The following is a 72,089-nucleotide window of genomic DNA, read 5'->3' on the forward strand; positions in this document are numbered from 1 at the left end:
TAAGTACGAGGAGCAAATGGAGTACACAGGTTTTCTAAATATGCAAAAGTAGTTTATTAGATTCAATAGAATCATAAGGTAAATCAGAAAACAGTGATGAGAGACAGTGCTTCCACAGCAAACAGCATGGCAGCCATAACATGACTCATTAAGGAAGCAAGTGCCAGTCAGGAGGACAAACCACCCCAAAATGCCCCAAAACAGTCATAAATTAAGTAGCACGTGCAAAGGAGAATCCCCTTAGGGGTAGTAGCATGGCACAAGGGGAATTGGAGAGTCTTACCAGTGTGAGGCTGCCCCTGGTGAGGTGGAGCGAAGGATGGAAAAGGCCCGACGCGCGTTTTGCATTGCGAACCAACGCTTTTTCAAGGGTCGGGGGGGGGTAAGGATGTGGAGGAGCAGACATCTGGTGAATGATCATTGATCATTAAGCTGATGAAGCCATATACATTTTAGTCCATGTTGGATGCTACAGTTGTCCAGACTGGTCATACATATTTTGACTTTCTGGTAATTTTCTTTCTAAGAAAGATCATTCATTGATGAAAGATCTTTTGACTAGCAGAAGAAAAATTCCAACAAAGCCATTCACTGGTCAGTGGCCATTCATGAGGAGATAAGATCCTATATATATTCCTATGCCGTTCTCGTTAGATCATTGAGTTCCCATTCCTCTGAACAGAAGCTGATCGGCAGTTCTCAGTGGACATTACACATTGAATAGAGCTGTGATGTTCAACTCTGTTCAGTGTCAACATCCGGCCGGCAGTGGTAACAGCCGATCTGTGGTGAGGAACCCCCACATATCTGATATTAATGACTTATCTTAAGGACTTGCTCACACCACCGTATTTTTCTTTCGAGTACAATCTGACAAAACATCACATCACACTCGGAGCAATTTTTATCTATGGGGCTGTGCACATGTCTGAGTTTGATCCGATTATTGGATTGCAATCGGCCATGCAAGTCAATGAGTGCATGGAAATCATCGAACTGCACTCGAATGACATCTGAGTGCAGTCTGATTTCCGCGCACTGACACAATGGAGAAGATGGAGAAATTTTGTTCTTCATCTTCTCCACAGTGTGCACCGATCCTCTCATCCAAGAGAATCAGAGCACACTATGCTGACACTATGATCAGAGTTTGATCAGAGTGTCATTTGCATAATCGTCCCGATTATCTCGGATTTAAATTTAAGTCACACGTGACATGCAACTTGTGTACAACTTGGCTGTTTTATTTACAGCAAAATCAGAGCTCTAAAATAGTCGCGCTGCAAGTCCCAGACAAGTTGCGCAAATGTTTTTGGTTTCACAACATGTCAGAGAACTACTGTCGTGTGAAACGTCACCATGTAGCACCAACCTAATTTATTCATTTATCCTCCCACTTTTCACTTTATTAGTGCTTTCAATACTATGAAGGCTCGGTCAGTATTGGTCAGTCACGGGGGTCACAAAAACTCTCATAAGGAGATTATTTTGGTGGATCCGGCCAAATGTTTACACTTGAATAGAGATCTCATTTTACTACAAATTTTACCCTTAATTCTGTATTCAAATTGCCTCTTCAGAGAGGAAGAGGACTTGAACTCTAGCACCACCTATTGGAAGTAGAAATCGTAAAAATCAATATTGACCCTTTAACAAGTTAACCCTTAATAAAATAAATTATCTTTTAAAGTTATGCTTCAGTTTGTCGCTTCACGTTAATGAAATATACTGTGGAAAACTGATAGTGTGAGCGTCTCTTTCCAGTAACTCTCAAGTCTTCTTTTCTGTCTTGGGCCACTATTGTCCAGAAGGGCTGGTGGCATTTATCCATATGTACCAACAACCTGCTATTGGCCCTGCTGGATGTCCACAAGAAGATGGGGATATCATCCTGTTGAACCACTGTTTTATCTTCTGCAGCTCTGCTAGTCCTCTCAATGAAGAGCTCTGCATAAATCCACCTGTGACACTGACAGCTTTCTGCCTTCACTGTGCATAGGAATAAAGCTGCCAATCAATTGTCAGAGACAGGGATAGCCGAAACGCTTGAATATTGAGGACTACATAGTAGGAGATCATCACTGAGAAGACTAGCAGAGCTGCTGCAGATATAAGTGTTTTATCAAGACTAAAGCAGAAAGCCCAGTAAGTAAGTGACACATCGCTGGAATCACGGTCTCTGTCCCTACTTTATGCTGCTCTCAGATGGGACAGCATAATCCTGGTGACACAGGTAACTTGTAACTTTGAAGATTTTATTTCCTTCCCTCTAAAAAAGAGGTATCCTAAAATGTGTACCCAACAGACTCCTCAGAGCTTGAGTTGATTCACTTTGCAATGCATTTGCAAAATACAGGCTGATGTAAATGTAGACAGATGACCGAACAAGCACATGGAATTTAGAATTTCTTATTATCCTGAACAATATTATTCCAATTTCTCTAGTTTTAAATTGAGATTTTTTGACAACAACATTACACTCAGATGCCAAACTAACTACAAGTTTAGATCTTCACTCCTACAAGTCAACATATAGTTTCCTTTAATAAACATTAATGGGGTATTCTCAAGTAAGGAAGTTATCCCCTATCCCAAGGATAGGGAATAACTTCCCAATTGCTGGGGTTCTGACAATTGGGTCCCCCACTGATCCTGAAAACCAGGGCTCTGAAGTGCCCCGTTTGTAAGGATCTGCTCCATTCATTCTTATGGGAGTCCCGAAGATTATCTTCGACAATCCCATTAAGAATGAATGGAGCAGCCGTGCGCATGATTGACCACTACTCCATTGACACAAGTTCTAGTGATTGGTGGAGCTCCCAGCGGTTGGGCCCCCAGCAATCAGGAAGTTTATGGATAGGGGATAGCTTCTAAACTTCAGAATATCCTTTTAATGAATTAGGAAAGCCATCTGTATTGATGTCATGCGTGGACTGGCTGCAGCTACTTCTACAGTGCGGAATTCCATTCTTGTCCTTAGAAAAAGGTTATTAAACTGGGTGTCCTCCTATACAATGTCCATGTGCTCCAATATTGCATTTAGAGAAGAGTTGCCTTAATGAGACACTCCCTTTTAATCCCCTACATGATATGCCCATGTGACGCCTCTACTCGAAAGCCCTTTTCTTTACCCTGGGAGATGGGGGACTCGGAGTCGGGTCCTATGATGGAGAGATGGGGTGCAGCCGTGGCCCGGACCCGACCCGTGCTCAGGGCTGTCACAATTAAAAGGATGGTGTGGGCTTATCCGGGTTGAGTGGCTGATTCCGACTGCGCCACCAGTGGCACCTGGTGAAGGCCACCAGCGCCGCTGCAGTCCGCTGAGGCATGGTGTTATGGCGGCTACGGTTGTTACTACTCCCCACAGGCGGAGCAAGGCCTCAGGGCAGAGAGACAGGATGACAGGGGTAGTAGTAGAGGAGTACGGGCGCCGCATCGTGCGGTGTAGCACAGAATAAGCGGTCCGGAGGCCATAGGGGTGAACTTCCAAGGCTTTACTCACATTAGAGATGGCAGAAGGAAGGCGACTCCCTGCTCCCCGCGGAGTCCAGGGACGGGTTCTACCTCCGAGCAAGTCCAGCATTCAATCAGGACCCCACACCAGAGTGTTCCTGAACTACAGACCGTATCCTTTCCTGTCTGTGTGTGTGGATAGGCCGGGTCTCCCTCTGAGCTCCTCTCAGAACAAGGGCACGGGTGGCAGCTCCGCTCCTTCCGATACCCGGTGGGATCCTCAGGGCCTACCAGGCTTTCCCGACCAGGACATGGAGTAGCAAGGTCGGGTGTCGGGGGCCGGTACCCCTTTTGCAGCCGGACTCCCTCTGAATATATCAGGTTGGTGAGGACAGGTGGTGTACGCCGCTCCGTCTGCATCCTCCCCGGGATCCATTTGCTGTGGAGCTACACTCTTAAGCTCCGGGCCTTCTTGGTCGTGGTCCTTGGCCAGGATGAGACATTCCTCGTCTGCAACCTTCCCCTGGTCCCAAGGCCGGGGTACGAGGGCTGTGCCTCCATCCCCTGCAGGTCCACACAGGATCAACTTTCAGGGTAGGAGATCACAGTACATGACAGCCAGACAAGTTGACTAACCAGGACCATCAAGGAACTAAACTACAGGAACCAGCGAAAGACCAAGAACCAAGATGGCTTTTTATTAAATATGAATTGTAAAGTGTCACTAAATTGTAAGTCCTCCACCCTCACCCACTAATTGGTTCCCCTAACTCGTGGTTCCCCAGTCTCCCTGTAACCAGGAGGGCAGCACCTAGTGCATTCTAGCCTCCTCTGGTGGAGAAATGTGGTGTTGGATGCAAAAGTTGGGTCCTGACCATCACACTGTTCTTACCTCAGAGGAGGAACACTACACTCCATTAAAGAAGTGCAGCATCCCTGTGGCGGTCGAACCCTCAGGGGTGCCACACACATGCCGCAGACACCCCCTTTCAATTCTCTACAAGATGTGCACATGCTGCAGACACCCCCTTTCAATTCTTTTCAAGATGTGCACATGCTGCTGACACCCCCTTTTAATTCTCTACAAGATGTGCACATGCCTCAGACACCCCCTTATAATTCTCTACAAGATGTGCACATGCCGCAGACACCCCCTTTTAATTCTCTACAAGATGTGCACATGCCGCAGACTCCCCCTTTTAATTCTCTACATGATATGCACATGCCGCAGACACCCCCTTTTAATTCTCTACAAGATGTGCACATGCCGCAGACACCCCCTTTCAATTCTCTACAAGATGTGCACATGCCTCAGACACCCCCTTATAATTCTCTACAAGATGTGCACATGCCGCAGACACCCCCTTTCAATTCTCTACAAGATGTGCACATGCCTCAGACACCCCCTTATAATTCTCTACAAGATGTGCACATGCCTCAGACACCCCCTTATAATTCTCTACAAGATGTGCACATGCCGCAGACTCCCCCTTTTAATTCTCTACAAGATGTGCACATGCCGCAGACTCCCCCTTTCAATTCTCTACAAGATGTGCACATGCCGCAGACTCCCCCTTTTAATTCTCTACAAGATGTGCACATGCCGCAGACACCCCCTTTTATTTCTCTACAAGATGTGCACATGCCGCAGACTCCCCCTTTTAATTCGCTACATGATGTGCACATGCCGCAGACACCCCCTTTTAATTCTCTACATGATGTGCACATGCCGCAGACTCCCCCTTTTATTTCTCTACAAGATGTGCACATGCCGCAGACTCCCCCTTTTAATCCTCTACAAGATGTGCACATGCCGCAGACTCCCCCTTTTAATTCTCTACATGATGTGCACATGCCGCAGACACCCCCTTTTAATTCTCTACATGATGTGCACATGCCGCAGACTCCCCCTTTTATTTCTCTACAAGATGTGCACATGCCGCAGACTCCCCCTTTTAATCCTCTACAAGATGTGCACATGCCGCAGACTCCCCCTTTTAATTCTCTACATGATGTGCACATGCCGCAGACTCCCCCTTTTAATTCTCTACATGATATGCACATGCCGCAGACACCCCCTTTTAATTCTCTACATGATGTGCACATGCCGCAGACTCCCCCTTTTATTTCTCTACAAGATGTGCACATGCCGCAGACTCCCCCTTTTAATCCTCTACAAGATGTGCACATGCCGCAGACTCCCCCTTTTAATTCTCTACAAGATGTGCACATGCCGCACACACCCCCATTAATTCTCCCCAAGTGTATAAATACACATTATTAATGAGGGCAGTGGATACCCTCATACGTCGTAATAAATTACACTTCAGTCAATTGGTCCCCAAGCACCTACTTCACTGTATACAAACGCATGTGTGCATTCTTCATCCTTGGCCGTTCTGTAGATAAAGGATTCTTTCTATTTAGTCTCCAAGGATTTCATGCGCCTCTGAACTCTATTTATACAGACCTGTAGAACCCTTTTACCATTATTTTGGATTTCCTTAAGAGATACAGTCAGCAAAAAAAAAAAACAAGTTGCACATTGACTAAATCATAAAATAATTCAAATGATCAATAAAATTCTTCTAAATCAATAAGTTTCAACTTTATTATGAATATTCGAATTTTTGAAATTTGAGATTTTTATTATTTCTGAAGTTTAACTTTTTTAATTTTATTTTAAGGAAATGGTAATATTTCCAATTCTCTTAATCCCTGGCGCCTGTGGGCTCCAACACTGGATACAGGCATCTTTATCAGTCCGCATGTAGCATACAAATGAGCTCCTTAGATTTTTATACACTGTGTTTCTTGTAAGTTTGTTCAAAGGGTTGTTTGCTCTTCAGCCCTCCTTGTTCTGGTCGGGATTGGCTTTCTGGTCACGTTGGAGGCTGCAAGTAATAGAGAAGGAGTATAAGTGAGTGTGGAAATGCAAAGCTGTCTCTTGTTACAATTTATCGATTTCATTCTGGTGTCATTCAATTAAGACAGAAGTGTGATGGATAGTCCCGGCATAGATCCGACTTTGCTCACTGGCCACCATAGATAAAGCTTTTTTTGTTCATGTTACGTGGATGGGGAATCAAGAAATAAAAGAGGAGTGTGTGCATGTGATTGGAATCTCTTCCTGCAATCAATAGTTCTTCTGCCATTTCATAAATATACATTGTTTTTGCAATCTTCATTTTGAGAATGTTTAACCTATCATCTCCCGGGCAAAATGCTTGGAAGGTCAACTGAATCTTGGCTCGCTCTTCGCAAGAGATGGAATATCTTGGAGCTCTACCTATTTCATTAATGACCGTTTGGTATTTGACTATAAGCCACTATGTAATTAAAAATAAATTGCAAATTTAAAGCCTCAAGCTGCAGACAAGAAAAGAAGAAATGCTGGATGTGCATAAAGTGTTTTTTCCTTAAACCCCCAGCCCAAAATAAAGTTTTTGTGATTTTTTTTAATGTTTTTTTTTATTGCACAAAAATGCTATGGCTAGGTGGAAATGTCTAAAGTAGAAAGTAAAATGTACTATGTATAATGGTTTGCAATATTTTTTGGATCAATGGTGTTTTTTGTGGGATTTTTTTCCATAGTCTTCTCCATCGGACTTAAAGGGAACATTTCAAAAACATTACCCCTCCAAATCCATTTATATCACTGTGCAACCCTTAAAAATATAATTCAGTCGATCCCTTTATGATTCCAAAGTGCTGCATTAGTAGCAAGGAATCACATTTTGAAGTTCAGTCTTGAAGTGCACTTGGACTTGATGATGCACTTACAGCTTCTCAGCCTCCACTTTATTCCTGAACTAGCAGCATCCACACGCACCTTATTGTCAGGTTGGTGGCCAGTGTACCAGAGCAAATGACCTGTCAATCAGCTAGAGGAGGGTATGGCTGGTTTGGGAATACAGAGGAGGCTGAGAAGCTGTAAGCGCATCAGTACACCCCCCAGTACTTCAAGACTGAAGTTGACTAAACATATTTGGTATCGCAGCATCCAGAATGACCCAACCTATAAAATTGTCACACCCCTTCAGTTAACTCCATAAAAAAATAAAAATAAAAGACATAGGAAAAACTATGCTTTTTGATCATATCGCCAAAAAAGTGTAATAAAACACAATCAAAAAGGCAAATATAAATAAAAATTGTATAACTGAAAATGTCATCTTGTCCCGCAAAAAAACCTCCCTACAACTCCATCAGTGGAGAAATATAGAAGTTACAGCTGTTAGAATATACCGATGCATAAACAATTCTTTTTTCTATAAAATTGTTTTTATTGTGTAAAAGCGGAAAACATAAAAAAAACTATATAAATGTGCTATTGCTGTAATTATACTCACCCGAAGAATAAAGCTGCCTTATCAATTTAACCACAAACGGAATGGCATAAAATAACCCCCCCCCCAAAAAAAAAAAATCCTGATTTGCTGTTTTTTGTTCGATCTGCCTCCCTAAAAATCTGAATAAAAAGCGATCAAAAAACATTATGTGCCCGAAAATGGTACCAATAAAAACGTCAAATTGTCCCGCAAAAAAAAAGTCCTCACATGACTCTGTTGGCAGAAATATAGATAAATTATAGCTCTCAAAATATGGTGATGCAAAAACTTTATTTTGCAAAAAAATAATTTTTTAGTGTGTGACAGCTGCCAAACAAAAAAACCCGATATAAATCTGGTATCGCTGTAATCGCACTGACCTGAAGAATAAAGTCGTCTAATCACTTATACCACACGAGAAACAGCATAAATACAAATAAAAGCTAATTCTTTACCTGCTGCTGATTTGTTCATTCTACCTCCTAAAGATCGTAGTAAGGCTCGGCTCATATTTGTCCTGTGCTCTGCGCTTAGCGCTTACACCCGGGTTTCCATGGAAATCTGTGACTTATGTGATTTAGACGGGATCCCAGAAGGAAGATTCCCTATAATGAGGCAGATGTAGACAATGTGGACTCTGTCTGGTTTATGATCAGGCGATGTCTGTCTTTTTAGGTGTGCATAAAAGCGCGGTCAGCCACAGTTTTGTGCACCTCTGAAAAGAAGGACACCACTGAACAGAGGCCAGACAGAGTCAGTACTACTAACTCTGCTGCGTCATTATAGTAAATGGAACCGTCGGAGGTTTCATCTGAACCACATCATTTGGACATTTAGATGGAAACCCCAATGTAAGTGCTAAGCGTAGAGCGCAGGATAAATGTGATCCCAAATGTTATGTAAAATGTTCCCAATAAAATCTTCAACTCAATCCACAACAAAAAAAAAACACTCAGGTTGGTCACCTGTTAACGGAAATATAGGGGGCTTTCATGTTACTGGTAGTACAAAGGCTCTGGAAAAGCACTATGGGTCCTCACCCCCAAAAGAAATTGAGTAAATTCTCCGAAATCCAAATGCCCCCCTCTCTTCTGAGCCCCATAGTGTGCCTAAACCACATTTAGTGTCCAAATGTTTAGCATTTCTTTAGTGATGAGAGCCTTAATTTACAGGTGCATGTCTCCAGAAGCATGATCTGGGCACAACTTAATGGTCACTACAGCTTACTGGTCACTACAACGTACTGGTCACTACACTGGCAACATCCATTGCTGCTTGTTTCTGGAAAACACCCATGGAGTCAAAACCGTCACTACACCTGTAGATAAACTCCCAGAGTGGTATAATTTCCAAAATGATGTTGCTTGAAAGGGGATTCTGCTCTTCTGGCACTTAGGGGCTCTGTATTATGGCGTCCACATACTATTCTAACAATAAATAGTTCTCCAAAAGTCAAGTAGTGCGTTTTCCCTCCTGAGTGTCACCATGTGGCTAAACAGTGCTGTACAGACACATATGCGTTACTGCCACGTTCAGCAGAAATTGTGTGATAAATTCTATTGCCATTTTTAGCCATTTCCATGTGTGAAAATATAAAATTTGGGGCAACAGTTTTAGGGTAAAAAATATTTTTTTGGTATGGAGTTCTGTGGCACACCTATGGTGTAAATATGATCATCGCACCCTTATATGAATTAATTGAGAGATGTAGCTTGTAATGGGGTCACTTATTTGGTGATCTGCTGTTCTGGCACCTCAGGGGATCTCCCAGTGTGCCATGGCACCCGCAAACCAGAACAGTAAAATCTGCACTATAATATGGCGCTCCTTCCTTTCTGACCTTTGCACTGTGCCAGAAAAGTATTTCCCATTACATGTAGGGTATTGGCGCGCTCAGGAAAAATTGCACAACAAACTGTGAGGTCCATTTTTTCCCATTAGCAAAAATTAAAAACTTAAGACTAAAACAACCTTTTTGTGGTAGAAATGTAATTATTCTTTCTTCACCTCCCAATGGTATAAAATTCTGTGAGGCACATGTTGTGTCAACATGATCACTGAACCCCTAGATGAAGTCATTAGGGAGTGTAGCTTGTAACATGGGATCACTTTTGGATAGCAAAATGTAATGTTCATTCTCTCTCTCGACAAAACATCAGACCACATTTGAATCAATGTTATTCTATGGGGCCGTGCACATGTCAAATTTTTCCCTTGGATAGAGTCTATCCAAGGAAAAAAATCGCATCATGCATGGTTTGCATCCGATATTCTGATTGTACCCGGCCATGCAAATCAGTGAATCTGTGGAAAAAATTGGAGTGCACTTGGATGACATCTGAATACACTCCAATATTCACAGACTGTCAGAATAGAGAAGATGGAAAAATGTGTTTTCCATTTTTTCCTCATTCAAGAAAATGAGATCACACTCTGATCACACTCTGACCAGAATGTGATCAGAATGTGATTAGCAAAATTGGCCCGATTCTTTCGGATGAGAGAAAAATACTGTTGTGTGACCCTAACCTCAGAATGGCCAATTCTCGAGGCACGTGCCACTTGCAGGCTCTATGCAAGTATTTGCCTGAATCTGGCCGAATTGTTGGTTCTACCAACTTCAGTCTCCCTGTCCTTAGCTTGCAGCAGGGGAGAGAGCGGTGGACTGAAGAATGAAGATTAGAAGAACTCTCCTTTATGTACCTGACAATGAATACGATCACCGTGATGTCAATACGTAGGCTAAAAGCATGGAGTATACATCATTTGATCAATTTAATTAAGAGAATCCCTGTAAATTCCAATCTTCCTTCTCCTACAAGAACAAAAGCTATCACAATCGTTATTACCTTCACACAGCTCTTGAGATTTTTATTCAGTCAATAATTTGCCTTCACCTTTATTAAGATTCCACCATTCACTAACCAACAGTTCATTAGTAACACAGATACAAAGTAAACAATAGTTGCAAGACAAAAAGGTGCCCTGTACATAAAAACTGTAGTACAGTAATAATGTGAAAAAAAAAAAAAAATTGTTGGAATAGGTGAGGTTTACCGTACGGCTTAATTCCCGCTGTGATTTCCCCATAGATTAAGGTGGATCCAAGTAGTGCAACACTTTCTAATGAGCCTATTGTTAAAGCCGCTTCTAAACTGTTGGGATTGTCGAAAGCTTAAAACCTGTTCATGTGTCCTTAGAAAGCATCAGAGACCCTGATTTCAATGCTGGGTTACTTACTGGGCTTCTTGCTATAGTTTTAAGCTAGTGCTGCAGCCAATCAATGAGCTCTACCCATAGCCGAAAGAGCATTTGATTAGTGTGTACCAATTTGGGTAACACATGACATTTTGATCACTTTTTATTGTATTATCTGTTAGGGAAGGGAGGAAACTAAAAAATAGCAATTCTGGCTTTTTAATTGTTGTTTTCTGTTCGACATTTAACATACAGTTTAAATAATTTTATATTTTGATCAGACTTTTATGGACATGACAATACAGAATTTTTGTTTTTCATTTATTCATTTATTTTTGATTGGGGAAAAGATTTGTTTTTTTTATATATATTTTTTTTACATATTTAATGTATTCATTTTTTTTTTTTTTTTTTTTTTTTTTTAGTCCCCTTAGGGAACTTAAACCTGCCCTTGCCATTATACAGCAGAATGAAAAGTCGACAAAATCACTTATTGTTAGAGATGTGTACTTTTGTTTGAAATCAATTCAATTCAGCTCCAAATTTTACAAAAAAAAATTGGATTCTACCTAATCAAAAATTTTTGCAGTTCACTTGCTTCAAATTCAGCCAAATGGCAGCCGTCCAGCCAACATTTTACTAAATTCTAGAGGGCTGGAGAAGAAATTAAATGATGATACCTTGCCGCTCACCTGTCCTGCCATAGCCGACTGTCAGGGCTTGCACTCCGCCCTGCCTTTGCTTTCCTTTGGCATACAACATCATCTTTGGGCTTCTTCACTCTGCCTGACATGATTTCATAGGCCACCTCACTGACAGGAGCTCCAGTGCAAAGTGAAGTTGCCCAATATGGACCTTGCGCGCTGGAGGAAAAAAGAGGTTGGACTGAGCAGATGACCAGATAATGGGCTGTGGTAGTGGTGGGACAGGTACGCATCGAGGTGAATATTCTTTTTTTTTTTTTACACCCAGATTTGATAATCCCTACTTATTATATACAGGTGCTTCTCACAAAATTAGAATATCATCAAAAATGGTGTTCTTTGTTAATTATTCTAATTTACTGAGATAATGACTTTTGTGTTTCATTGGCTGTAAGCTATAATCATCAAAATTAACAGAAATAAACACTTGAAATAGATCACTCTGTTTGTAATGACTCTATATACGGTAATATATGAGTTTCACTTTTTGCATTGAAGAATTGAAATAAATAACATTTTTGGGGATATTCTAACTTTGTGAGAAGCACCTATATGTATGTTCTCTTAGTGTACAAAATTAATGTGATTTTCCTAAAAAATAAGTCTAACACTAGACATTGTCATAAAATAAGCAATAACCACTTGAGTGGCTTTATTTAGAGCCCTGCATTGATGTTGTGCACATGACTGTTGGAGCCATTCACTGGCCTCCTCAGTCTAGTACTGTAAATGTAAGCATTACTACTGAGGCCTGTGATCGGCTGCAGCATTCACATGGATGTATCACACATCATGACTAAGCAATCTAATGCCGCACATAGCTAAAATAACAAAGGAGTGGCTTCAGAACAACTCTGTGACCATTCTTGACTGGCCCAGCCAGAGCCCCAACCTAAATCCAATTGAGCATCTCTGGAGAGACCTGAAAATGGCTGTCCACCAACGTTCACCATCCAACCTGACGGAGCTGGAGAGGATCTGCAAGGAAGAATGGTAGAGGATCCCCAAATCCAGGGGTGAAAAACTTGTTGCATCATTCCCAAGAAGACTCATGGCTGTCCTAGCTCAAAAGGGTGCTTCTACTCAATGCTGAGCAAAGGGTCTGAATACTTATGACCATGTGATATTTCAGTTTTTCTTTTTTAATAAATTTGCAAAAAATTCTACATTTCTGTTTTTATCAGTCAAGATGGGGTGCAGAGTATACTTTAGTGAGAAAAAAAATGAACTTTTTAGAATTTACCAAATGGCTGCAATGAAATAAAGGGTGAAAAAATTTAAAGGGGTCTGAATACTTTCCGTACCCACAGTAATATCCTCTATGAGAAGGCTCACCTAACCTTTAACGAGTTATATCCTCTAATCCTTAATGGATCGTCCAAGCTTTAATTTTTATTTGTTCTTCTAACCTAAATTCAGAAAAATCATTAAAAATCCTCAAAATTTTGTAATTCTTTTTGTAGAGTGATTGAAGGCAGAATAATAATGCTTCCATCCTGGAGGACCGGCTTAAGGGGGTTTTTGTGCAATGTTGTAATGACGTGAAGGTCAGTAGCTTCCCCCACATATAAGTCAATGGAGAAAGTGGAGCTGTCATCCAGGCAGGAGTCGTGTCCAGCAAGGAGCTGCTGAATTTGGCATTTCTGCTGAATTGATTAATGGCTCCAGATCAGGAACTAATGGGATTTTTTTTAAAAAATTGCCCTAATGCTGCACATAAATATCCATCATTATTACATTCATATACTATAAGTATCTAGGCAGACCAATAGTCCTATATAATACAGAGGAATAAAAAATTGTTTAAAGGTCTCTCTGATGAAAACAAGTTATCTCCTACCATTAGTAAGGGTGATAACTTGTGATTGGTGGGGGTCTGACCACTGGGATCCGCACCAATCAGCAACAACGGGGCACTTTTATGCCCATTAGAATAGAGCAGTAGGGCACATGCTTGACCGATGCTCCATTCATTCCCTATGAAGCGCTGCACCTGCCTTACCTGCCTCTCCATTATGTAATGGGGATAAAAGTGTCCCATCGGGGAGAAAATTTTACGTTCTGTCGATTAGTGTGGGAACCTGAGTTCGGATTCCAATTGATCTAGCCTGCAGATAGGTGATAATAACTTGTTTTCACCAAACAACTTTTTTTTTTTTAACTATACAAACAAATGAAGGCAGACAGACAATGACAAAATAATAAATATTCAATGAAAGAGCTTTAATTATATCAGGAAGGGGCATACAATGCACCAATCGGGCAGTATAGCGAAAGCTGTAATCCCTGCCAAGACCATCATCAAGATCAGACATGAAAGTCTTATAAATATTTGAGTTTCTCTTATGTACATAGTACAGTTATAATGCACCGAACAATACAGGTATGCACACAATGATGTCACAGTAGTGGGATAATACATATAGTGATGTCACAGTAGTGGGGTAATGCACACAGTGATGTAACAGTATTGGAATGATGTGTGTAGTGATGTCACAGTAATGGGATAATGGGCACAGTGATGTCACATAGTGATATAATATATATAGTAATGTCACAGCAGTGGAATAATGCACACAGTGATGACGCATAGTGAGATAATATGTATAGTGATGTCAGTAGTGGGATAATACATATAGTGATGTCACAGTAGAGGAATAATGCACACAGTGATGCAACAGCATTGGAATAATGTGTGTAGTGATATCACAGCTATGGGATAATGCACACAGTGATGTAACAGCAGTGAGAAAGTATGCACAATAATGTTGCACACGTGGGATAACATGCAAAGTGATGCCATAGCTGTGGGATAACGCACACAGTAATGGTGCAGTAATGTGACAATGAGCACAGTGATGTCATAGCTGTATGATAATGCACACAGTAATGGTGCAGTAATGTGATAATGAGCACAGTGATGTCATAGCTGTGGGATAATGCACACAGTAATGGTGCAGTAATGTGATAATGAGCACAGTGATGTCACAGTAGTGGGACAATGTAAACAGTAATGGCGCAATAATGTGATAATGAGCACAGTGATGTCACAGTAGTGGGAGAATGCACACAGTAATGGTGCAGTAATGTGATAATGAGCACAGTGATGTCACAGCAGTGGGATAATGCACACAGTAATGGTGCAGTAATGTGATAATGAGCACAGTGATGTCATAGCTGTGGGATAATGCACACAGTAATGATGCAGTAATGTGATAATGAGCACAGTGATGTCACAGTAGTGGGATAATGCACACAGTAATGGTGCAGTAATGTGATAATGAGCACAGTGATGTCACAGTAGTGGGATAATGCATACAGTAATGATGGAGTAATGTTATAATGAGCACAGTGATGTCACAGTAGTGGGATAATGCACACAGTAATGGTACAGTAATGTGATAATGAGCACAGTGATGTCACAGTAGTGGGATAATGCACACAGTAATGATGCAGTAATGTTATAATGCGCACAGTGATGTCACAGTAGTGGAATAATGCACACAGTAATGGTGCAGTAATGTGATAATGAGCACAGTGATGTCACAGCAGTGGGATAATGCACATAGTAATGGTGCAGTAATGTGATAATGAGCACAGTGATGTCACAGTAGTGGGATAATGCACACAGTAATGGTGCAGTAATGTGATAATGAGCACAGTGATGTCACAGTAGTGGAATAATGCACACAGTAATGATGCAGTAATGTTATAATGAGCACAGTGATGTCACAGTAGTGGGATAATGCACACAGTAATGGTACAGTAATGTGATAATGAGCACAGTGATGTCAGAGCTGTGGGATAATGCACACAGTAATGGTACAGTAATGTGATGATGAGCACAGTGATGTCACAGTAGTGGGATAATGAACACAGTAATGATGCAGTAATGTGATAATGAGCATAGTGATGTCACAGCAGTGGGATAATGCACACAGTAATGATGCAGTAATGTGATAATGAGCACAGTGATGTCACAGTAGTGGGATAATGCACACAGTAATGGTACAGTAATGTGATAATGAGCACAGTGATGTCACAGTAGTGGGATAATGAACACAGTAATGATGCAGTAATGTGATAATGAGCATAGTGATGTCACAGCAGTGGGATAATGCACACAGTAATGATGCAGTAATGTGATAATGAGCACAGTGATGTCACAGTAGTGGGATAATGCACACAGTAATGGTACAGTAATGTTATAATGAGCACAGTGATGTCACAGTAGTGGGATAATGCACACAGTTATGGTGCAGTAATGTGATAATGAGCACAGTGATGTCACAGCAGTGGGATAATGCACACAGTAATGGTGCAGTAATGTGATAATGAGCACAGTGATGTCACAGTAGTGGGATAATACACACAGTAATGGTACAGTAATGTGATGATCAGCACAGTGATGTCACAGCAGTGGGATAATGCACACAGTAATGATGCAGTAATGTGATAATGAGCACAGTGATGTCACAGTAGTGGGATAATGCACACAGTAATGGTGCAGTAATGTGATAATGAGCACAGTGATGTCACAGCAGTGGGATAATGCACACAGTAATGGTGCAGTAATGTGATAATGAGCACAGTGATGTCATAGCTGTGGGATAATGCACACAGTAATGGTACAGTAATGTGATAATGAGCACAATGATGTCACAGTAGTGGGATAATACACACAGTAATGGTACAGTAATGTGATGATCAGCACAGTGATGTCACAGCAGTGGGATAATGCACACAGTAATGGTGCAGTAATGTGATAATGAGCACAGTGATGTCACAGTAATGGGATAATGCACACAGTAATGGTGCAGTAATGTGATAATGAGCATAGTGATGTCACAGCAGTGGGATAATGCACACAGTAATGGTACAGTAATGTGATAATGAGCACAGTGATGTCATAGCTGTGGGATAATGCAAACAGTAATGGTGCAGTAATGTGATAATGAGCATAGTGATGTCACCGCAGTGGGATAATGCACACAGTAATGGTACAGTAATGTGATAATGAGACCAGTGATGTCACAGTAGTGGGATAATGCACACAGTAATGATGCAATAATGTTATAATGAGCACAGTGATGTCACAGTAGTGGGATAATGCACACAGTAATGGTGCAGTAATGTGATAATGAGCACAGTGATGTCACAGTAGTGGGATAATGCACACAGTAATGATGCAGTAATGTTATAATGAGCACAGTGATGTCACAGTAGTGGGATAATGCACACAGTAATGGTGCAGTAATGTGATAATGAGCACAGTGATGTCACAATAGTGGGATAATGCACACAGTAATGGTACAGTAATGTGATAATGAGCACAGTGATGTCACAGTAGTGGGATAATGCACAAAGTAATGGTGCAGTAATGTGATAATGAGCACAGTGATGTCACAGTAGTGGGATAATGCACACAGTAATGGTGCAGTAATGTGATAATGAGCACAGTGATGTCACAGTAGTGGGATAATGCACACAGTAATGGTACAGTAATGTGATAATGAGCACAGTGATGTCACAGCAGTGGGATAATGCACACAGTAATGGTGCAGTAATGTGATAATGAGCACAGTGATGTCACAGTAGTGGGATAATGCACACAGTAATGGTGCAGTAATGTGATAATGAGCACAGTGATGTCATAGCTGTGGGATAATACACACAGTAATGGTACAGTAATGTGATAATGAGCACAGTGATGTCATAGCTGTGGGATAATTAACACAGTAATGATGCAGTAATGTGATAATGAGCACAGTGATATCACAGTAGTGGGATAATGCACACAGTAATGGTGCAGTAATGTGATAATGAGCACAGTGATGTCATAGCTGTGGGATAATACACACAGTAATGGTACAGTAATGTGATAATGAGCACAGTGATGTCATAGCTGTGGGATAATGCACACAGTAATGGTACAGTAATGTGATAATGAGCACAGTGATGTCACAGTAGTGGGATAATGCACACAGTAATGATGCAGTAATGTGATAATGAGCACAGTCATGTCACAGTAGTGGGATAATGCACACAGTAATGGTACAGTAATGTGATGATGAGCACAGTGATGTCACAGCAGTGGGATAATGCACACAGTAATGTTGCAGTAATGTGATAATGAGCACAGTCATGTCACAGTAGTGGGATAAAGCACACAGTAATGGTACAGTAATGTGATGATGAGCACAGTGATGTCACAGCAGTGGGATAATGCACACAGTAATGGTACAGTAATGTGATAATGAGCACAGTGATGTCATAGCTGTGGGATAATGCAAACAGTAATGGTGCAGTAATGTGATAATGAGCACAGTGATGTCACAGTAGTGGGATAATGCACACAGTAATGGTGCAGTAATGTGATAATGAGCACAGTGATGTCATAGCTGTGGGATAATACACACAGTAATGGTACAGTAATGTGATAATGAGCACAGTGATGTCATAGCTGTGGGATAATGCACACAGTAATGGTACAGTAATGTGATAATGAGCACAGTGATGTCACAGTAGTGGGATAATGCACACAGTAATGGTGCAGTAATGTGATAATGAGCACAGTGATGTCATAGCTGTGGGATAATACACACAGTAATGGTACAGTAATGTGATAATGAGCACAGTGATGTCATAGCTGTGGGATAATGCACACAGTAATGGTACAGTAATGTGATAATGAGCACAGTGATGTCACAGTAGTGGGATAATGCACACAGTAATGGTGCAGTAATGTGATAATGAGCACAGTGATGTCATAGCTGTGGGATAATGCAAACAGTAATGGTGCGGTAATGTGATAATGAGCATAGTGATGTCACCGCAGTGAGATAATGCACATAGTAATGGTACAGTAATGTGATAATGAGCACAGTGATGTCACAGTAGTGGGATAATACACACAGTAATGGTACAGTAATGTGATGATCAGCACAGTGATGTCACAGCAGTGGGATAATGAACACAGTAATAATGCAGTAATGTGATAATGAGCACAGTGATGTCACAGTAGTGGGATAATGCACACAGTAATGGTGCAGTAATGTGATAATGAGCACAGTGATGTCACAGCAGTGGGATAATGCACACAGTAATGGTGCAGTAATGTGATAATGAGCACAGTGATGTCATAGCTGTGGGATAATGCACACAGTAATGGTACAGTAATGTGATAATGAGCACAATGATGTCACAGTAGTGGGATAATACACACAGTAATGGTACAGTAATGTGATGATCAGCACAGTGATGTCACAGCAGTGGGATAATGCACACAGTAATGGTGCAGTAATGTGATAATGAGCACAGTGATGTCACAGTAATGGGATAATGCACACAGTAATGGTGCAGTAATGTGATAATGAGCATAGTGATGTCACAGCAGTGGGATAATGCACACAGTAATGGTACAGTAATGTGATAATGAGCACAGTGATGTCATAGCTGTGGGATAATGCAAACAGTAATGGTGCAGTAATGTGATAATGAGCATAGTGATGTCACCGCAGTGGGATAATGCACACAGTAATGGTACAGTAATGTGATAATGAGACCAGTGATGTCACAGTAGTGGGATAATGCACACAGTAATGATGCAATAATGTTATAATGAGCACAGTGATGTCACAGCGGTGGGATAATGCACACAGTAATGATGCAGTAATGTGATAATGAGCACAGTGATGTCACAGTAGTGGGATAATGCACACAGTAATGGTGCAGTAATGTGATAATGAGCACAGTGATGTCACAGTAGTGGGATAATGCACACAGTAATGGTGCAGTAATGTGATAATGAGCACAGTGATGTCACAGTAGTGGGATAATGCACACAGTAATGGTGCAGTAATGTGATAATGAGCACAGTGATGTCACAGTAGTGGGATAATGCACACAGTAATGGTACAGTAATGTGATAATGAGCACAGTGATGTCACAGTAGTGGGATAATGCACACAGTAATGGTGCAGTAATGTGATAATGAGCACAGTGATGTCACAGTAGTGGGATAATGCACACAGTAATGGTGCAGTAATGTGATAATGAGCACAGTGATGTCTCAGTAGTGGGATAATGCACACAGTAATGGTACAGTAATGTGATAATGAGCACAGTGATGTCACAGCAGTGGGATAATGCACACAGTAATGGTGCAGTAATGTGATAATGAGCACAGTGATGTCACAGTAGTCGGATAATGCACACAGTAATGGTGCAGTAATGTGATAATGAGCACAGTGATGTCATAGCTGTGGGATAATACACACAGTAATGGTACAGTAATGTGATAATGAGCACAGTGATGTCATAGCTGTGGGATAATTAACACAGTAATGATGCAGTAATGTGATAATGAGCACAGTGATATCACAGTAGTGGGATAATGCACACAGTAATGGTGCAGTAATGTGATAATGAGCACAGTGATGTCATAGCTGTGGGATAATACACACAGTAATGGTACAGTAATGTGATAATGAGCACAGTGATGTCATAGCTGTGGGATAATGCACACAGTAATGGTACAGTAATGTGATAATGAGCACAGTGATGTCACAGTAGTGGGATAATGCACACAGTAATGATGCAGTAATGTGATAATGAGCACAGTCATGTCACAGTAGTGGGATAATGCACACAGTAATGGTACAGTAATGTGATGATGAGCACAGTGATGTCACAGCAGTGGGATAATGCACACAGTAATGTTGCAGTAATGTGATAATGAGCCCAGTCATGTCACAGTAGTGGGATAAAGCACACAGTAATGGTACAGTAATGTGATGATGAGCACAGTGATGTCACAGCAGTGGGATAATGCACACAGTAATGGTACAGTAATGTGATAATGAGCACAGTGATGTCATAGCTGTGGGATAATGCAAACAGTAATGGTGCAGTAATGTGATAATGAGCACAGTGATGTCACAGTAGTGGGATAATGCACACAGTAATGGTGCAGTAATGTGATAATGAGCACAGTGATGTCATAGCTGTGGGATAATACACACAGTAATGGTACAGTAATGTGATAATGAGCACAGTGATGTCATAGCTGTGGGATAATGCACACAGTAATGGTACAGTAATGTGATAATGAGCACAGTGATGTCACAGTAGTGGGATAATGCACACAGTAATGGTGCAGTAATGTGATAATGAGCACAGTGATGTCATAGCTGTGGGATAATACACACAGTAATGGTGCAGTAATGTGATAATGAGCACAGTGATGTCATAGCTGTGGGATAATACACACAGTAATGGTACAGTAATGTGATAATGAGCACAGTGATGTCATAGCTGTGGGATAATGCACACAGTAATGATGCAGTAATGTGATAATGAGCACAGTGATATCACAGTAGTGGGATAATGCACACAGTAATGGTGCAGTAATGTGATAATGAGCACAGTGATGTCATAGCTGTGGGATAATACACACAGTAATGGTACAGTAATGTGATAATGAGCACAGTGATGTCATAGCTGTGGGATAATGCACACAGTAATGGTACATTAATGTGATAATGAGCACAGTGATGTTACAGTAGTGGGATAATGCACACAGTAATGATGCAGTAATGTGATAATGAGCACAGTCATGTCACAGTAGTGGGATAATGCACACAGTAATGGTACAGTAATGTGATAATGAGCACAGTGATGTCACAGTAGTGGGATAATGCACACAGTAATGATGCAGTAATGTGATAATGAGCACAGTCATGTCACAGTAGTGGGATAATGCACACAGTAATGATGCAGTAATGTGATAATGAGCACAGTGATGTCACAGCAGTGGGATAATGCACACAGTAATGGTACAGTAATGTGATAATAAGCACAGTGATGTCACAGTAGTGGGATAATGCACACAGTAATGATGCAGTAATGTGATAATGAGCACAGTGATGTCACAGCAGTGGGATAATGCACACAGTAATGTTGCAGTAATGTGATAATGAGCACAGTCATGTCACAGTAGTGGGATAAAGCACACAGTAATGGTACAGTAATGTGATGATGAGCACAGTGATGTCACAGCAGTGGGATAATGCACACAGTAATGGTACAGTAATGTGATAATGAGCACAGTGATGTCATAGCTGTGGGATAATGCAAACAGTAATGGTGCAGTAATGTGATAATGAGCACAGTGATGTCACAGTAGTGGGATAATGCACACAGTAATGGTGCAGTAATGTGATAATGAGCACAGTGATGTCATAGCTGTGGGATAATACACACAGTAATGGTACAGTAATGTGATAATGAGCACAGTGATGTCATAGCTGTGGGATAATGCACACAGTAATGGTACAGTAATGTGATAATGAGCACAGTGATGTCACAGTAGTGGGATAATGCACACAGTAATGGTGCAGTAATGTGATAATGAGCACAGTGATGTCATAGCTGTGGGATAATACACACAGTAATGGTACAGTAATGTGATAATGAGCACAGTGATGTCATAGCTGTGGGATAATGCACACAGTAATGATGCAGTAATGTGATAATGAGCACAGTGATATCACAGTAGTGGGATAATGCACACAGTAATGGTGCAGTAATGTGATAATGAGCACAGTGATGTCATAGCTGTGGGATAATACACACAGTAATGGTACAGTAATGTGATAATGAGCACAGTGATGTCATAGCTGTGGGATAATGCACACAGTAATGGTACATTAATGTGATAATGAGCACAGTGATGTTACAGTAGTGGGATAATGCACACAGTAATGATGCAGTAATGTGATAATGAGCACAGTGATGTCATAGCTGTGGGATAATACACACAGTAATGGTACAGTAATGTGATAATGAGCACAGTGATGTCATAGCTGTGGGATAATGCACACAGTAATGGAACATTAATGTGATAATGAGCACAGTGATGTTACAGTAGTGGGATAATGCACACAGTAATGGTGCAGTAATGTGATAATGAGCACAGTGATGTCATAGCTGTGGGATAATACACACAGTAATGGTACAGTAATGTGATAATGAGCACAGTGATGTCATAGCTGTGGGATAATGCACACAGTAATGGTACAGTAATGTGATAATGAGCACAGTGATGTCACAGTAGTGGGATAATGCACACAGTAATGGTGCAGTAATGTGATAATGAGCACAGTGATGTCATAGCTGTGGGATAATACACACAGTAATGGTACAGTAATGTGATAATGAGCACAGTGATGTCATAGCTGTGGGATAATGCACACAGTAATGATGCAGTAATGTGATAATGAGCACAGTGATATCACAGTAGTGGGATAATGCACACAGTAATGGTGCAGTAATGTGATAATGAGCACAGTGATGTCATAGCTGTGGGATAATACACACAGTAATGGTACAGTAATGTGATAATGAGCACAGTGATGTCATAGCTGTGGGATAATGCACACAGTAATGGTACATTAATGTGATAATGAGCACAGTGATGTTACAGTAGTGGGATAATGCACACAGTAATGGTACATTAATGTGATAATGAGCACAGTCATGTCACAGTAGTGGGATAAAGCACACAGTAATGGTACAGTAATGTGATGATGAGCACAGTGATGTCACAGCAGTGGGATAATGCACACAGTAATGTTGCAGTAATGTGATAATGAGCACAGTCATGTCACAGTAGTGGGATAAAGCACACAGTAATGGTACAGTAATGTGATGATGAGCACAGTGATGTCACAGCAGTGGGATAATGCACACAGTAATGGTACAGTAATGTGATAATGAGCACAGTGATGTCATAGCCGTGGGATAATGCACACAGTAATGGTGCAGTAATGTGATAATGAGCACAGTGATGTCACAGCAGTGGGATAATGCACACAGTAATGGTGCAGTATGTGATAATGAGCATAGTGATGTCACCGCAGTGGGATAATGCACACAGTAATGGTACAGTAATGTGATAATGAGACCAATGATGTCACAGTAGTGGGATAATGCACACAGTAATGATGCAATAATGTTACAATGAGCACAGTGATGTCACAGTAGTGGGATAATGCACACAGTAATGGTGCAGTAATGTGATAATGAGCACAGTGATGTCACAGTAGTGGGATAATGCACACAGTAATGATGCAGTAATGTTATAATGAGCACAGTGATGTCACAGTAGTGGGATAATGCACACAGTAATGGTGCAGTAATGTGATAATGAGCATAGTGATGTCACCGCAGTGGGATAATGCACACAGTAATGATGCAGTAATGTGATAATGAGCACAGTGATGTCACAGTAGTGGGATAATGCACACAGTAATGGTACAGTAATGTGATAATGAGCACAGTGATGTCACAGTAGTGGGATAATGCACACAGTAATGGTGCAGTAATGTGATAATGAGCATAGTGATGTCACCGCAGTGGGATAATGCACACAGTAATGGTACAGTAATGTGATAATGAGACCAGTGATGTCACAGTAGTGGGATAATGCACACAGTAATGATGCAATAATGTTACAATGAGCACAGTGATGTCACAGTAGTGGGATAATGCACACAGTAATGGTGCAGTAATGTGATAATGAGCACAGTGATGTCACAGTAGTGGGATAATGCACACAGTAATGATGCAGTAATGTTATAATGAGCACAGTGATGTCACAGTAGTGGGATAATGCACACAGTAATGGTGCAGTAATGTGATAATGTGCACAGTGATGTCACAGCAGTGGGATAATGCACACAGTAATGATGCAGTAATGTGATAATGAGCACAGTGATATCACAGTAGTGGGATAATGCACACAGTAATGGTGCAGTAATGTGATAATGAGCACAGTGATGTCATAGCTGTGGGATAATGCACACAGTAATGATGCAATAATGTTACAATGAGCACAGTGATGTCACAGTAGTGGGATAATGCACACAGTAATGGTACAGTAATGTGATAATGAGCACAGTGATGTCACAGTAGTGGGATAATGCACACAGTAATGGTGCAGTAATGTGATAATGAGCATAGTGATGTCACCGCAGTGGGATAATGCACACAGTAATGATGCAGTAATGTGATAATGAGCACAGTGATGTCACAGTAGTGGGATAATGCACACAGTAATGGTACAGTAATGTGATAATGAGCACAGTGATGTCACAGTAGTGGGATAATGCACACAGTAATGGTGCAGTAATGTGATAATGAGCACAGTGATGTCACAGTAGTGGGATAATGCACACAGTAATGATGCAGTAATGTTATAATGAGCACAGTGATGTCACAGTAGTGGGATAATGCACACAGTAATGGTGCAGTAAAGTGATAATGTGCACAGTGATGTCACAGCAGTGGGATAATGCACACAGTAATGATGCAGTAATGTGATAATGAGCACAGTGATATCACAGTAGTGGGATAATGCACACAGTAATGGTGCAGTAATGTGATAATGAGCACAGTGATGTCATAGCTGTGGGATAATACACACAGTAATGGTACAGTAATGTGATAATGAGCACAGTGATGTCATAGCTGTGGGATAATGCACACAGTAATGGTACAGTAATGTGATAATGAGCACAGTGATGTCACAGTAGTGGGATAATGCACACAGTAATGATGCAGTAATGTGATAATGAGCACAGTCATGTCACAGTAATGGGATAAAGCACACAGTAATGGTACATTAATGTGATGATGAGCACAGTGATGTCACAGCAGTGGGATAATGCACACAGTAATGGTGCAGTAATGTGATAATGCGCACAGTCATGTCACAGTAGTGGGATAATGCACACAGTAATGATGCAGTAATGTGATAATGAGCACAGTCATGTCACAGTAGTGGGATAATGCACACAGTAATGGTGCAGTAATGTGATAATGAGCACATTGATGTCACAGCAGTGGGATAATGCACACAGTAATGGTGCAGTAATGTGATAATGAGCACAGTGATGTCACAGTAGTGGGAAAATGCACACAGTAATCATGCTGTAATGTGATAATGAGCACAGTGATGTCATAGCTGTGGGATAATGCACACAGTAATGGTGCAGTAATGTGATAATGAGCACAGTGATGTCACAGTAGTGGGATAATGCACACAGTAATGGTTCAGTAATGTGATAATGAGCACAGTGATGTCACAGCAGTGGGATAATGCACACAGTAATGGTGCAGTAATGTGATAATGAGCACAGTGATGTCACAGCAGTGGGATAATGCACACAGTAATGGTGCAGTAATGTGATAATGAGCACAGTCATGTCACAGTAGTGGGATAATGCACACAGTAATGATGCAGTAATGTGATAATGAGCACAGTCATGTCACAGTAGTGGGATAATGCACACAGTAATGGTGCAGTAATGTGATAATGAGCACAGTGATGTCACAGTACTGGGATAATGCACACAGTAATGGTACAGTAATGTGATAATGAGCATAGTGATGTCACAGCAGTGGGATAATGCACACAGTAATGGTACAGTAATGTGATAATGAGCACAGTGATGTCATAGCTGTGGGATAATGCAAACAGTAATGGTGCAGTAATGTGATAATGAGCATAGTGATGTCACCGCAGTGGGATAATGCACACAGTAATGGTACAGTAATGTGATAATGAGACCAGTGATTTCACAGTAGTGGGATAATGCACACAGTAATGATGCAATAATGTTATAATGAGCACAGTGATGTCACAGTAGTGGGATAATGCACACAGTAATGGTGCAGTAATGTGATAATGAGCACAGTGATGTCACAGTAGTGGGATAATGCACACAGTAATGATGCAGTAATGTTATAATGAGCACAGTGATGTCACAGTAGTGGGATAATGCACACAGTAATGATGCAATAATGTTATAATGAGCACAGTGATGTCACAGTAGTGGGATAATGCACACAGTAATGGTGCAGTAATGTGATAATGAGCACAGTGATGTCACAGTAGTGGGAAAATGCACACAGTAATGATGCTGTAATGTGATAATGAGCACAGTGATGTCAGAGCTGTGGGATAATGCACACAGTAATGGTGCAGTAATGTGATAATGAGCACAGTGATGTCACAGTAGTGGGATAATGCACACAGTAATGGTTCAGTAATGTGATAATGAGCACAGTGATGTCACAGCAGTGGGATAATGCACACAGTAATGGTGCAGTAATGTGATAATGAGCACAGTGATGTCACAGCAGTGGGATAATGCACACAGTAATGGTGCAGTAATGTGATAATGAGCACAGTCATGTCACAGTAGTGGGATAATGCACACAGTAATGATGCAGTAATGTGATAATGAGCACAGTCATGTCACAGTAGTGGGATAATGCACACAGTAATGGTGCAGTAATGTGATAATGAGCACAGTGAAGTCACAGTACTGGGATAATGCACACAGTAATGGTACAGTAATGTGATAATGAACATAGTGATGTCACAGCAGTGGGATAATGCACACAGTAATGGTACAGTAATGTGATAATGAGCACAGTGATGTCACAGTACTGGGATAATGCACACAGTAATGGTACAGTAATGTGATAATGAACATAGTGATGTCACAGCAGTGGGATAATGCACACAGTAATGATGCAGTAATGTGATAATGAGCATAGTGATGTCACCGCAGTGGGATAATGCACACAGTAGTAGTACAGTAATGTGATAATGAGACCAGTGATTTCACAGTAGTGGGATAATGCACACAGTAATGGTGCAGTAATGTGATAATGAGCACAGTGATGTCACAGTAGTGGGATAATGCACACAGTAATGATGCAATAATGTTATAATGAGCACAGTGATGTCACAGTAGCGGGATAATGCACACAGTAATGGTGCAGAAATGTGATAATGAGCACAGTGATGTCACAGTAGTGGGATAATGCACACAGTAATGATGCAGTAATGTTATAATGAGCACAGTGATGTCACAGTAGTGGGATAATGCACACAGTAATGATGCAATAATGTTATAATGAGCACAGTGATGTCACAGTAGTGGGATAATGCACACAGTAATGGTGCAGTAATGTGATAATGAGCACAGTGATGTCACAGTAGTGGGATAATGCACACAGTAATGATGCAGTAATGTTATAATGAGCACAGTGATGTCACAGTAGTGGGATAATGCACACAGTAATGCTGCAGTAATGTGTTAATGTGCACAGTGATGTCACAGCAGTGGGATAATGCACACAGTAATGATGCAGTAATGTGATAATGAGCACAGTGATGTCACAGTAGTGGGATAATGCACACAGTAATGGTGCAGTAATGTGATAATGAGCACAGTGATGTCATAGCTGTGGGATAATACACACAGTAATGGTACAGTAATGTGATAATGAGCACAGTGATGTCATAGCTGTGGGATAATGCACACAGTAATGGTACAGTAATGTGATAATGAGCACAGTGATGTCACAGTAGTGGGATAATGCACACAGTAATGATGCAGTAATGTGATAATGAGCACAGTCATGTCACAGTAGTGGGATAATGCACACAGTAAGGGTACAGTAATGTGATGATGAGCACAGTGATGTCACAGCAGTGGGATAATGCACACAGTAATGGTGCAGCAATGTGATAATGAGCACAGTCATGTCACAGTAGTGGGATAATGCACACAGTAATGGTTCAGTAATGTGATAATGAGCACAGTGATGTCACAGCAGTGGGATAATGCACACAGTAATGGTTCAGTAATGTGATAATGAGCACAGTGATGTCACAGCAGTGGGATAATGCACACAGTAATGGTGCAGTAATGTGATAATGAGCACAGTGATGTCACAGCAGTGGGATAATGCACACAGTAATGGTGCAGTAATGTGATAATGAGCACAGTGATGTCACAGCAGTGGGATAATGCACACAGTAATGATGCAGTAATGTGATAATGAGCACAGTGATGTCACAGCAGTGGGATAATGCACACAGTAATGGTGCAGTAATGTGATAATGAGCACAGTGATGTCACAGCGGTGGGATAATGCACACAGTAATGATGCAGTAATGTGATAATGAGCACAGTGATGTCACAGCGGTGGGATAATGCACACAGTAATGGTGCAGTAATGTGATAGTGAGCACAGTGATGTCACAGTAGTGGGATAATGCACACAGTAATGGTTCAGTAATGTGATAATGAGCACAGTGATGTCACAGCAGTGGGATAATGCACACAGTAATGGTGCAGTAATGTGATAATGAGCACAGTGATGTCACAGCAGTGGGATAATGCACACAGTAATGGTGCAGTAATGTGATAATGAGCACAGTCATGTCACAGTAGTGGGATAATGCACACAGTAATGATGCAGTAATGTGATAATGAGCACAGTCATGTCACAGTAGTGGGATAATGCACACAGTAATGGTGCAGTAATGTGATAATGAGCACAGTGATGTCACAGTACTGGGATAATGCACACAGTAATGGTACAGTAATGTGATAATGAGCATAGTGATGTCACAGCAGTGGGATAATGCACACAGTAATGGTACAGTAATGTGATAATGAGCACAGTGATGTCATAGCTGTGGGATAATGCAAACAGTAATGGTGCAGTAATGTGATAATGAGCATAGTGATGTCACCGCAGTGGGATAATGCACACAGTAATGGTACAGTAATGTGATAATGAGACCAGTGATTTCACAGTAGTGGGATAATGCACACAGTAATGATGCAATAATGTTATAATGAGCACAGTGATGTCACAGTAGTGGGATAATGCACACAGTAATGGTGCAGTAATGTGATAATGAGCACAGTGATGTCACAGTAGTGGGATAATGCACACAGTAATGATGCAGTAATGTTATAATGAGCACAGTGATGTCACAGTAGTGGGATAATGCACACAGTAATGATGCAATAATGTTATAATGAGCACAGTGATGTCACAGTAGTGGGATAATGCACACAGTAATGGTGCAGTAATGTGATAATGAGCACAGTGATGTCACAGTAGTGGGAAAATGCACACAGTAATGATGCTGTAATGTGATAATGAGCACAGTGATGTCAGAGCTGTGGGATAATGCACACAGTAATGGTGCAGTAATGTGATAATGAGCACAGTGATGTCACAGTAGTGGGATAATGCACACAGTAATGGTTCAGTAATGTGATAATGAGCACAGTGATGTCACAGCAGTGGGATAATGCACACAGTAATGGTGCAGTAATGTGATAATGAGCACAGTGATGTCACAGCAGTGGGATAATGCACACAGTAATGGTGCAGTAATGTGATAATGAGCACAGTCATGTCACAGTAGTGGGATAATGCACACAGTAATGATGCAGTAATGTGATAATGAGCACAGTCATGTCACAGTAGTGGGATAATGCACACAGTAATGGTGCAGTAATGTGATAATGAGCACAGTGAAGTCACAGTACTGGGATAATGCACACAGTAATGGTACAGTAATGTGATAATGAACATAGTGATGTCACAGCAGTGGGATAATGCACACAGTAATGGTACAGTAATGTGATAATGAGCACAGTGATGTCACAGTACTGGGATAATGCACACAGTAATGGTACAGTAATGTGATAATGAACATAGTGATGTCACAGCAGTGGGATAATGCACACAGTAATGATGCAGTAATGTGATAATGAGCATAGTGATGTCACCGCAGTGGGATAATGCACACAGTAGTAGTACAGTAATGTGATAATGAGACCAGTGATTTCACAGTAGTGGGATAATGCACACAGTAATGGTGCAGTAATGTGATAATGAGCACAGTGATGTCACAGTAGTGGGATAATGCACACAGTAATGATGCAATAATGTTATAATGAGCACAGTGATGTCACAGTAGCGGGATAATGCACACAGTAATGGTGCAGAAATGTGATAATGAGCACAGTGATGTCACAGTAGTGGGATAATGCACACAGTAATGATGCAGTAATGTTATAATGAGCACAGTGATGTCACAGTAGTGGGATAATGCACACAGTAATGATGCAATAATGTTATAATGAGCACAGTGATGTCACAGTAGTGGGATAATGCACACAGTAATGGTGCAGTAATGTGATAATGAGCACAGTGATGTCACAGTAGTGGGATAATGCACACAGTAATGATGCAGTAATGTTATAATGAGCACAGTGATGTCACAGTAGTGGGATAATGCACACAGTAATGCTGCAGTAATGTGTTAATGTGCACAGTGATGTCACAGCAGTGGGATAATGCACACAGTAATGATGCAGTAATGTGATAATGAGCACAGTGATGTCACAGTAGTGGGATAATGCACACAGTAATGGTGCAGTAATGTGATAATGAGCACAGTGATGTCATAGCTGTGGGATAATACACACAGTAATGGTACAGTAATGTGATAATGAGCACAGTGATGTCATAGCTGTGGGATAATGCACACAGTAATGGTACAGTAATGTGATAATGAGCACAGTGATGTCACAGTAGTGGGATAATGCACACAGTAATGATGCAGTAATGTGATAATGAGCACAGTCATGTCACAGTAGTGGGATAATGCACACAGTAAGGGTACAGTAATGTGATGATGAGCACAGTGATGTCACAGCAGTGGGATAATGCACACAGTAATGGTGCAGCAATGTGATAATGAGCACAGTCATGTCACAGTAGTGGGATAATGCACACAGTAATGGTTCAGTAATGTGATAATGAGCACAGTGATGTCACAGCAGTGGGATAATGCACACAGTAATGGTTCAGTAATGTGATAATGAGCACAGTGATGTCACAGCAGTGGGATAATGCACACAGTAATGGTGCAGTAATGTGATAATGAGCACAGTGATGTCACAGCAGTGGGATAATGCACACAGTAATGGTGCAGTAATGTGATAATGAGCACAGTGATGTCACAGCAGTGGGATAATGCACACAGTAATGATGCAGTAATGTGATAATGAGCACAGTGATGTCACAGCAGTGGGATAATGCACACAGTAATGGTGCAGTAATGTGATAATGAGCACAGTGATGTCACAGCGGTGGGATAATGCACACAGTAATGATGCAGTAATGTGATAATGAGCACAGTGATGTCACAGCGGTGGGATAATGCACACAGTAATGGTCCAGTAATGTGATAATGAGCACAGTGATGTCACAGTAGTGGGATAATGCACACAGTAATGGTGCAGTAATGTGATAATGAGCACAGTGATGTCACAGCGGTGGGATAATGCACACAGTAATGATGCAGTAATGTGATAATGAGCACAGTGATGTCACAGCGGTGGGATAATGCACACAGTAATGGTCCAGTAATGTGATAATGAGCACAGTGATGTCACAGTAGTGGGATAATGCACACAGTAATGGTGCAGTAATGTGATAATGAGCACAGTGATGTCACAGTAGTGGGATAATGCACACAGTAATGGTGCAGTAATGTGATAATGAGCACAGTGATGTCACAGCAGTGGGATAATGCACACAGTATTGGTGCAGTAATGTGATAATGAGCACAGTGATGTCACAGCAGTGGGATAATGATAATGCACACAGTAATGGTGCAGTAATGTGATAATGAGCACAGTGATGTCACAGCAGTGGGATAATGCACACAGTAATGGTGCAGTAATGTGATAATGAGCACAGTGATGTCACAGCAGTGGGATAATGCACACAGTAATGGTGCAGTAATGTGATAATGAGCACAGTGATGTCACAGCAGTGGGATAATGCACACAGTAATGGTGCAGTAATGTGATAGTGAGCACAGTGATGTCACAGTAGTGGGATAATGCACACAGTAATGGTGCAGTAATGTGATAATGAGCACAGTGATGTCACAGCAGTGGGATAATGCACACAGTAATGGTGCAGTAATGTGATAATGAGCACAGTGATGTCACAGTAGTGGGATAATGCACACAGTAATGGTGCAGTAATGTGATAATGAGCACAGTGATGTCACAGCAGTGGGATAATGCACACAGTAATGGTGCAGTAATGTGATAATGAGCACAGTGATGTCACAGTAGTGGGATAATGCACACAGTAATGGTACAGTAATGTGATAATGAGCACAGTGATGTCACAGTAGTGGGATAATGCACACAGTAATGGTGCAGTAATGTGATAATGAGCAAAGTCATGTCACAGTAGTGGGATAATGCACACAGTAATAATGCAGTAATGTTATAATGAGCACAGTGATGTCACAGTAGTGGGATAATGCACACAGTAATGCTGCAGTAATGTGTTAATGTGCACAGTGATGTCACAGCAGTGGGATAATGCACACAGTAATGATGCAGTAATGTGATAATGAGCACAGTGATGTCACAGCAGTGGGATAATGCACACAGTAATGGTGCAGTAATGTGACAATGAGCACAGTGATGTCACAGCAGTGGGATAATGCACACAGTAATGGTGCAGTAATGTGATAATGAGCACAGTGATATCACAGCAGTGGGATAATGCACACAGTAATGGTGCAGTAATGTGATAATGAGCACAGTCATGTCACAGTAGTGGGATAATGCACACAGTAATGGTGCAGTAATGTGATAATGAGCACAGTGATGTCACAGCAGTGGGATAATGCACACAGTAATGGTGCAGTAATGTGATAATGAGCACAGTGATGTCACAGTAGTGGGAAAATGCACACAGTAATGATGCAGTAATTTGATAATGAGCACAGTGATGTCATAGCTGTGGGATAATGCACACAGTAATGGCGCAGTAATGTGATAATGAGCACAGTGATGTCACAGTAGTGGGATAATGCACACAGTAATGGTTCAGTAATGTGATAATGAGCACAGTGATGTCACAGCAGTGGGATAATGCACACAGTAATGGTGCAGTAATGTGATAATGAGCACAGTGATGTCACAGCAGTGGGATAATGCACACAGTAATGGTGCAGTAATGTGATAATGAGCACAGTGATGTCACAGCAGTGGGATAATGCACACAGTAATGATGCAGTAATGTAATAATGAGCACAGTGATGTCACAGCAGTGGGATAATGCACACAGTAATGGTGCAGTAATGTGATAATGAGCACAGTGATGTCACAGCGGTGGGATAATGCACACAGTAATGATGCAGTAATGTGATAATGAGCACAGTGATGTCACAGCAGTGGGATAATGCACACAGTAATGGTCCAGTAATGTGATAATGAGCACAGTGATGTCACAGCAGTGGGATAATGCACACAGTAATGGTGCAGTAATGTGATAATGAGCACAGTGATGTCACAGCAGTGGGATAATGCACACAGTAATGGTGCAGTAATGTGATAATGAGCACAGTGATGTCACAGTAGTGGGATAATGCACACAGTAATGGTGCAGTAATGTGATAATGAGCACAGTGATGTCACAGCAGTGGGATAATGCACACAGTATTGGTGCAGTAATGTGATAATGAGCACAGTGATGTCACAGCAGTGGGATAATGATAATGCACACATTAATGGTGCAGTAATGTGATAATGAGCACAGTGATGTCACAGCAGTGGGATAATGCACACAGTAATGGTGCAGTAATGTGATAATGAGCACAGTGATGTCACAGCAGTGGGATAATGCACACAGTAATGGTGCAGTAATGTGATAATGAGCACAGTGATGTCACAGCAGTGGGATAATGCACACAGTAATGGTGCAGTAATGTGATAGTGAGCACAGTGATGTCACAGTAGTGGGATAATGCACACAGTAATGGTGCAGTAATGTGATAATGAGCACAGTGATGTCACAGCAGTGGGATAATGCACACAGTAATGGTGCAGTAATGTGATAGTGAGCACAGTGATGTCACAGCAGTGGGATAATGCACACAGTAATGGTGCAGTAATGTGATAATGAGCACAGTGATGTCACAGCAGTGGGATAATGCACACAGTAATGGTGCAGTAATGTGATAATGAGCACAGTGATGTCACAGTAGTGGGATAATGCACACAGTAATGGTGCAGTAATGTGATAATGAGCACAGTGATGTCACAGCAGTGGGATAATGCACACAGTAATGGTGCAGTAATGTGATAATGAGCACAGTGATGTCACAGTAGTGGGATAATGCACACAGTAATGGTACAGTAATGTGATAATGAGCACAGTGATGTCACAGTAGTGGGATAATGCACACAGTAATGATGCAGTAATGTGATAATGAGCATAGTGATGTCACAGCAGTGGGATAATGCACACAGTAATGGTACAGTAATGTGATAATGAGCACAGTGATGTCACAGTAGTGGGATAATGCACACAGTAATGGTGCAGTAATGTGATAATGAGCACAGTGATGTCACAGTAGTGGGATAATGCACACAGTAATAGTGCAGTAATGTGATAATGAGCACAGTGATGTCACAGCAGTGGGATAATGCACACAGTAATGGTGCGGTAATGTGATAATGAGCATAGTGATGTCATAGCTGTGGGATAATGCACACAGTAATGGTGCAGTAATGTGATAATGAGCACAGTGATGTCACAGCAGTGGGATAATGCACACAGTAATGGTGCAGTAATGTGATAATGAGCACAGTGATGTCACAGCAGTGGGATAATGCACACAGTAATGGTGCAGTAATGTGATAATGAGCACAGTGATGTCACAGCAGTGGGATAATGCACACAGTAATGGTGCAGTAATGTGATAATGAGCACAGTGATGTCACAGCAGTGGGATAATGCACACAGTAGTGGTGCAGTAATGTGATAATGAGCACAGTGATGTCACAGCAGTTGGATAATGCACCCAATAGCGGCACATTAGCGGGATAAAGCGCAGAATGAAGTTGCATCATATCGGTAGTGTGCAAAGTGCTGTTAAATTGTAGGAAACTGCAGAAAACCTTCAAAATATAGTGTGACTGCAGTTCCCCCCACAGCTAGCTGTACAGTAAAACATATGAGATGAACTATGAATAAACACTGTGGCCGCTCATTCTCAGGATCAGTAGGGGTCTGTCCCTGAGTTTGGACCCTCACATATAGAGATTGCATATCCTCATGCTTTGCAGACAGTTTTTTTGCTGATGAAAAACACCCTTTCTGAATGTATTTTAGCAATTCAGACATCAATAACACACTACATGTAAAATGTAGTTATTTTTTCTTGAAACTTTCACATTGTACATGCTATAGTATTTAGGGAGGTAATCATGATCATGAGAAGGTGAACAGATTAATATACAGTAATGTGAGATTCGGGATATCTTGTATTTTATCCATTTAAGTCCTTGCTATTTTAATGTTTTGGAGTCCTGTGAGTGGTCCTAGAAGGAAGGCTGTGACTCACTGAATAAGACCACCCACTGGACTCCTAAACATTGAAAGAACAGGGATTTAGATTAATGTATTTGAAGTTATACTACCCACATGACTCTGTATTAATCTGCTCTTCCTGCTCTTCTCTGCTATTCTCTGCCTGATCAGACACCATGTTCAACATGACAGATGCCCTTTCAGTCAGGCTAAAGATTACATTTGAAACAAAGCACGGATCTCTTTCTAACTCTGTTACAAGATGGTTTATTTTTATTAGATTTTTTTAAATTACAGTTTAATATTTATTGTCTCATATAGGAAGATGGCGGAATAAAAAGTTGCAAATTAATTATTTAATGTATAAGTGTTTGATAGATATAATTTAATGGTCATCTTATAGCCCTTGATCAGAAAGCTATGACAATGAATGTATATATTTATCAACCCTTATTATTTATATTACACCGACATATTCTGCAAAGCAATATTGGTAGATATACGGCACTCAAAAGGTCCAACACCTTATGCTTTCTGGACACAGGTCCAAGGCGTAAACCCAATACAAGAAGAAACTGCGATGGGGAGGACAATATAGGACACTCTAAGAGTGACGAGGTCACAAAGTCTGATCAATGTCCATGTCTAAGAGACGAAACAAAAGAGACCTCTTTTTTCTGGATTGCCTAAATAAAATACATATTGCGTATTTTAGAGTGCCGAGTATCTTGTTATATATTCTGCAGAGCATTACCTAGACTCAGATGGTTCCCTACATTGTGGCTTCTCCTGTAAATAATCTAAATCAAATCCACAGCAACTACTTTGCTGTTCAGCTGACAATTATCTCTCCCATGCACAGGTGTGCTCTTCTTGGCCGAGCGCTTCTGTGTTCTCTATGAGAGATCCGCTACCGGTCTTCTTTGCTGGCGGTTTATCTCCGGAGAGAACAAAAGAGTTGGCCATTAGAATTTCAAAGTATTGATACTTCTCTCCCCCAACATAATTAGTTGGGGATAGAACCAGGGGTTACTGATACAAATTAGACTGTTGGCCAATCCCGTTGATATCAGTGGGTTCAGGCCGACTTTAGTCTACGTTTGGGGCCCTTAATCGGCTGATAATACTCTTTTGTACTGGCTTTCCTACTTCTAATCAGTTTTGGTAAAAAGTAGAAATGAGAGAATCCATTTGTAACAAATCTAATATGTTAGGACTAGGGATGAGTGAACCCGTGAAAATTTGGGTTCTGGTACAGGACTCGAACTTAAGTCCAAAGTTAGGTCTGGGTATTGGAACTGTACCCGAACTTGAACCGGAACCCCATTGAAAACAATGGAGACCCGAACATTGGATCTGGAAAAAAATCTCTCGGAACACCGAACATTGCAACAGAATTCTGTGAGAAGTCCATGTTCGACATTTAACACCGGACACTAACTGTCCGGTACGAATCGTGAACTTTTAAGTTCAGATACGCTCATCTCTAGTTACGAATTTCTCCTAAATGTTGGATTCTGGTGAATCTGAAATTTTTGGAATTCAATTTGCATGAAGGAGTTATAACAATAAAATACTACATACTTCTTTTCCCTAGTCCCTCACTTATCGTTCCACAGTCGCAGCTCACTGTACCTCAGCCTTGGTCTTTGGTTGTTCGAGCACTCCTTTCCATGACTGAGGCCATTAATTGACCTTATGTAGTCACCTGGGAGGGAACACACATAATTGACATTACATAATTCACTCCATCACGTGGAAGGGGTGCACATCGATGACTTTTATCTCCTCTTATCATGACCCCATGAGGCCAATCTCTGTAAGGAAGTATCAGAAGAACCAAAGATCAGCTAGGTGGCTTGGGAAGCTGCCACGACAAAGGAGGCATAAGGACACATGAGGATCAGAATTAGAGGAAGTATACTTTTTTCATCATTTACATCTGGACACAATGTTGGGGGCCTTTATTCACATGCCTTGAGTATTATGATTTCAGTCACATTGTATTAGATTTAGTGTTGATAGGGTAAAGGAAAAAAAATTAGATATCTCTTTTTCCTTTTATAAGTAACATACATTAGTGCTCATTTTTTGTATTGTACACATTGGTGTATTGATGCATTAATGCTATCAATTTCTGGTTGTATCTAGTGATGGTCGGGAATCGTTCTCATGCATGTGACTGAAAATACGTTTTGGTTGGTCTCCTGGCTTTTGTGCCTTTCTTTGTATTATCTTAAAAGGATTTGATTTAAGCCTAGGGTATATCTAGTGACTAGGAGGGTGAGACGACAGTGAACGGGGGCGCCATTCTTGCGTTGCCTATTAGGGTGCCAACCAACACGGTCAGGTAGGATCAAGTTAATGATAGTCATAGAGGAAGGTTAGCAATTTTTGACCTGTGCTCCCCCCTTTTTGTTTCCCAGGGTATATCTGTTCGGCAATTGGTTATTATAATCAATATCCCTTTATCAAATAATTGATGTTTAGCATCTTGTTGTTTTTTCTAATTTTTAGAATATCACTAATAAAGTATCTACACTCTTAAAAAGGAAGGATTTTCTTTATGTTAGACGATCAAGGAAAGGTAAGTACACTGCTCAAAAAAATAAAGGGAACAATTAAACAACAGAATATAACTCCAAGTAGATCAAACTTCTGTGAAATCAAACTGTCCACTTAGGAAGCAACACTGATTGACAATCAATTTCGCATGCTGTTGTGCAAATGGAATAGACAATAGATGGAAATTATTGGCAGTTATCAAGACACACTCAATGAGTGGTTCTGCAGGTGGGGACCACAGACCACATCTCAGTACCAATGCTTTCTGGCAGATGTTTTGGTCACTTTTGAATGTTGGTTGTGTTTTCACACTCATGGTAGCATGAGACGGACTCTACAACCCACAGAAGTTGCTCAGGTAGTGCAGCTCATCCACGATGGCACATCAATGCGAACTGTGGCAAGAAGGTTTGCTGTGTCCAGAGGCTGGAGGCGCTACCAGGAGACAGGCAAGTACACTAGGAGACGTGGAGGGGGCCATAGGAGAGCAACAACCAAGCAGCAGGACCTCTACCTCCGCCTTTGTGCAAGGAGGAACAGGAGGAACACTGCCAAAGCCCTGCAAAATGACCTTCAGCAGGCCACAAATGTGCATGTGTCTGCACAAATGGTTAGAAACCGACTCCATGAGGGCGGTGAGGGCCCGACCTCCACAGATGGGGGTTGTGCTCACAGCCCAACACCGTGCAGGACGCTTGGCATTTGCCACAGAACACCAGGATTGGCAAAGTCGCCACTGGCGCCCTGTGCTCTTCACAGATGAAAGCAGGTTCACACTGAGCACATGTGACAGACGTGACAGAGTCTGGAGACGCCGTGGAGAGCGATCTGCTGCCAGCAACATCCTTCAGCATGACCAGTTTGGCAGTGGGTCAGTAATGGTGTGGGGTGGCATTTCTTTGGAGGGCCGCACAGCCCTCCATGTGCTCGCCAGAGGTAGCCTGACTGCCATTAGGTACCGAGATGAGATCCTCAGACCCCTTGTGAGACCATATGCTGGTGCGCTTGGCCTTGGGTTCCTCCTAACGGAGGACAATGCCAGACCTCATGTGGCTGGAGTGTCAGCAGATCCTGCAAGATAAAGGCATTGAAGCTATGGACTGGCCCGCCCGTTCCCCAGACCGGAATCCGATTGAGCACATCTGAGACATCATGTCTCGCTCCATCCACCAACGTCACGTTGCACCACAGACTGTCCAGGAGTTGGCGGATGCTTTAGTCCAGGTCTGGGAGGAGATCCCACAGTAGACCATCCACAACTTCATCAGGAGCTTGCTGAGGCATTGTAGGGAGGTCATACAGGCACGTGGAGGCCACACACAATACTGAGCCTCATTTTGACTTGTTTTAAGGACATTACATCAAAGTTGGATCAGCCTGTAGTGTGTTTTTCCACTTTAATTTTGGGGGTGACTCCAATTCCAGGCCTCCATTGGTTAATAAATTTGATTTCCATTGATGATTTTTGTGTGATTTTGTTGTCAGCACATTCAACTTTGTACAGAACAAAGTATTCAATGAGAATATTTCATTCATTCAGATCTAGGATGTCTTATTTGAGTGTTCCCTTTATTTTTTTGAGCAGTGTATAATGTATTATCAATTTTTATCCCCTTACATCCCCACTGCTTATTATGAATTGAAGTTTAGAAAGACCTCAGAGAATAATAAACTTTTTTTCACAGGAATTGGGGCATTTTTCATTTAGAATTATTTTATCTGGACAGAATCAAATCTGTTGGTTAGATCAAGCAAAACCAATTTCGGGAGATTAGCTTATCTCTAGCAGCCAGGGACATTGCTAGAGTTTTCAGAGATCAGGGTCCCAAACCCTAAAGCCCCCGTCTCACATAGCGAGATCGCTAGCGAGATCGCTGCTGTGTCACGGTTTTGGTGACGCAACAGCGACCTCACCAGCGATGTCGCTATGTGTGACACTTTGCAGCGATCAGGCCCCTGCTGTGAGGTCGCTGATCGCTGCAAAGTGTCCTGGACCATTTTTTGGTCGTTGCTCTCCCGCTGGTCAGCACACATCGCTGTGTGTGACCAGCGGGAGCAGCGATCAGGCTGGTAACCATGATAAACATCGGGTTACAAGGGGCACACGCGCACCTAGTAACCCGTTGATTATCATGGTTACGAGTCTGCTAAAGTGGGCGGTAACCTCCCGCTCACTGTAGCAGAGTGGTAACCATGATAAACAGCAGGTTACTAGCTGCGAGTGTGCCCCTAGTAACCCGATGTTTACCATAGTTACCAGCCTGCTCCTGCTTCAGCAGGCTCGTAACCAGGAGCAGGACATAGTGGAAAGATTCTTTCCACGATGTCGCTGCTCCCCTGATCGTTGGTGAGCCTGCCTGTTTGACAGCTCACCAGCGACCACATAGCGACGCAGCAACGATCCCTGACAGGTATTATTGTTGTCGGGATCGTTGCAGCGTCGCTAAGTGTGACGGGGCCTTAAGGGATGTCTTCCCATGTGCAAAGGTCATTGTGAAGGGAAGGGAATCAGAAGGGAAGGGATCTATGGCATCTCTTATTGTGATTGGTGGATCATTTGTTACCAGCTGTGTATACCTGCCTCTGATGATAAGGAGCCTGCTGATATATATATATTTTTTTAATTCTGTACCATGTAAAAGTTTTAGGCAGATAAGGAAAAAATGTGGAAAAACTGTTGTAACATATGAATGCTTTATGCTTTAAAAATACAAGTGTTTATTTTTATCAATTAGCAAATTGTAAAGTGAATGAACAAAAGAGAAATCTATGTCTAATCAATATTTGGGGTGACCGCCTTTACCTTCAAAACAGCATCAATTCTTTTAGTTACACTTGCACACAGTTTTTGAAGGAATTTGTAAGGGAGGTTGTTCCAAACATCTTGGAAAACAAACCGCAGATCTTCTGTGGATGTTGCGCAAATTTATCTGTATCTTCATGTAATCCCAGACAGACTTGACAATGATCAGGATTCATTAGGGATAATTAAATCACTTCCAGGACTCCTTCTTTATGCTGAAGATAGATCTTAATGACATTAGTTGTATGTTTGAGGCCTTTGGAAGTGCATTGAGGTGAAGGGTACATTGCTGGAAAAGGAAAAAAAAAAAAAAAAAAAAAAACTCTTTAAATCTCTTAGTTTGCGAGTGTGAACGAGCTGCGTGTGTCCGGAGCGTAAGTGCGAACGAAAGTAAGTGTGTGACTTGTTTTTCAGTGAAGAGGTATTGGGAATCCTGCAGAAAATACCTGTGTGAATTGCGGTGAGTGCTGCATTGTGACCTGCTGAGTGCTTTTCTACCTGTTTAGATTTATTGGGCTTTTTAAAACCTATTTTCTCACTACAGTTTTAGTTTCTTAGTTTACTACCTGTGTATTTAGGGGTTAACTACATTGCACTAAAATCATGAGGTGTATATTTACTCACAAGGGGTTAATTAAGGGGAAGGGGTCATAATTAAGGGTTTATAAGGGGCAGCTGGTTGGGCATCAAGTCCTTTGGAAGTGCATTGAGGTGAAGGGTACATTGCTGGAAAAGGAAAAAAAAAAAAAAAAAAAAAAAAACTCTTTAAATCTCTTAGTTTGCGAGTGTGAACGAGCTGCGTGTGTCCGGAGCGTAAGTGCGAACGAAAGTAAGTGTGTGACTTGTTTTTCAGTGACTTTGGATTCAGGGAGTTTGGAAGGGAGGACTTAGGACTGAATTGCTGACTGTATTTCATTCTTTCTTTACTTTACTTTTTACTTAATTAATCCACCTGACCTACTTAGCTGATTCCCCCGTCCATACTTGATACTTAATTGATCCCCCGTCCATACTTAACTGATCCCCCGCCGATATCTAATTGATACACTTGCACATCCCTAATTGATCCTCGTCCATACACCTATATATAAATAATTGTGTTTTGTACTTGTATATATATACTGACTGTATCCCCATATTTAGAATGACATCCATGTTGGCCGGAGCCGTGCAGTGTACATCTTGTGTAATGTATGCATTCCGTGAGCAACCGCTCGAGGATCCATACTGCTGCGAGAGATGTGAGCATATTGTGCACTTGGAAGCCCAAATTCTGGATCTAAGTGCTCAGATAGCGGTACTGAGGAGCATCGACAACATGGAACGGAGTTTGCTGCTCACCGAGCAGACACTCAATGGGTCAATACTGGGGGTGGAGTATAGAGGGGAAGTGCAGGCTGAACAGGCAGGGAGCTGGATAACAGTTAGGAGGGATAGAGGGAAGAAGTATAGGAAGGCTGGTTCAGAACCGGCATTATTGGAGCACGACAGATCCTCTGACCACTGGGGGAAAGTGTATGCTCCAGTAATGAGGGGGAGGGGGGAAGTGTAGGGCAGGCAAGACAGGTTCTGGTAGTGGGTGACTCTATTATTAGGGGGACAGACAGGGCAATCTGTCACAAACACCGGGACCGCCGAACGGTGTGCTGCCTCCCTGGCGCTCGAGTCCGGCACATCGCGGATCGGGTTGACAGGTTACTGGGTGGGGCTGGCGAAGACCCAGCGGTCATGGTCCACATCGGCACCAATAACAAAGTGAGTGGTAGATGGAGGGTCCTTAAAAATGATTTCAGGGACCTAGGTAGGAAGCGTAGGGCAAGGACCTCCAAGGTAGTTTTCTCAGAAATACTACCAATCCCGCAAACCACACAGTAGCGCCAACGGGAAGTTAGGGAGGTGAATAAGTGGCTAAAGAGTTGGTGCAAGGCAGAAGGGTTTGGGTTCATGGAGAACTGGGCCGACTTCGCGGTCGGCTACAGGCTCTACCGTAGGGACGGGCTGCACCTCAATGGGGAGGGTGCAGCGGTGCTGGGGAAGAAGATGGCTAATAGGTTGGAGGAGTTTTTAAACTAGAGACGGGGGGGGAAACCAAGGAAGTAGGTGGGATGTGAGGCAAGCAAGGGGGAAGGGGAGAAGTGAATATAATGAGGGTGGAGAGGGGGGTGGGAATAGTACAGTTAGATCGTTAAAGAAGAATAGGATGCTAAATAACCCCAAAGTTTTATCTTGCATGCTGACCAACGCAAGAAGCCTGACCAATAAGGCGGATGAGCTGCGGGCGCTTATATCGGAGGAGAGGTATGACATCGTAGGTATAACAGAGACTTGGCTAGAAGACAGCTACGACTGGGCGGTAAATTTATTAGATTATAGTTTATTTAGAAGGGACCGGAAACAGGGGAAAGGCGGAGGAGTCTGCTTATATGTAAAGTCATGTCTAAAACCCAGACTAAGGGAAGATATAGGAGAGGGAGAAGAGGGGGTCGAGTCCATGTGGGTAGAGATAGAGGGGGCAAAAAATAATAATAAAATATTACTGGGGGTCTGCTATAAGCCACCAAATATAACAGAGGAGAATGAGAATCTGCTATTAGGACAAATAGACAAAGTAGCAAAACATAATGAAGTGATTGTAATGGGGGATTTCAACTACCCGGATATTGACTGGGAAACAGAAACCTGTAGATCTCAGAAAGGAAAAAGGTTCTTGACAAATATTAAGGATAATTATCTCTCCCAACTAGTGCAGGAACCAACGAGAGGGAAGGCCGTGTTGGACTTAATATTGACTAATAGGCCTGATAGAATAACTGAGGTACAGATAGGGGGACACCTAGGTAATAGCGATCATAATATTATCGACTTCAAAATGCCCTTCAGTAGGGTTATCAATAAGGGAACAACAAAAACATTAAACTTTAGGAGGGCGAAGTTTGATCAGCTGATAGAAAACCTTCAACTTATTGACTGGGACAAAGTACTTAATCAATGGAATACGAATAGTAAATGGGAAACCTTCAAAAGAATTCTGAATACTCAGTGCGAGAGGTATATACCGTATGGGAATAAAAGGGCCAGAAATAAGAGGAAACCAATATGGCTGAACAAGAACGTAAAAGGGGCGTTAAATAGCAAAAAAGAGGCATTCAAGAGATTAAAACAGGAAAACAGTAAGGAGGCACTAATGTGTTACAAGGAAAAAACGAGAACCGGTAAAAAACAAATAAAAATAGCGAAGGAGGAAACAGAGAAACGTATTGCTAAGGAAAGTAGATCAAATCCCAAACTGTTCTTTACGTATATAAATAGTAAAAGGATTAAATCGGATAATATTGGACCGATAAAAAGTGAGGAAGGCAAAATCATAGAGAAAGATGAGGATAAAGCTAATCTATTAAATAATTTTTTTTTGACAACTTTCACAAAGGAAATAGAACTAACAGGAGAAATGAAAAGTGACAAACTTAATCCTCCACTAAGTATGACAAATCTAACCCAAGCTGGGGTACAGAAACGCCTCAGTAACATTAAAATAAACCAATCACCAGGACCTGATGGCATACACCCACGGGTACTAAGGGAACTAAGTAATGTGATAGACAGACCGTTATATCTTATATTTAAGGACTCTGTTTAGACTGGGTCTGTACCACTTGATTGGCGACAGGCGAATGTAGTGCCAATATTCAAAAAGGGAGTGAAAAGTGACGCCGGAAACTATCGGCCGGTGAGTCTGACGTCCGTTGTGGGCAAAATTTTTGAAAGCTTTATTAATGAGGCAATCATGGAGCATCTTGATGCTAATAATCTTTTAATCCCGAACCAACATGGATTCATGAGGAATCGCTCCTGCCAAACAAACCTGATTGACTTCTACGAGGAGGTTAGCTCTCGAGTAGATCAGGGGGAACCAGTGGATGTCGTGTATCTCGACTTCTCAAAAGCGTTCGATAGCGTGCCACATAATAGGTTGGTATACAAAATGAGAATGATGGGGCTGGGGGAAAATGTCTGCAAGTGGGTAGCTAACTGGCTAAAGGATAGAAGGCAGAGGGTGGTTATAAATGGAATATACTCAGATTGGGTAGGCGTCACTAGTGGGGTACCACAGGGGTCTGTACTAGGCCCAATGTTATTTAATATCTTTATTAACGACATAGTCAACGGGATAAATAGTAAAATATCAATATTTGCAGATGACACAAAGTTATGTAAAACAATTAATACAAAAGAGGACAGTGCAGACCTACAGAGGGATTTGGATAAGCTGGGTAGGTGGAGCACTAAATGGCAAATGAGGTTTAATGAGGAGAAATGTAAGGTCATACATATGGGAAGGAAAAATGGAAGTCACCAGTACTCACTGAATGGGAAATCATTGGGGAATTCAGAGATGGAGAAGGACTTGGGCATCTTGATTGATAGCAAACTAAATTGGAGTGCCCAAAGTCAGGCCGCTGCTGTAAGGGCAAACAGGGTAATGGGATGTATCAGAAGAGGTATAGCTGCAAAGGATGAGAACATTGTTCTTCCACTGTACAAAGCACTGGTCAGACCACACTTGGAATACTGTGCTCAGTTATGGGCCCCAATATATAGAAAGGATATAAATGAGCTTGAAAAGGTACAAAGGAGGGCAACAAAATTAATAAAGGGAATGGAGGGACTGCAATACCCAGAGAGGCTGGCAAAACTAGGACTATTCAGCCTGGAAAAGAGAAGGTTGAGGGGGGACATAATAAACGTGTACAAATATGTTAGGGGACAGTATAGAGATCTTGCCCGGGATTTGTTCAAAAGGAGGGATATTACGGTAACAAGAGGGCATTCACTAAGACTGGAAGAGAAAAGGTTTCAGCACCAGCATAGGAAGGGGTTCTTTACGGTAAGAGCAGTGAGAATATGGAATTCACTGAGTGAGGAGATGGTAATGTCGGATTCACTACACCAGTTCAAGCGGGGACTGGATGCATTTCTAGATACCAGGCAGATTTCAGCATATACTTAAAAATAAAATAAAATAGTAGGTTGATACAGGGATTTATTCTGACTGCTGGTTTCAGAGTCGGGAGGGAATTTTTCCTCAGGTGAAGATTGGCTAAATCATTTGGGGTTTTTGCCCTCCTCTGGATCAACTTTAGCAATTACAGAACTAACAGGTCGAACTTGATGGACGCAAGTCTTTATTCGGCTTTACAAACTATGTTACTATGTTACTATTGTCCTACTGCAAAATACATTTGAAGCCAGTCAGAAGCCTCCCTGATACCTGATGGTATCGCATAATGGATGTGTATCTGCCTGTATTTTTTAGCATTGCAGACAAAATTAATCCTGACCAAATCCCTACCTCTATTTGTTAAAATGCAGCGCACAAATTACTGAGCTGATGGCACTGCTGGATATCTTCCAATTTCAAAGGGAAGTGAGCAGGATATGTCTTTCATCTGCTGCACTAAGTTTCTGTGGCTGACCATTGCAACTATGGTCCTCAATGTTGCCTTTTTCTTGGTGATTCTTCAAAAGAACTTGAACAGCACGTCTTGAAACCCTCGTCTGCATTGAAATCTTTACCTGGGAGAGACCCAGGCTGTTCAAGCTTTTTTGAAGAATCAAACTACTGATACAGTATAACTAGATTGTGTCTTGTTGCTGAGCTCAATCTTGCCATTGTGTATGACGTGTGAAAAGAAACTGTCTTCCATAACCTCACCTTTGTAACAGAGTTTGGCTGTACCTCACCCAGTTATAAGACTACTACACAGCAGTTTTGTTTCAGTTAATGACTGTTTTACCCTACATATGAAATAATGATCATTAGCTCCTGTTTGGTATAATTGGTTGCTCATACACCTGACTAAAATTGTACAAAATCCTTGACTTTGTGTAAGTGTACCTAGAAAAATGGATGCTGTTTGAAGACAAAGGGCTGTCATACCGAATAGATTTTTGTTTTGTTTATTCGCTTTACATTTTGTTATTTGATAAAAAAGAAACTATTAACATTTTTATTTTTGAAAGCATCTTACTTTGTAGCATTTTTTCCACACCTGCCTAAAACTTTTGCACAGTACTGTACAGGTAATCGCAAAACCTGATTTAAACAATAGATCATTTTCTGCTGACACATTCCCTTTAGGATGCGTGCCCACTATGCGTTTTTCAAGCGTTTTTGCCGCGGAATTGCATGCCCCATGGTCCACAATGATAATCCGCATGTTCTGTGCACATGCTGTGGAAATTTCCGCTGCGGATTATCATTGCGGAAAAAAACGCAGCATGTCCATTAATTTTGCGGACACGCAGCGTAATTGCCGCCATTGACTTGCATTGAAACGCTTATTATCCGTGTGAGCTCATGTGCCCATGCGTTTATCATGCGGTTCAATGCGCGGATGGTACCCGGGTTTGGAGAAGAGGAGACTCTCCTCCGGACCCGGGCACCATAGTACCTGTAAAAAAAAGAAGTTAAAATAAAAAATGAAGATTATACTTACCTTCTGATGTACCCCGGTCTCCTCAGCGATGCGTCCGGTCTGTTGAATGGGTCGCTGTGGTTTTGAAAGGACCTTCCATGATGTCACATAATTAATTGACGTCACCGCAGGTCCTTTTAGACCACCGCGAGCTGTACAAGAGACCGGACGTATCGGAGAAAAGACAGGGGGCCATCGGAAGGTAAGCATAATGTTAATTTTTTATTTTTTACCATTTTTATTCTTTTTTTTTTAACTATTACTTGGTCACAATATATAAATCCATGCCGGTTGCATGGATTTATATAGTGTGACCAAGTTGTCAAGCACTTTCCAAGTGATGCTAAAATCGCTTGGAAAAGTGCTTGATAACCCGCATGCAGAAATGCATGCAAAAACGCTTGACAAACGCTTCTACATGGCAGGAAAAAAGCATGTAAAATCCACATGTGTTTTTCCTGCCAGGGAGAAGCGGAAAAAATATGCAGCATTTCTGCATCGTGGGCACATAGCCTTAGGAAATATGAAAGTTGTGTTTTCATCCTGACTTTGCAATAAATCGTGTTTAACTCTGTGCCGCCAAGAATTTGTAGCCCTGTAGGACATATTAATGGTCTAATTTTAATGTGACCATGGTAGGTATGTGACAAGTTTAGGAAGAGTTTAGAGATGAGCAGAAATACCAGTAAGCTTTGTCATTGGTGAAATCCATTGTGTCACTGATTTCTGATTGTTAACTGATCGGTAATAGATGGATGTCGGCTGCAACAATATTTCCTTTGCAGTAATGTTCACCGATAATCCCTACTTCAAGGAAATGAAAGGTATAAGACCAGTGATCAGAGCGTCTAGTGTTTTCTAAAAACATATCATGGCATCTTACCCCTGATTAATCAGACAGGCATTGTGTTCACGGCTTACACACAGCTGTACCACCAACATCTTGTAGAAAATTTGACTTGATCTCCATTCCTTAGCTGGGTTTTGTCTTTGGACTTGACTGTTGCATCATGCTTTAAATGGAATTGATTGTGTGGTTGTAATGAAAGCAACAAATTGATTTTTATCCAGAGTTACAAAGAGTAAATAGAAAAATGTTCCCATCTTGACCTTCTGGGGAAGCTTCTGGGATTTAGCGGCTTTAAACCCATTTTTTGTTTTATATTGTGTATTTAAATGCAAATAGAAAGCAACAGCATCAATACACTGCCCGAATTAATGTTCAGCTAAATGTATTCTAATGGTGTCTGATGGAGAAATGAAAGAATATGGCAATGTAAATATTATCAGTCGATCTAATATCTATTTGTATATAATATATTTATTACCCGTGAACACATACTTTTTTACTTTTTCCTCATATCTATCTAGCTAGTTCTGTGATGGAACCGAAACGTTGTCACATGGGCTAATAAAGAGACAACTTTTTTGCACTAGATAATTTATTGTAGTGCTTCTGAATATATGTCTTGGAGGCCTGAATTGGAAGAACCTAGTGCTGCTTCATTACTTGTTTATATGATCTTTTAATCTATTTATTGCCTGTGAAACAATATTTTTTTATTTTTATCTATCTATTATCTATCATATCTATCTATCTATCTCTCTATCTATTTATCCCATATCTATCTATCTATCTATCTATCTATCTATCTATCTATCTATCATCTATTATCTATCCATCTTCTATCTATTTATCTATCTATCTATCTCTTATCTATCTATCTATCTATCTATCTATCTCTCATCTATCTTATTAGACTATGTATCTCTCAGTTTATTTAAAACTTTTTATGTATATCTATATATCTATTTATTATCTATAAATTTAATATCTATCTATCTATAATCTATATTTTTTCTTCTTTACTTTCTATTATCTTTCTTTCTCTTTTTTTCTTTCTTTCCTTTTTTCTTTCTGTCTTTCTTTCTCTTTCCTTCCTTCTTTTGTATATTTTCTATAAGAAAACTCAGTTATATATTTTACACATATAGTTTTTAGTATTAAAGAATATCTATGTCTCCAGAGTTTTTATACATAATTAGATATCTATCTTTCTATACATCTATTTTTTCTCTTCTATATTTTCTTTTCTTCCTTCCTTTCTTAATTTCCTTTCTTTCTTTCCTTCTTTCCTTCTATCTTTTTTTATTTCTTTCCTTCCCTTCTTTCTTTCTTTCTCTTTCCTTCCTTCCTTCCTTTTCTCTTTTCTTCCTTTCCTTCCTCATTCCTTCTCTTCTTTTTTCTTTCTTTCTTTCTTTCTTTCTTTCCTTCCCTTCTATTTCTTTCTTTCTCTCTTTCCTTCCTTCCTTCCCTTCCCTTCTGTCTTTCTCTTTCTTTCTTTCCTTCTTTTTCTTTCTTTCTTTCCTTCCCTTCTATTTCTTTCTTTCCTTCCCTTCTTTCTTTCCTTTCCTTTCTTTATTCCTTTCCTTCTTTCTTTCTTCCTACCTTCCTTTGTATATTTTATATAAGAAAACTAAGCTGTTTCTTTTACAAGTCATAGTTCTTATGATGGCAGAACGTCTACGTCTCCAGAGTTCTTCTACGTCATTATAGATGTCTCCTATTTGTATAACACGCTTTTGCATTATAATGTAGAGATGTGCCTACAATCCCTGAGCCCTGGTTCACAGTGACCGCTTCTTGTACACATTTTTTTAATTATTTATCTGTACATAACATAAACACTGGATCTATTTATTCTAGTAATCCCAAAAAATCCCCATGCATTTCTCTGTCAACAGTAATCTCTAGCAGTGCTCTATTCTTTCAAGCCCACTTGATGTCCTGCAGGTTGTGGCAGAACAATACACAGGAAAGGCTTAGACATTGAGCTTGCATGCTTTTTGACTCCATTTTCAACCCTTTGTTCCCATCAGGGTGGCATTTTTTCACACAGCATGTGGCAGCTCTGAGTCTGATCCACTCTGTCTTATGAAATCAAAGTATGCCGGGTTTTTATTATTATTATTTGCTGAGCTGTCTCCTAAATCGTCTGTATGAGCCTCCGCTCCTTGCTCCGATCACTAGATCTAAATATGGAGAACTGACAATATACAGATCCTGGAAAACAAACATAAGGCATCAGCTTAAAACATTGATATTATTCCACATAAACGCTGGAATTCTTATAATTGCAGCAATTATAATTATTACTCTTCTTACCATCATTGTTTGTAATAAAAATTACAAAAATCCAAACAGATTAAATTGGAAAAATCCAGTTTTAATAAAACACAAAAGTAAACTTGGATATTTATTTATTTTACTCACTTATATAGCGCCATTAATTCCACAGCTCTTTACAGACATCATCGGCTACTAATGGAGATTTGTATCTATATTTAAAGAAAAAAGAAAAATAATCTGATTTGTATTTGAATATATAATTCATGCAAAGATTTACGAAGAAAGAATAGATTATAAATTATTAGGAAAAATTATATATTTAACAAGAATAAAAACAATAATAATAATAATTATAGATACAGAAGAAATTGTAATAATACCACGCTGTCATGTTAAGAATGTATCACAGTAATTTAGAGAATTTTAAAGGAAATTTTTTTTGTTTTACACATATATACAGAGATAGATTATTTTCACTTTGCTACTATAAATTCTAAAACAGGTGTTTTATATTACAAATTTTATTTTATGAATTTATAAACTCTATCTATCTATCTATCTATCTATCTATCTATCTATCTATCTATCTATCTATCTATCCCATACCTATCTATCTATCTATCCCATATCTATCTATCTATCTATCTATCTATCTATCCTCATATCTATCTATCTATCTATTTACCTATCTATCCCATATCTATCTATCTATCTTTCTATCTATCCCATATCTATCTATCTATCTTTCTATCTATCCCATATCTATCTATCTATCTATCTATCTATCTATCTATCTATCTATCTATCCCATATCTATCTATCCATATCCTATCTATCTATCTATCTATCTATCTTTCTATCTATCTATCTCTCTATCTATCTATCTATCCCATATCTATCTATCCATATCCTATCTATCTCCTATCTATCTATCTATCTATCTATTATCTATCTATCTTTCTATCTATCCCATATCTATTATCTATCTATCTATCTATCTATCTATCTATCTATCTATCTATCTATCTATCTTTCTATCTATCCCATATCTATCTATCTATCTATCTTTCTATCTATCCCATATCTATCTATCTATCTATCTATCTATCTATTATCTATCTATCTATCTTTCTATCTATCCCATATCTATTATCTATCTATCTATCTATCTATCTATCTATCTTTCTATCTATCGCATATCTATCTATCTATCTATCTCATATCTATCTATCTATCTATCCCATATCTATTATCTATCTATCTATCTATCTATCTATCTATCTTTCTATCTATCCCATATCTATCTATCTATCTATCTATTATCTATCTATCTATCTATCTATCTATCTATCTATTATCTATCTATCTATCTTTCTATCTATCCCATATCTATTATCTATCTATCTATCTATCTATCTATCTTTCTATCTATCCCATATCTATCTATCTATCTATCTATCTCATATCTATCTATCTATATATCATGTGTAAGATATTTTTGTATTGGTGCACATGCAAACCATAGTTAAAAAATATTTTTTTAAAGAAAGTCTTTATATAATTTCCCTGTAATATTGCATTTTCAATAGCAAACTGTAAGTTTTTCATATAAAAGTAATTACGGACTAAATATTGAAATAAAAATGGTAAATGAAAAAAGCAAGCGTAAAAATAAAACGTAACATGAAAAAGTTTAATGCAGAAATCGCTGACAATTTGCACCGTTAGTAAAACCCCAGCATCTTCACCATCTATTATTAGACTCTTAGGCTTATTTTATTATTTTACAATTAATTTGTCGTGTAAGGGGAGAAACTAAATGGATAAATTACAGAACGACTACAATGTAGATGCGCTAAGATTGTGGATGCAGAACAATACACACAGACACTTCTCCTGCATGCGGTGGGAGCGCGTCACACACGTATTGTGGACTTACATTATGTTACATTATGTTTCTTACACAGACATATAGCTTTTGTCAGTTTAGTATTTCGGGGTCTCTACGCCCTGACACCCTACTATTAATATCCAGTTGTACCTCTGCTGCCCTTAAATAGTTAAGTCTCTGTGTAATGCTGGGATGAGGGCGACGCTCATTGTGAATTATGTCTCATCTGTCCCAATAACCTTTTTTTCCTCTTAATGCGCCTCCCCTTCGCCTGTAGCAATTAAAAGGAAAAAAAAAAGAGGTAAAGAGTGTAGGATGAGATAACGCTGTGTCATCTCCAGAAAACATCCCAATGTCCTATACCGAGAGCGCGACCACGAAGAAGAGCGCGACCACGAAGATCAGTGATGTCCCCTTAGTCATTTTGGATTTCTCTCTATCAGACTTCTTTCCAGACTGAGCAGGCGGCGCTGGCTGTCGCCCTGGAGCTGTTTTCACTTTGGGGGAAACTTTTTGGATTTGGTTTATCCTAAAAAAAAATTTTTTTTTTCTTTTTCACTTATAAAAAATAGGAACATTATGAAATGATAGAAAGATAAAAAGATAAATTTAAAGAACGGTAGCTAGACAGATAGATAGATAGATAGATAGATAGATATGGGATAGATTGATTGATAGATAGATAGATAGATATGGGATAGATAGATAGAGATATAGATAGATAAGAGATAGATAGATATGAAAGATAGATAGATAGATAAGAGATAGATAGATAGATAGATAGATAAGAGATAGATAGATATGGGATAGATAAATAGATAGATAGATAAGAGATAGATAGATAAGAGATAGATAGATATGAAAGATAATAGATAGAGATAAACAACAATAGATAGATAATCCAATACAAGGGAAAAAAGGAAAAAAAAAACAGCACTTCAAAGCCATACAAAAACTCTTTTTATTTACTTATAGAGTAAAATCGACATTTCAGTTCCAAACACAATACTATCTATCTATCCCATATCTATCTATCTATCTATCTATCTATCTATCTATCTATCTATCTCATATCTATCTATCTATCTATCTATCCCATATCTATCTATCTATCTATCTATCTATCTATCTATCTATCTATCTATCTATCTGTCTATCTATATTATCTATCTATCTATCAATCCATTCTATCTATATATCTATTATCTATCTATCTATCTATCCCTCTATCCATCCATCTATCTATCTATCTATCTATCTATCTATCTATCTATCCCATATCTATCTATTTATCTATCTATCTATCTATCTATCTATCTATCTATCTATCTATCTATCTATCTATCTATCTATCCCATATCTATCTATCTATCTATCTATCTATCCCATATCTATCTATCTATTATCTATCTATCTATCTATTATCTATCTATCTATCTATCTATCCACCTATCTATCTCATATCTATCTACTAATGCAAATATATTATATATATACAGTGCATTTATATACGTATATACAAACATATGAGCTCAATATACGCAGAACGACATCTTAATAAATTACTATAAAATGTATACATTTCCTCTCCTGATAAATATATCTGTAGATAAATTGCTCCAAAATATATAACATACATCTCCAAATACAAAATATTATATATATATGTATATATGTACTAAACATATTTATTTCATAAATAAATTCTAAAGACAAATAAAATAAATATATATATACCGTGTATTCAAAAAATATCTCTTTACATATAGACAGATAAAATCCTATAAAATTACACCACGCCTTAATATTAAAACATTGCAAATAACACATTGTTATTAAATAACAATAAATGTCTTAAAATGTAAAAAAAAGCTACAAAATTAAGCATTTTTTTTTTTATTTACATGTTGAAAATGGAACATAAAATATATTTCGATAAAGGTTTAGATTATATTCTGTAGACGTCCCTATTATGTTCCTGTTATATTAATAGAAAAGAATGAAAAAAAAACAATACAAATTGATAAACTACCGTAAGCGAAATAAAATATCAAATATAACAGCATACTCAAACGGGTTATATATAAAGTGGCTACGTATTAAAATATAAGGCAAGTCAATAATATAATAAAGTGATATAAAAAGTAGCGATAGAGGACTGACATTAAATGGAAAAGAATGCAAAAAGATTTAATAGAAACAAAAAATAACATGCATAAAAAAAGAGGATAAGGAAGAAAGGAAAAAAATGGGGACAAGGAAGAAAGCAAAAAATGGGATAAGGGAGAAGGGAAAGAAAAATTGGGACCAGGAAGAAGGAAAAAAATGAGGACAAGGAAGAAAGAAACAAAATGAGGATAAGGAAGAAGGAAAAAAAATAATGGGGACAAAGAAGAAGGAGAAAAATGGGAACAAGGAAAAAGGAAAAAAAATGAGGACAAGGAAGAAGGAAAATAAAAATGGGGACAAGGAAAAAAAAAAAAAGTGTTTGGCCCACCGCTCAGGTTTGGTTGGAAAAGTGCTTGCTAAGCTATCTATTTCACACATGCAACGACAGAAGGTTCGATATTCATTCGATCGATGAGTGAAAAGGCACAATAGCAAAATCGGACCGTCTCCTTTTCAATACAGATCTCAAATGTCCCCCTACAGTCTGCAGTCGCGCGGCTGGTGGTGTGGATCTGAAGGAGCAAGGGTTACATCAAGGCTGTTCTCTCGACCGCTCAAACAGTCTAGACCAATGACCTGCATCACTGTGCCCTTTGAAGAAGAAGCAAGTTCGCTCATGGTGGATGAAAAATCAAGGCGTACCCCCCCATAACAAAAGGAAGCAGCTCGTGGCTGCAAAGAGGTAAGCAGGGGCAAGCAAAGAAAAGGCATCTGCTTCTATGGTTACAGGCCAACTATGAAAACCTCGCCTTTCATGGAGAACCGTTCTCATGCTCCCTCGCAGACTTGTGTCATGCATTAGAAGCAGAGGCTGGAATCCGCATAGTTATTTCACAGCAAAATGATACGCAGGCACATGGTTCATACCGGGGGAAAAAAAAAAGAAAGTCACATGACGCGTTTCAGGCTTCTGCTGTTTCATAAAAATCCTCTTGCTGGGTCAGAGCAAGACAAATGTTGGCTGGCATGTAGCCTTCTTATGAGAGTTAAGATTTGCCCTCTCCATTTTTTTTTCCTGATTGAAATAAAGGGTTAGAGGTCAAGGTTTGTGTGACCGGGCCACAAGCCCCCTTTTGTTGCTGCAGCTTTGGAGTGAATAGCATTTCGAGTAAGATTTTGCATCTCTTTAAATCCAAGCCGTTCTCATAGGTCTGACAAAGCATGAAAAGTAATGAATTTCTATCTTACTGACCTTAGCCGCATTGTCATTTTTTTTTTCTTTCTTGACTGCGCATTTCTTTCTTTTTTTCTTTCATTGTTGAATTTATTCTTAAAGCTGTCAGAAAGCAGCGGAGGGGATTTTTTATTTTGGAAGGAACAGAATTTTGTGTCTTTTTTTTTTTTTTATTTCGAATTGTGAAACGCTTGGTTATGTATCGGAGTTTGTGAACTTCAGGCAATGTGATATTAGACTATGGATGTTAAGAAATCTGACGGTTACATATTGCAAGCGGAACGGCTGACATAGGCGGAGGCGATTACTGATATGTATCCACCCAAAGTGTACGCTTGCTTTATGTGAATTTGTGCGCAAATCTTTTTGAATTGATGGAAACTTATGGAAAAGCTCAGTGTGATTTATCCCCAAAAAGTGCTTGCAATTATTTTATTTGTTATTTATCTAATATAAATGTAAAATACATATGTTTTATGATAGAGATATATAAAGAGATAGATAGATAGATAGATAGACAGACAGAAGAGAGACAGAGAGCGGAAGATATATATAGATAGATAACTAGATAGATAAATAGATAGCTAGATAGATAGAGAGAAGATAGAGACAGAGAGAGGAAGAGATATATATATAGATAGAAGATAGATAGATAGATAGATAGATAGATAGCGGACAGATAGACTGATAGAGAGATAGATAAAGATAGATAGAAAGTCATAGATAGATAAATACTGTTACAAAGATAGATATGGTGTTGGATGTTGCATAGCCTATCTATCTATCTATCTATCTATCATCTATCTATCTATCTATCTATCTATCATCTATCTATCATCTATCTATCTATCTATCTATCTGTCTATCCCATATCAATCTATCTATCTATCTATCTATAATCTATCTATCTATCTATCATCTATCTATCTATCTATCATCTATCTATCTATCATCTATCTATCATCTATCTATCTATCAGTCTATAATATAAAGTATAGAAATACTGAATATTTTGTACTATTTTTATGGTTTTTTATACATTCATCTATACACCTTGAAACCAGGGAACGATTTCCATTGAAGCCTCATTCTCACTGCGCTGGTCGGGTGAATTGAGGTAAACTAGTGCTAATGCTTTTTTTTGGGAGGGGACGCAGTTCTGATTTCATCCTTGCAGTGTTGCCGGGGTTTTCTGTGCAGATTTACAGGGAAGCTCCATGATGTGTAGAGTTTGCAGTTTCATTTTAGAGCAGCAAATACGCAGGGAAATTGAGTGACACGCCAAGGTCACAAGAAGCGGTCTCTGAAGGTCACCCGAGCAGGCGCTGTTTCTAATTTAGATTTGCCTTCATATTGGTCTGATTTTACGTTTTGGAGATGCACATTCGGTAATCTCATTAGCAGTGGGTTCCTTTTTTCTTCATTAAGTGCTGTGACTCAGTAATGATCTGAGCACGAGCTTACCATAATAATTATAGGTCTATCTATATGTTCTTGGCATCCTTTAGCTTGAGCTCTTAAGGTTTTTAATGAGACACTGAAACATTTATATAGTCCTTATTTTTGTGCCGTGGATCAGGATAGGTTGGCGCAGTTTTAGTACACAGGAATATTGCCTTTTCTAAAAGGAAGACGTTTATATGAGATTAGGTTCGGAGCAATAGTAACTAGTAAATTATGGCATCACATCTTTACAATTCCCTACTCTTGTTATACTATGGAAATTGCTTCACCTGCAGACACATATATACTATTAACCCCTCCATGGTAAGTGCCGAACAATTACCCTGTAACAGTTGTTAACTCCTTTACCCTCGAAGGCTGTTTGCACATTAATGACCATGACAATTTTTACAATTCTGACCACTGTCACTTTATGAGGTAATTACTCTGGAACGCTTCAACGGATCCCACTGATTCTGAGACTGTTTTTTCGTGACATATTGTACTTTATGATAGTGGTAAAATTTATTTGATATAACTTGCATTTATTTGTGAAAAAATTGGAAATTTGGCCAAAATTTAGAACATTTTGCAATTTTCCAACTTTGAATTTTCACGCCCCATTTGAAGTCATTTTGAGAGGTCTATATGACAGAAAATACCCAAAAGTGACACCATCATAAAATTTATACCCCTCAAGGTGCTCAAAACCACATTCAAGAAGTTTATTAACCCTTCACGTGCTTTGCAGCAATTAATAGAATGTAAAAGGAAAAAATGAACATTTAACTTTTTTTTCACTAAAATTTTACTTTAGACCCAATTTTTTTTTTTTCACAAGGATAACAGGAGAAATTGGACCCCAAAAGTTGTTGTGCTATTTCTCTTAAGTACTGTGATACCCAATATGTGGGGGAAAACCATTGTTTGGGCGCATGGCAGGGCTTGGAAGGGAAGGAGCACCGTTTGACTTTTTCAACGCAAAACTCGCTGGAATGAGAGTGGACGCCATGTCGCGTTTGGAGAACCCCTGATGTGCCTAAACAGTGAAAACCCACCCACAAGTGACTCCATTTTGGAAACCAGACCCGTTAAGGAACTTACCTAGATGTGTGGTGAGCACTTTCAACCCCTTTCATAAAAGTTTATAATGGAGAGTCATGAAAATAAAAAATCACTTTTTTCCACAAAAATGATCTTTTAGCCAAAAAAAAAATATTTTAACAAGGGTAACAGGAGAAAGTGGACCTCAAAATCTGTTGTGCAATTTCTCCTGAGTATGCGGAACCCCATATGTGGGAGAAAACTACTGTTTGGGTGCATGTCGGGGCTCGGAAGGGAAGGAGTAACGTTTTGGAAAGCAGACTTTGATGGAATGGTCTGCGGGTGTCATGTTGCATTTGCAGAGCTCCTGATGTGCCTAAACAGTGGAAATGCCCAACAAGTGCCACCTTTTTGGAACTGATCTACTGATTCCTGATATGTGAATTTTATAATTTAGTGTCAGTTGTGTAGCGTTCGTCAGGGTGTCTTACATCCACGTAGATGTCCCTTTCAGGCACGTACACTTCAGCAAACTTGTTGTTGAAGTGCTCGATGACCGGCCGAACTTTGAAAAGACGATCAAAGTTGGGGTCATCTCGGTAATGACACCATGCATTATCATTGTAATGTAAGAATTTGTGGATGGCCTAAAAACGTGTCCGAGTCATGACCATTCGGAACACTGGAGTGTTATACAAAACGTCAACACTCCTATATTGCTGAACTTCTGGCTTCTTCAGTATCCCCATGTGAAGGACCAGGCCCCAAAACCTCATAATTTCTACTGCGTCAACAGGAGTGCAGTTAGAAAATGATGAACGTTTTTGTGCCAAAAATTTCTGAGCATACAAATTAGTTTAGCCCACCATGAGGTTTACAAAATTCTCAGAGAAAAAGACTTTGAAAAGTGTATTTCTGTGAGGCTAGTGGTATCAAACGTGATTCCTGATTGTTCAGGGTCAGTAATGGGGGAACTGAACAGCCAATTGCAGTGATCATAGTTGCTGGGGGGGTGGCGACACCCCCCGGGACAATGCTACCTTCTACCAGGAGGTAAGATGGCTCCGGAATCTTAATGCGATCACCGCGAATGCGGTTGCGGTGCTACATTAAACGTGAGACGTAATAATAAATACTTGGTCAGCAGGGGCACATTTATAAGATTATCTCAGCACAGGAACAATAAAAAAAAAAGGAAGAAAAACAAAAATTAAAAATATTCTTACCAGTCTGAAGGCCAAAAGAGCTTAAAAATTAGCTTGACCCCATAAGTATCGGGCGATTTTTCATTTTTGCACTTTTAGATTTCCTCCCCTTATTCCAAGAGCCATAACTTTTTTATTTTCTGTCACATAGTCATATGAGGGCTTTTTTTTGCGGGATGAGTTGTACTTTTTATTGACACCATCCATTTTATGATGTGATGTACTGGAAAGCAGGAAAATAATTCCAAGTGTGCCAAAATAGAAAAAAAAAAGCGCAATTCAACAATTGTTTTTTAGTTTTTTTATTTACAGCGTTCATTTTACGGTAAAACTAACCTACTGATATCATTTTAGGGTAGAAACAGTGTTTTGATCGCCTTTTATTACATTTGATTATTCTGTTGTGGTAGTCAAAAGAACGCAATTCTGACATTTTTATTTCTATTCTCGCTACGCTGATTACCAATTAAATTAATTTATTTTATATTTTGATAGATCGGACTTTTACAAACGTAGCATACCAAATATGTGCATTTTTTATTTTATTAATTTTTAATGGGGGAAAAGGGATGCGATTTGAACATTTATGTTTTTTTAATTACATTTTTTTTACTTCACACGGTATCTGTTAGTCCCCTTAGGGGACTTGAACCTGCGATCAACTCATCACTTGTGCTACACACAGCAATGCTATGTATAGTGAAATTCGCAGTCTCCTATGAATGCCAGCTACATAATAGCTTTCACAGGAGTACCGTGATGACTGAAATCTATTAGCAATTAGGCTATGTGTCCACGAAGCAGAAATGCTCCAGATTTTTTCTGCATCTCCCTGGCAGGAAAAATGCATGCGGTTTTTACATGCGTTTTTCCTGCCAGGTAGAAGCGTTTGTCAAGCGTTTTTGCATGCATTTCTCCATGCGGGTTATCAAGCACTTTTCCAAGTGATTTTAGCATCACTTGGAAAAGTACTTGACAACTTGGTCACACTATATAAATCCATGCAACCGGCATGGATTTATACAGTGTGACCAAATAATAGTTTAAAAAAAATAAGAATGGTAAAAAATAAAAAAAAAACATTATACTCACCTTCTGATGGCCTGCGGTCTGATCTCCGGTGCGTCCGGTGTTTTGGGCAGCCGACGACAGCGGTCGCGTGACCTGTCACATGACTAAATGAAGTCATGGAAGGTCCTTTTACACCATCGCGAGCCGCCGGGGAGCCAGGACTCACCATACAGGAGACTGGGGGCCATCAGAAGGTGAGTATAATGTATATTTTTTATTTTAAATTCTTTTTTTAACAGGTACTATGGTACCCGAGTCTGGAGGAGAGTTTCCTCTTCTGCAGACCCGGGTACCATCCGCACATTGAAACGCTTAATATCCGCATTGTCACATAGTCCTGCGGATACTAAGCGATTCAATGCAAGTCAATGGCGGCCATTACACTGCGTTTACGCTGCGTTTACGCAAAAATAATGGACATGCTGCGGATTTTTCCGCAATGATAATCCGCAGCGGAAATTTCCGCAGCATGCACACAGCACATGCGGATTATCATTGGGGACCATGGGGCACGTATTACCAAGCGTTTTTTAAGCATTTTCACTGTGGAAATTCCTCAGCAAAAATACTTGAAAAACGCATAGTGGGCACCCAGCCTTGGAAAGCAATCCTACCACTTAGTGAAAAATAATATCAGCTGGTTAAACTGATAACCTATAAAAAGGTGTCTCATACCAAAGTACCACACAAGAAACATCTCATGATGGGTAAAACCAGCAGTGAGCTGTCTCAAGACCTTCGTTAACTTATTGTTTCAAAACATACTGATGACAAGATGAAGATGTGTCTCTAATTCTGCGCTCCTCTTTGTGATGAATTAATAAAATAAGTAAATTAACTTATTTATTCAAACATGATAAGGCTAAAAACAACGCGTTTCATGGACGTCCTGTCCACTTTCTCAGCTAAATAGCCAATGATAAAAACCAAGGTATTGCATCTATATATATACACAGATCAATTATGCTGAAAAAACGCATTGTTTTTAGCCTTACCATGTTTGAATAAATAAGTTATTAATCTACTTATTTTATTAACCACTGTTTTAATTCGTCACATGGAGGAGCGCGGAATTAGAGACACGTTTTCATCACCTTGGTACTAATCCTCACCCACGGTAGGTTGGTGTCTGCTGCAGCACTCCGTAAGTCAGCTACATGAGTTGTGCATTCTCACAACAATAGAAGGTGAGCAAAGTTATTATACTTTCTAACCTTGGCTATATCTTAGTAACAGCACTATTTGCAACCCTTTCTTATCTATTTGCAAAACACACTGATGACATAGGTTACCAAAGAATTTTCAAACTACTGAAGGTTCCAGTGATCACTGTTGGGGCCATAATTGGGAAGTGGAAAGAACATCTTTTCACCATAAACCGGCCACGACCAGGTGCCCCCCGCAAGATTTCAGACAAAGGAATAAAAACAATTATCAGAATAGTTGTCCAAGAGCCAAAGATCTCCTGTGTAGAGCCACAGAAAGACCTGGAATCAGAAGGTACAATTGTATCAAAGAAAATGCAGTCAACCTCCATGACCTGTATGTATGCTCACTACGCAAGACTCCATTGCTGAACAAAATGCATGTTCAAGTGCATTTAAAGTTTGCTCAACATTTAGACAAGCCTGTGAAATACTGGGAGAATATAGTCTGGTAAGATGAGACCAAAAGTGAACTTTTTGGATGCCATAATACACACCATGTTTGGAGGTCAAAAGGCACTGCATATCACCCCAAAATACCTCAAATACCAACAGTGAAGTTTGGAGGTGGGAACATCATGGTGTGGGGCTGTTTTTCAGCATATGGCACTGGCAAACTTCATATAATTGAAGGAAGGATGAATTGACAAATGTACCGCGATTTTCTTGATAAAAATCTGCTGCCACTTACCAGGATGATGAAGATGAAACGAGGGTGGAAATTTCAGCAAGATAATGATCCCAAACACACAGCCAAGGAAACTCGTCATTTGGTTTTAGCGAAAGAAAATAAAGCTGCTAGAATGGCCCAGCCAATCACCAGACCTGAATCCAAGAGAAAATGTATGGAAGGAACTACACTCAGAGTCCATAGAAGGAGCCCACGGGACCTTCAGGATGTGAAGAGTGTTTGTGTGGAAGAATGGGCCAAAATTACACCTGAGCAATGCATGCGACTAGTTTTTCAGGAGGTGTCTTGAAGCTGTCATCACCAACAAAGGCTTTTGTACAAATTATTAATTAAATTTCAATAAGCGTGTTCAATACTTTTTCCCTGTGTCATTTCTCATTATTACACTTAATTTATGGACATCTATGGTTTGATTTCTTTGCCTGTGTGGATTGGATGTGCTGTTACCGACATCTGGCGAGAATTTCGTGTCAATACCACCTTTAGAAATATATTTACTTAGAAAATTGGTGATGTGTTCAATACTTATTTCACTCGATGCATAAATAGATAGCAGCGGAGTTAAATCATTATTATTTACAATTTCATTTATATATTTAGACTCTGTTATTTAAAAAGTGTTATGTATAAAATTTGTAATTAGGCGAATATTGACGAAAAAATACTCATTTTATATTATTTAATCATTTATTAATTGCACTTTTTTATCTAATGGCTTCAATCGTTTCGCTCAACTCTTCTGGAGCCAGACTCTGAAATGTATATGTTCAATAGTATTTTTAATTTTTGGAACCTATTTGGAATATTCTCACCAATTTTTTTCTGTAGGACTAAAGTTTTGGTTTGGAAAAAATCTTTATTATGCAAGTGAGATTTTTCGATACACTATGCGATAAGAACCCTTTATTTGTATCCAATTTGTGTATATTGGTACAGGCTCTTTGCTTACTACATCCTATATATTCGAAACCACAACCCCAGTTCAATTTATATTACAAGAAAAGTGACTTCTACAGATCACATTTGATAAATCGGAGCCATACACTATACAAAATCTTTAAAGGTGTCCTGTGATATCTGGCTCTGAAACTATTGCAGAATAGCCTTTATTTTCTGTAAGTTTCGAGGCGAAGGCCTTTCATGGATCCAACACCTTGAGATCTAGTAAAATTGGAGGCCAAGTCAACACCTTAAACTCTTTATGTTCCTCAAACCATTCCTGAAAAGTTTTGTAGGGTGCATTTTCCAACAGAAGGAGGAAACTACTAGTCTAGAACAATTGTTAGGTCAGGGGTAGATGTCAAAGTAAATGTTGCGTGAATGCTAAGACCTACGGATTCACAGCAGAATATTACTCAAAGCTTCACACTGCCTCTGCTGTCTTATCTTCATCCCAGGGGTGGGCATATCATTGATGCAACAGGGGCCCAAGAGTTAAGGGGACCCATTTCCACCACCAGTGATAGTGGAATTCTGAATTATGATGGTCTATATGGACATCAAAGGGCCCATATACTCTTCTTGCACAGGGGCCTTCTTCTGTCTGTTTCCACCAGTGCTTCATCCCATTGTATATCCTGGTGCCATTCGTGGACCATGTAGGAGCCCATTAAATGCCAAATCATTGCTTGTCTTTCCTTGGATAGCTTTAATAGGTCCTTACCAGGAACCAGCATACCAGGAACACCCTACAAGACCTGCCATTTTGCTGATGCTCTAACCTATCACAGTTTGGACCTTGATAAAAATTTTTGCCTTGGTCAAAGTCTCTCAAATCTATATGCTTGCTTCTCTCATACTGTAGAAATGTAGCACTGACTATCATGACAGATGGTGTACCACACTGGCCTCACTGCGTTGATAACGTAGCACAACTTACCAATGCATTGACTATAAGCAATGTACGAGACGTTACTAGCGTAGTGTCCGGCGATGTTAATACTAGCACATTCATCATTGCTACAGCTGTATCAAATTTAAGATCTAATTAATATATCCTACACTTAATTAAGTGCCATTGCCACATTGAGAGAATCAATGGTATTTATTTAATCTCTGAGTGGTTTTAATGTCATGGATGAAGGTTGCATATCTGCTGGGAGTAAATATACACATATATATATACTGTATGTCAATACACAGTAGTAAACCTGAGTAGAAAAATTGCTTGGTTTTACAAAGAAGATTTAGATTTCTTAATTTCGCCTGTTGCTTTCTGCATTTTATATCTCTACAATCTTTGCTTTGTAAATTAGTTTCGGTGTAGGAAATAAATTAGGTAAGAGTGTGCTCTGGTGGTGCTGACTCCCAAATGAACTTCATAGAAAGCGGCTGCATTTTAAAAAATAAGTGACTTTTATTCAACAACTAAATTTAGTGCAGGTAAGAAAATAAAACAAAACACCTGAGTACATGACCTCAGCCAGACCCTCACCCACAATTAGGAACTGACTCGCTAGGACTTGTTAGCTCATGCTCAGGTCTTTTTAGCCCTGTCTTTGGGGTGGGCTCTATCTATCTACTCTTGTACCCAAGTTCTCCCTCCCTCATTTCTTTCTTTTTCTCTTTCTTTCCCTTCTTCTTTCTCTCCTACACATACACTACTCACAAAATATTAGGGATATTTGGATTTCAGGCAAAATTTCTGGAAAACTTAAAAAGTTCAAGCGATAGTAATAATTTGTCATGACAATAGGGAATTTAAGTAGAAGCAGGAGTGGTGATTTCCTCATCTCAAACAATTTATTTAAACAAAAGCCAACAACAGTGGTGGGTATACCACAACAAAAAATGACAATTTCTCAATAACTTGTCATGAGGCCGTGAGCATCAATTACAGCTTGACAACGACATCTCATGTTGTTCATAAGTGGAGTTATTGTCTACTGTGGCATGGCATCACACTCTTTTCGAAGGGTGGCCCTCAGGTCATTGAGTTTCTAGGGTATAGAGTTATGAGCCTCTACATGGTTACTCAGCTGATCCTATGGATTTTTTATAGGATTCAGGACTGGAGAAAGTGCAGGCCACTCCATTTGAGGTATCCCAGTCTCCAGCAGCCATTCCTTATTGATGCGACCTTGATGAGTTGGAGCATTGTCGTCCATGAAGATGACATTAGGCCTGTGTTGTTCGTGCAGAGGCACAATGAGTGGATTAATTATGTTATACAAGTAGTACGGGCTTGTCACTGTACCATTCACAAATTGTAGGGCAGTTCTGTATTGACTAGACACACCAGCCCACACTGTAACAACACCACCACCAAAGGCTCGTCTGGTGATAACAGTGGCTGATGCATAACACTCTCCTTGATGTCTCCAATATCGTTGGAGGCCATAATTTCTGCTCAGCGTGAATCGACCTTCATTAGTGAACAGTGCTGAGGCCCACTGGTCCCTTGTCCAGCGTAGACGCTCCCTGTGAAGATGCCTGTGCCTGGTGGTGTGGTCAGGTACCATTGCCGGTCATTTAGCACGCAGACCACGCTGATGTAAACAGTTTCGAGTAGTCTGATATGACACTTGGGTACTTCTCACCTACCTTAAATGTGCCTGGAGTTGTGAGGCATTCATCATCCTGTTCCGAAGGGACAGTTCACAATGAAGCGGTCATCAGTGCGGGATGTGGCCAAAGGACGTCCACTTTTCTGCCTTTCTGTCACTCTTCCAGTCTCTCTGTATCTCTGTTGCCAATCCGTCTGAGAACATCCTGCATTGTGAGGTAGTGCTGATCAATTGTTAGGTGTCGTCTTGATGATCTCATGTCAAAATGTGAACAGCATGATGAGGAGGACTGTTTAAATATCAATTCTAGTTGAACCTCAAAATGTATTGCATGATTCACTGATCAAACACCTGTTGTGAATTTTACCATTAAGTTCCTTGTTAGAGAACAACGAGTTGTGCAAAAAGTACTGAAACATTAAGCAGTTGTACATGTGCATTCAAAAGTTTAGAGATGGTCACATTAAGTTCACCTGAAAAATTTAGAGTGCATTTTAGGTTCATCCTGAAATTTCACCCAACAGCCAAGTATCCCTAACTTTTTGTGAATAGTGTATGTTTGTTCCTAAACAGAAAGTTTTATATTTTATAAATTGTTTTTACTATTTTGTTCTGATTGTTGCCTACTTTATAGATATTTAATAAAATTTTAAATATGAAAAAAAGTCTATGTTATCCTGGGTCAAAATGTCGCTACATATGCTAAATAAAGTCTGTATCTTTTTGCATCTAACACTTTGCTGCTGTCATTTTTGAAGTCTACATGAAAAGATTCTAGGTTTAGTCCCTGGAAACCCTACACCACCAATTTTACAGGTGCTGCTATCTATCTATCTATCTATCTATCTATCTATCTATCTATCTATCTATCTATCTATCTACATTATCTATCTATCTATGTTGCGATACTAGTGTAGTACTGCTGGAAACCAGTGGCCAAAGGAGCAAGAGTAGGAACAGCAAGCAGTAGTAGAAGTTCCTGGAGTTAGCAAAGGAGTTGTAGGAAACAATCCGTAGATAGGTGAGAACAGTCTGGGTAAGAATGTTCAGGAGCAGTAGACTGAAACCAGGCTAACAGCTAGACACAATACTCAAGCAATGAGTGAGAGATCCATGCAGCTTTAAATAGGCCCAAACAAGAAACAAGATGGATCCCACAGGTTCAATATCTGCATCTTAGTAAAGGGCATTTGCAGAACACAACAGCAGCCTCCATTGGTAAGGAGTGGGATTGCAGCATAATTAATAAGGTGAACAATAGCAGTCAGTAGTGGTCAAACTGTAGAAGGACAACATGAATTTTGACTATAAATCTCCTATCTGTCTATCTATCTATCTATCTATCTATCTATCTATCTCTATTATCTATATACACTCAAGGGTACACTCAAATAACACATCATAGATCTGAATGAATGACGTATTCTCATTGAATACTTTGTTCTGTACAAAGTTGAATGTGCTGACAACAAAATCACAAAAAAATCATCAATGGAAATCAAATTTATTAACCAATGGAGGCCTGGATTTGGAGTCACCCCTAAAATTAAAGTGGAAAAACACACTACAGGCTGATCCAACTTTGATGTAATGTCCTTAGAACAAGTCAAAATGAGGCTCAGTATTGTGTGGCCTCCACGTGCCTGTATGACCTCCCTACAATGCCTGGGCATGCTCCTGATGAGGTTGCGGATGGTCTCCTGTGGGATCTCCTCCCAGAACTGGACTAAAGCATCCGCCAACTCCTGGACAGTCTGTGGTGCAACGTGACGTTGGTGGATGGAGCTAGACATGATGTCCCAGATGTACTCAATCAGATTCAGGTCTGGGGAACGGGCGGGCCAGTCCATAGCTTCAATGCCTTCATCTTGCAGGAACTGCTGACACACTCCAGCCACATGAGGTCTGGCATTGTCCTGCATTAGGAGGAACCCAGGGCAAACCGCACCAGCATATGGTCTCACAAGGGGTCTGAGGATCTCACCTTGGTACCTAATGGCAATCAGGCTACCTCTGGCGAGCACATGGAGGGCTGTACGGCCCTCCAAAGAAATGCCACCCCACACCATTACTGACCCACTACCAAACCGGTCATGCTGAAGGATGTTGCAAGCTGCAGATCACTCTCCACGGCGTCTCCAGACTCTGTCACGTCTGTCACATGTGCTCAGTGGGAACCTGCTTTCATCTGTGAAGAGCACAGGGTGCCAGTGGCTACTTCGCCAATCCAGGTGTTCTGTAGCAAATGCCAAGCATCCTGCACGGTGTTGGGCTGTGAGCACAACCCCTATCAGTGGACGTCGGGCCCTCATGCCACCCTCATGGAGTCGGTTTCTAACCGTTTGTGCAGACACATGCACATTTATGGCCTGATGGAGGTCATTTTGCAGGGCTCTGGCAGTGCTCCTCCTGTTCCTCCTTGCACAAAGTCAGAGGTAGCGTTCCTGCTGCTGGGTTGTTGCCCTCCTATGGCTCCTCCACATCTCCTGGTGTACTGGCCTGTCTCCTGGTAGCGCCTCTAGCCTCTGGACACTACGCTGACAGACACAGCAAACCTTCTTGCCACAGCTCGCATCGATGTGCCGTCCTGGAGGAAATCCCACAGGAGACCATCCGCAACCTCATCAGGAGCATGCCCAGGCGTTGTAGGGAGGTCATACAGGCACGTGGAGGCCACACACAATACTGAGCCTCATTTTGACTTGTTTTAAGGACATTACATCAAAGTTGGATCAGCCTGTAGTGTGTTTTTCCACTTTAATTTTGGGGGTGACTCCAAATCCAGGCCTCCATTGGTTAATAAATTTGATTTCCATTGATGATTTTTGTGTGATTTTGTTGTCAGCACATTCAACTTTGTACAGAACAAAGTATTCAATGAGAATATTTCATTCATTCAGATCTAGGATGTGTTATTTGAGTGTTCCCTTTATTTTTTTGAGCAGTGTATATCTATTTGTCTATCATCTTTCAATGTCAGACTAAGGTTACTTACAACTACCAGAGGAATTTACTCTTAAGGGCTTACCCTTCATCTAGACAAACATCTCTGCATGTATAAAGTGCATATATGAGGAACTTTGGTAGCTATTAGGACACTGGATAAGGAGATGCTGATCAGCAGAGAAATAAGGGAATGGTGGCCTACAGGCAGAGGGCTGATGTGGAATGTAGGAAACTGGCACAGAGGTGCAAGATGGGAAACAAAATGTGACACGATGGATCTTTGTGTCCGATACATAGCTTGACGACACTACATTATTAGGAATAAGCATAATCTTTAATATTATATTTTAGCCCATAAAACTTGGCTTAATCTTCAATTACATATGCAATATTTGGTTGAGGTACTCATCCAGAGTCGGGAAACAGTGTGGAAAGTTTTACTTCTTAATTCTGTGTCTGCAAGGGAGTGGTAGAAGGGGGAAGGATGTAAGTGATATCAGGAAAAATTATTCCATTCTATCATCTTTCCACTGTACAGCCCCCAAAGATTGCACTGGAGGATACAGGAACTTTTCCTCATGTTATCACCCTTTTCCTCAATCAGAGAACATGTGTGTGACAGGCGGAGCAGGAGAGGAGGTCAGCTGTAAAATCACAAGATACATATTGTAGATCCAGGCATAGGCGGCATGTGTGAACCGTGAACATGCTGAACTTTGCACATTGTTGTTAGCCTTGTAGCCACAAACAAGTTTTTTAATATTTTTCTTTAGCTTACGAAGGTGTTGCTTTGATGCAAAGTAAAGTTACATGAAGGCGCCCCTGATTGTACAGTGCTGAAGGATGTTTTTATAATGTCAGAAATATATGTGGTAGAGATTGCATCTGATAATTCAGGTTTTATTTATGCCTGTCAAAAATATGAACATTTTCCTGGCAGGAAAGAGATTAAAGGAAATGTATGATAAATGTGCACAGGGGGTAATCTTATCGCCATTCTTAGGCCTTATTGGCATGTCAGGTGGTTTTGGTTAGTGGTTCATTACTGTAAGCAATTTGGGAGTGGAACCTATAAGAAAAAAAACGATAGTTTTTGAAACAACTTCTGGTTTTGACTTTAAACTACTGATGATACACTGATCAGAAAAACTGATGTATGAATTAGGCCTTAGGGTTCATACACATGTTGAGTATTTGGAGCAAATTTTTCTGCAAAAAAAAAAATTCAAAATGTTGGCAGGAATAACGCTGTGTAAAATGCGCACGTCTTTGTGTGCATTTTTTATGTGTTATTACGCTGAAAGAATTGACATCATGCAGATGTGAAAACACACTTTGATTGTTCATCTCTGCAAGGAAAATAATAAGCAGCACCTGCAAAAAATTTCAAAAATTTCATTCACATTGTTGGTACCGTAAAAACGCAGAATTTTTCCCAAAGCGATAATGCAGTGTGTGAACAAGCCCATACTCAGGATTTTTATACATGTCCCTGAAACAAAACCAAGCTGAAAATAACAAGAGAGAATGGCCAACAAGTGAAATAATAGGTAAAATCTAAAACATTTACCATAATTTTAGTGTCCGTGCCAACTATAATTTTTGCCAAAATGCACGTTGGCGTGGACGTCATTCTAGCCGTAGAGAACAATATGGGTATGTGCTTTACTGTGGGCTTTTACTATGCGATTGTGTTGTGGTAAATGTGCCCATATTCTTTTATTTGTGTTAGACCCTGTTTACACGTTCAGTATTTGGTCAGTATTTTACATCAGTATTTGTAAGCCAAAACCAGGAGTGGGTGAAAAATGCAGAGGTGGTGCCGTGTTTCTATTATACACTTCCTCTCATCGTTCCACTCTTGGTTTTGGCTTAGAAATACTGATGTAAAATACTGATCAAATACTGAACGTGTGAACCTGGTCTTAGTGTGCCGCTCACTGGCTCGCCAATGTGGCTGCACTTTTGAGGGCTCATTTACTCCACATTTCCATCTGATATTAGGATTTGCAGAGTGCACAGTTTGAGAGATAGAGAGAATATTTTCCGGTCCAAAAGTCCAGGTCCCCACGGTTTTTAATGGGGTTTGGGTTCTGGTTCCAGTTCGAGTACAGTCCTGGTACCCGACCCGAACTTCCATGGGTCCGCTCATCCCTAATTCTTTGTCCTCTACTTCTATGTTTGACACTTACCCTTTGTGAGATTCACTTTTTAACCCTGCATTTTTGCAGGAAAAAAAATGATGTTGCTTGTTGGCCATTTTTTCTTGTGACTTAGAGTTTGGCTTCGTTCTTCAGGGCCATACCATTTCTAAAATAAGTGTGATGATTTAGGTGTCACCGGGTTAGTATCCATATTAACATTCTCCTTTCATGGTGATTTCATAGTGGTACACCGCCGACTGTTGGTCAAGTTTTAGTTCTCACATTCCAAAAGCAAAAAGACCTGTGGAAATTCTGAAACAAAAAGGGATTAATTTCCTCTTTTATTTTTGGTTGTTGATATCTTTCTTTGTGTCATACTGTAGACAGTAGAGGGGAGAAGCTCCTGCTGCAGTCAGACAGACACAAGACAATGAGGCGAAGGATACATTATATATTGCTCAAATTTAATTAAAATACAAAATTGGATAAAACGAGAAGAGAAAATTAAGGGAAAAAGTTGCATTTTAGGGCTCACACCTCGGTATAAATCAGATGAGTGCTATCTGATCTTTTATTGGATAGCACTCAGACCAATGTTATTCAATAGGGGAGTGCTGATGACCGATTTTTTTTCACTGACAGA

At 40.1% G+C, this 72,089-nt stretch overlaps 1 long non-coding RNA gene across 1 annotated transcript; it reads right to left on the reverse strand.

Annotated features, from left to right (window-relative positions):
• Window positions 1-6,177: 6,177 nt before the first annotated feature.
• Window positions 6,178-56,619, reverse strand: LOC141236522 (uncharacterized). Its single transcript, XR_012302178.1, has 3 exons — window positions 56,210-56,619; window positions 51,102-51,166; window positions 6,178-6,347 (listed from the first exon to the last, which is right to left on the reverse strand). It is a non-coding gene; the product is annotated as an uncharacterized lncRNA (long non-coding RNA).
• Between the last annotated feature and the right edge of the window lie 15,470 nt (window positions 56,620-72,089).

The sequence above is a fragment of the Phyllobates terribilis genome, unplaced genomic scaffold, assembly GCF_046119375.1.
Source record: "Phyllobates terribilis strain yellow unplaced genomic scaffold, ASM4611937v1 Scaffold_2__4_contigs__length_985480577, whole genome shotgun sequence".
NCBI classification, from domain to species: domain Eukaryota; kingdom Metazoa; phylum Chordata; class Amphibia; order Anura; family Dendrobatidae; genus Phyllobates; species Phyllobates terribilis.